Raw genomic sequence first — 72,089 nt, 5'->3', positions numbered from 1 at the left:
TGGGCATCTTCTCTTAGTGAGATTAGATCTAATATTCGACACGGGTATGTATTTATGGAGTCAAAAATACATGCCAAATTTCACTCCTTCAGTTCATCGTAATTTGAATTAAGGCGTTCACATATATGGACCGATAATATAAATTTTGTCAGATTTAACCCCAAAATTAGATAGAACAGAAATAGAAAGTATCGAATCGTGCTAGAAACTGGAATATATGCTTCCCATACAATATTGACGATTCCTTTAACAGAGCAGTTTCCATATCAGGCCATATCATATTGAAAAGTGGCTAGTATAAGGGAGGGGGAGGAGTGGTGCTGTGGAACTGAATGTTACTACAATTAATTCTGTAGTAATTATTATTATCACCATTTCAATAACGGAACTGCAGCCAAGTTAGTTAATAAGATGATTGTATCAGTGACTTGATTTTATTAATGCATATATTCATAAAGTAAATGTCTGCCTGTAATGCTGATATGCACGGCGTTAAATCGTCATCCAATATCTAATTTCTAAATTGTTGCAGATAAATGGTACATATTTCTATACGGAAAAATTCTGAAACTAACTTAATGAATTATATTTTCGTTGTTAATTGCTCGTATCTTCGCTGTTAGTCAAGATATCACTAAGATTCTTGAATATTCAGGATTCTTCATTTTCGATTATCGATTTTGTCAACAAGGTTCAGGCGTGGTATTTGTAAAATTGTCTTCTCTACTATGAAAGTAATTTCACAAGAATGTAATATAAATTAGTAAAATATAATTTTAGATCTCATTTAGAACATTACTCCATTTATAAGCATGTGCTCCTCTCTAACAGTTAAGAAATTAAGTTGAGTAAAATCAGACTAGACCTGTGTTAGCAATATCATTTCTAAAATAACCGCAAATTTCTTTCTTTATTCTCCCATTCTTCGTTGTTTTTTTTAAATCAGGCCAATAACAACAGCAAAGATTTTCTTTCTCCGTTTGCCGAATATTATCGTTACCAGCAGCTGATATTTATTTAAGTAGAGTTAAAATAAAAAACAACTTTCATTCTTTTCAATATGTGATTTTTTTTTTGTCAGTTGTTTTGAGAAAAGGGGAAAATAAAATTACCGGAACGTGGAAGTCAATAACTATGACGCAGTGTTTTCTTTGAGTAACCACTATCATCTGTTGATTTTGGAGAATGTGTTGACGACGAGGAGTTGGTGAGTTCAACAATTTTATCGCCGTTCTAAATGATGTTGAGGCAAGCCGCCTGTAAACATCGCCGTATTACCCACTACAAAAGTACTAGCAAAATATGAAAACGATTTTATGATTCACATGTGTTGTCCCTCGTATTCATTTCTGTTTTACAAGCCTTTTTTTTTAATAGCCTAAATATTCCCGAATAGCTGAAGCATTATTATTATGTTTTTTTATGCTATGTGTATATTTTTCTTTCCATATGAAATTAAAAAAGATATGGATATTTGAATACAGATTATAATGTAATCATTTAATCTTTACTTTTACTTTTTTTACTTTTTTCCCCCTTACCGAATTTTAATTTTCTTTCTTAATTTCGCAGCTTTTAAGTGTCTTTTCTTTTGGACGTTTTAACGAAAAAAGAAAAAAAGAAAAGGAAAGGAAATTACTTTAAAAAAAATTACTATTTGAAAAATACTGCTAGCTCTTTAAAATAATAATTTTAATACTTTTCATGATACTAGCCGTCTTTGGCGACCAGTTTGCTCCCAAAGATTATTGATTCTTTTAGATGTTAAATTATTAATATGGATGCATTTCTTTAATAAAAATACATTTCACTTTGTAATTTGATAAGGCTAAAACACATGAATTCGATTAAAACAGCTTAATACAAATAACAAAGTGTAATATCAAATAAAAGTGAAAGTGAAAATCCTATTACGGATTGAATGATTAGAAAAGTACGTGCTTGAATGTTTTGACAGAGATTTTGAATCTCATAAAAACATTGTTTCGGACAGTGTATCAAATTGAATTAAAAATATTATTAAAATTAAATGAAAAATTGACAGAAATGAAATTAATATAATTAAAAATTGAATTTTTTTAGTCTTCAGATAATACAAAAAGCATTCTTATAATTATTTTAAAAGATATGAGTATCAATTTCCGTAGGCAAGTCGTAACGATTACGGCTAGACTTAAAATCAATAAACGAACGCCAAAAATGAAACATTTTGGAGCAATCTCACGCCAGATATAATCATGACAATTTTTTATTGCAACTTTAAATATCTTTTGTTGGCATTTCTGGTATACACCCAGGATTGTAGACATTTAGAGAGTTTTTGGAGTAAAAGTGTAGTTAGTTTATTGTGCTCCTTGCTGCGTCAAGGATGCCAAGTCGCCAATAAAGATGACAGACAAAATAAACAAACGTTTTTGCAAAACAGTTACGGTTACCACTTTCTGCATTAAAATTATGATCTTTATTGATAAATATTGTTTTATCTGAGATTTTTTTATTTTTTTTTTTAACTTTTGGGATCACTGACGCTGCTTATCTTAATAATTTTGAAATAAAGAATCTTTTCAAAACGGCTGCGCCGGTCTGTTGAGTAGAGAGTGTAATTTAGAGCACGCGATGCCTTCGGCATCTAAAGAAGGCACCGGGCAAAATTTTTTAACTTAAAAAAACACACCATCCTACGGCTTTGCTAGCAGCGAGAGCTGGATCCTTGTAGCTTCTCTAGCTCATTGAACGTAGCGACATAATCAAAACAGAAGAAAGAAGTTATCAAACCATTCTCCTTACAAAATTTCAATTAAGCATCATTTTCCCAACTTCATCAACTCGTAAAAAATATATATATTCCACTCACCCTTCATCCATTCTGCAGGTTCAAAATATTTCCTGCCATTTCATTCATCACACATCTGTTCTTGAACAATTAACGATATAAAGATTTATGAAGGGAACCGTCAGATTAGAAAAAGAATTAATGAAATGTACAAGGAATTCCATTGCAGACGATTTTTTAAATTAATAATTCAGACGATTTCTAAAACACATATCGGCAGTTAAGTATTGCAAAAGAATAAATATTTTCTGTTCGTATTCACATTAAAAATAACATTAGAGTGTCTTTCTTATTAGCAATAAAAAAAAAAAACTTTTAATTATAATGCAAAATTAAAATCTTTAATTGATATTTCTTATTATTTTTAATTTAACATTTTTCACAAAATAGTTGTAGTTTATGTACAACTCAACCACTGTAAAAAGCAGTAAACCAAGCAGCATTACGGTTGCTATAAGATCGTTTCCTTGAGTTACCATATTGGCGACAAATTCGGGGGCACACTAAACTACACTTCAACCGTTTTTGGCTGATTGGCACGCTTTTGACATGCTTGGAGAGACACGATACCTTTGTGTTAATTTTTATCACGATTATTTATCTGTCAGCGGTGAAGTCTATTTTTGCACTTGATTGAACTTTTTGTTTAAAGCTTATTTCTTGATTTCTTTTACATTTTCTTTCCTCTGACTGAATGTCCTCTTTGGTGACATGGCGTATTATCTTCAGAACACTTCTAATAATATTTTGCAGCTCCATTAATTAGCTAAGCTAAGCTTTGGATTCAGTACAGCTGTAAAAATGTTTAATGAATGAAGTTGTCTGAAATTCATGTGATGTTTTGTTTATATTTGATTGCTGCCATTCGACAATTAGTAATAAGTTCGATTCTTGTGCCGCGTACGTTAGCGTTTTATAAATATAAATTTTTAAAATTTCTTTTCAGGTTAATTTTTTTAAAGCATCATATCTTTTTGATATAAATATTTTTCAAATCTTTTGGTCTTTTAATTTTTTGAGGTATTTGTTCTCAGTTGGATTTTTTAAATTTTATTCTCAATCTTTGATTCAAAAATAAAGAAATTAATTAATTAAAATGCTTTATTTCAAAAACAAGCTTTTAAAAAAACAATTCATTCTCATATAAATTTCCTATTTCCATTAAACTCTTTTTCCAATCCTGTATAAATTTTTAATAGTTATTCTTTCCAAATTAGATTTAACAATCATGGATATCAATATTTAAGTTAAGAAACTGGTCATCAAAGGTGGCTAACAAACAGAACAATAAAAGAAGAAACATATCAATATTTCTTTTAACATCAGAACTTTCTTAACTAAATACCTCATTTTGGACGAATATTATAAAATAACAGAAAAAAAAAGGGGGAAAGTCATAATACCATAATTAAAATGATGTTTTTTGCATCACGTCAATTTGATTGTACTTAATAATTACTATTTTATTATTTGAAATCATTTTATAAAAAAACTTTTAAAAAGAAACCTGTCAGACTCAAAAGCATTACAAGCCGATTGTTATTGTTTCATTCTTTATATTTAATTCGTTTTCATGGAAAGTTCTTTATATTTCATTCACCTGTATTCTGTTTTCGCATTCGGATACTTCCTGTTTAGAAATCTTTCATTTTTCTCATTAATGTATGTTTACTTTTACTGCTTTTATCAAAAATGAACATATGATACTCCTTAAGTGTTTATTTAATTTCAAAATATAGTTCAACATCACGAGCTGTACCTAAACAACCAATTCTTTTTCGTTTGCTTCTTTTCTCACATAATAATCGAACTCGTTAGCTATTGTTGATCAAACCACTTTCGTTCTTTCAACTGCGACCTTAACTTGCTCCTTGTAAAATCATCGGTCTCATTTTACCCTTTTTATTTTCGAAAAACCGATGGCAACAGGAAGTCGCTAATAAATTTTTATTTCTCTGCCCAGAGTTGTTATGTCTGTTCATTGTGAAAGCGATGAATTTTTATGAGTATTATGACGGTGTACTATTAGGAAATGTTTTCATAACAATATTATCGCCTCGAAGAACGGACTTTTATTTTGTGGAAGACGGTTTCATTTGATGCCTGGATAAATAAATAACAAGAATTTGGCGGCTTTCTTTCAGAGAAAATATGCGAAATAGCAAAGATTTTTTTTTTGTTTCGAATGTTAGAATTTAAGTGGAAGATGAACTTCATTTCTAAAGAGAAATCAATCTAAAACTTTTCGTCCTTTTTTATTCATTTTCTTGTATATGAAGTAGATAAAAATTTTATACAAAATGAAAAAAAAAAACGAAGGAAAAAAAAAACTGTGATCGTTAAAAAATTCAAACACGGGATTTTGATAATTTTCTCCACATTCCTGAGTTCGAAAAATCCATTTTTGGAAAATGTTCGTCTGTCTGTCTGTGACAAAGATAACGCAAAAACGCTTTGAGCTAGACGGATGAAATTTGGCATACGGTCTTTACCCCGAAATTGCAGATTACTGTTCTGTTCTGAGGAAGTCTGTCTGTCCGGATGTTTGAATATAATTTAACATGATAATTACAAAAAGAAGAGAGCTAAATAGATAAAATTCAGCACACACACATTTAAGATCTATATTGTCAGAGCCAAATGTCTATAATGTTGGAGCCAAATCCAAAGCGGGGTTGACTGTCTTGTCGGTCTGTACTTTGAGAAACATATAAACGCGATAACTCAAAAACGCCGTGACATAAATATAAGAAATTTGTATGAGATTTTATGATTATAAGTGTAGGACTGTGTCGACATTTATGTTAAAACTTGATGCATCATAAAAAATTATTTTATAGTTTTTTTTATTATTTTTTGAAACATTTGAAAGTAATTTCTGCATAAAATTTGACTTTTTTTTCAAAAACTCTGAAAACTAAGTTCCGGAATCTTAATTTCTCATTGCTCTTGTATTTTGATTTGTTCATTAAACAGTTTTCTAAACTAAACGTATACTAAATTTCAGATTGAGAAAACCATATTTCGAGAAGAAGGAGTTTAAAGTTTATATTTTTAATTTTCAATAAATCGAAAAAAAGGACATTTTTTTTTTTTCAAAACTTCCTAAATTAGTAAATCATTCCTACCTTTTCTTAATTGTAATTTATTTTTAAAATTTTTCAGTTTTGGTAATTTTTTTTCTTTTCTTTTTTTTAAACTCTGTAATGATAATCTAATCTATCAAGTTGGTATCAGCAGATATAGATATTTCTTCAGGTTTTTTTTTTGTTTGTTTGTTTGAACTTGAAAATGCATGTTAGCTAACATGGATATATTGTTATCAACTAATATTTATCATATGCATAATTTAAATGCAGTCCGTGCATTTGTTGTTAAAAATTATAACATCAGTAGAAAATCAAAACATTTAGTGATTCAAAATCATCTAAAATTAAAAAAAACGCCATACAAAATTCATACTGAAAATATTCCAAAATAATGTCCAATATATAGTAAAAGAAACGAAATAGGGAAAAGACAGTGATTTTTAAAAATGCTTTTTATTATTGTTTACAGCTTTATTTTCAGCTGTAAAATTCTTTAAAAATGTTTCATTTCTATTTACTGTAGGCATAAAATAAAAACAGCTTTGAGAAGATAAAAGAACGGGTTTTCAAATAAAACAGTAAAAAAAACACGATTTTTGAACAAAAATTTTTAACCTAAACGAATACTTTAAAATTTTCTAATAATTGTTTTATTATGAATATTTTTTGAATTGATATACATTTTAAAATAACATTAAAAATGAGCGAATGTCTAGTTAATTTTATGTTTGCTTTCAACATATTTGAAATTATGATTAAATAAATAAATTTAGCGGTACAAAAAATGCAGTATAATAAATTTTTAGATTTCCTTGGAAAACAATGGAACAATCCATTTAGCCATTGGAAAAGATGGCCCTGGATGATAGGAATTTTATAAAGAAATGCATTTAAGGTTTACGCAAAGCAAAATAATAAATGTAAATATTATTTCAATCAAAAAGTAATTTCAAGCAAAATCTTAAAATAAATAAATAAATGGAAAGCTGATTCTATCGAATAAATTACATAAAAGTATTAATGGAGTGAAAATCGTTTTCATTATTTAAATACAGATTTTTAATTAAAGAACTATTTTTAAAGTTTTCCTTCGTTGCTGCATATAAGAACGATAAAAAATAAATTTGACGATAGAAAATGCTTTACAAATAAAATAAGTGTGATTTAAATTTATGCATAAACCAAAAATAAATACATAAATAACAGTTACAATAAGTAGGTAGCATACAGAATTGTGAAGAAACTTTGGCTCTATTCTAAAATACCATGCAATTTTTGTTCCTGGTTGTTGCTTTTTTGCTTTATAGGAATTAATAAAATACAAATTGCTTTACTTATAAAGCGAAAAAAAATTATTTTTCCAGGATTTAAAATATACAAACTTTATTTCGCATCGAATTTTCTAACATATTATTTCCTAATGTATTTGATGCAAATTAAGTTTTACCTTAATATATGCTGTCATTACACTTTTTCAAAGGGGGAAAAAACAGTTTCATTAATAACATGAAAGAGCATTGTTTTGAAATTTTTAACAAGAATTAATTAATTGTTAAATTTATTTTATTAATATTTTAATATTTGTACCATATAGTCAAATATTTAGGCTCATTATTTAAAGTTAAAAGTTCCAACGATTAACCTGTTAACCGGGTAATTAACTTATATTTGATTCCTTTTGCTTTGAAATATTTCGTCATATCCAGTTAACAGGTTAAATGGAAATAAATTTTAAAAAGTATTCCAAAAAAGTGATAATTATTAATAAATTTTCAATAATCATGTGTTATTATTGTAATAAATTTTAAATATTAAAGTACAGAAAGTACAATATTAAAATTTATATTGCATATTGTTTATATTAACCCTTTAAAGGGCCATTTTTTTCTAGTCATATTATGTTAAAATATTTTTAGGCTTGAAATTAGAATAAGAAAAGGGATTCATTTAGCTTATTAGATAAATTTAATTTGATTTATTAATTAATTTGGTTAATTCATAATTAAGTAACAAATCAAGACACATCATTTTGTCTGAGATAAAGAACTGAATCATCTAAGTTTCTGACTTACTAAAAAAATATGTCAGAACTTATGACAACCTACATAATTTCATACAAAGATTGATAAATTTGGTGGGAAGCATACTTCCCACGGCCCTAGAAAGGGTTAAATTGAACAGCAAAGAAACTGGATATGACAACTCGATGCGAGTTTGACAAGCATTTGCTTATATTATGATCCTATTCTAGATTCAACCAATCAACGCATTATTTTTGTTCAAATTTTATCATTTTATATTAATATTATTCTAACAAACACCACTGCTAAATCAAAATTGTTAAACGTAATAGCAAAATGCACTGACCCAATCTTGTTCGCTCGGTGCTATAGTCAATCTCCATAGTTAAACGATTTTATTCTCTTCCCCCTTTAGCGGAACCCAACCCTTTCCTTTTCCCTTCAGCAGCTGTTAGCAGGTCATCCACCCCCTCCGAGTCACCCCTTTCCCTTTCAGCAGAAGCAACGGAGGGGGCAAGGGAATAAAAATAGAACGTCTTTTTGCACATGTGCTACCCGTTTCGGAGCTCCTGGTCGTCGGATGACTTGCAAGTCGTTGACCCATTTAAGACTACGTGACTATTATTAATCGCTGGTTAATAATTGCGCTACCGAATTCTTCACCCTCGAGCGTTGGTGTATTTATACAGACGCGCATCTGTCATACGGATATGGATATCGAAGAACTCTATTAATCCGCATTTCAGTTATCCAGGCTACAATTATCCAGATAATTGATGGATTTAGACATTTAACAGTGCACATTATGAGAGCCTTTCTTTTAATAACTTTTTTCTAACAAATTTTTAACTTAACATTTTATGAAGTATTTAATTTTAATTTCTTTTTATTTTAGTAATTTCGTTAAAAATATATTTATATATTTTATTACATATATATGGAATGATATCTCTTAATCTAATTTAAATCCTTATTAATTTCCTAATTTTTATCTTAAAAAAAAACCACATATTAATTCATTCTAAAATGTTCTCTTATTCCCTGATCCAATTCAAACTTTTTATTTAATTAATTCTACACGCATTCTAGAAAATTGATTATTTCAGCATTTTTTCAAACTTCTAGTGAAGAGATAAAAATCCCCAATTCTTATAACATGCTTTAAAAGATGCCTAGGTTTCCCTATCCTAAATCGACAAGAGTTAAGGAAATCCCTATCAAAATCTCGTTGAGAAATCACTGAAGGAAAAAAATTCTTTCTCTTTTGCTGTTGTGTCGCGATGTAGACTGATGCATCTATTAAGTTCGATTGTTTCTTGTACAAATTATGCCTCCCGGGATGAAATAAAACGAAGTAAAAATTTCAAAAGTCTCTTCTTCTCAGCCAAATTTCCTCTAAAAATAAAGTGTTTATTTCTTTTCCCTACATTTCTATATGTATGTCATTCTAATAACACTTAGGGAGAAAAATATCTCAAAACACTGAGAAATCATAAAGTGCGTTTTTTATATACATTTTTATTAAACTTATTTTATACATGAAAAGATGGAATTCTGCAGTTGGAATTTTCGCTAATTTCTGACGTATTGGAGTTTTGAAATTTTGCGCACTTGTGTGTTTTTGATGATAATACGCTATATTAAGATTTTAATTATCAGTTAAAGCATTAATTGAATTAAATTTGTCATTTTACTAGTAGCCTCATCTTATAATGAATGTAAGAAAAATTAATTTCTGAAATTCGTGTTATTTATAATGATGAATATTAAATTAAAGACTGAAAAGTGGAAAATAATTAAAATGAAAAAATTGCTTTTGTTTGGCTAATAAAAATATTTTTAATGACTTTTTTTTTTTTCAAAAAAATTATAATATCAGCCCTTATACAGGTTTTTTTCCGACTCATATACGCGAAAATTGAAAAATATTTGGGGAAAAAATAAAAATTAAGCTGTGTACCCACCAGGTTTCGAACCTGGGACCTTCCGCGTGTTAGGCGGATGTGATAACCACTACACCATGGGTACGACAGAGATGAACGCCTTCTTATTGTAAAACTTGGCTACTATTCAACTTTTGCCTTTGAACAATAAGTGAGATGTATCTTAAGTGAAATTTTATTAATCATTGGAGTAGATGTTTTACTTGAAAATTAAAAGACTACACGAGCAGTAGTATCTGAACCGAAAATTTATTGAATAAAAAAATGGATAAAATTGACAAAGATAATGAAAATTCAGAGAAAGTTTTAAAAATATTTTACAGCGTTATTTGCATAAAAGTAAAAGTAAAAAAAAACAAAAAAAAAAAAAAAAAAAATTAAAGGGCAAGAAATTATTTTGTTAAAAAACTTTTTTTAAAGGATACAATTCCAAATATAAATTATAATTTAGATATGGATTATACATTTCAGCAAATTAGATTTAATATTGGCGTATCATTAAAAAGACTTTTATTTTGATTTTGAAGAAATGTAAATTTTATTTCTGTGCTGTAATATTTTTAGAAGTTATCGTGGAAAAACGCCACTATTTCCTTAATTTTTTACTAATAAAAATTATAATTTAAAATTTAAAATTATCATTCCATACTGCATATTTTAACCTCTAAAATAATATAAGCTAGTTTGTTAACTCTAAGTCAAATATCTGAACTGTAGAGCATCAAAACAAACACCCACCTATTTCTTTTTATTAACTAGCTGGCATAAGGCACGTTGCTGTACCAGAAGAAATAATTTTGGAAATATCGTTTGAAATTTCCAATAGCTATCTTGTTTAGTTATAGATAGAAAGAATGATATTTATTTTCTTGTCGACAATGAATACATTCACTGATATATAAAGGAGAAGTATAAGTAATATTTATTCTTTTATTACTTTAGAAATAATAATTATACTATGACTATAACATTCCGGAAAATGCAAGCAATAAGTTGGTAACATTTTATCGCTATCGGATGTGCATAAAATACGAACAAACAAACATTCATTTTTATACATTACATAGAGAAGTATATGCAAAATGAACGCACAAAATTAAACATCCTGAAACTATGTCAAAAAAGAATCTAAATATTTCGGAGATCTCTAAAGATATATGTCTTTTGTACTTGAATATCCTTCCCCGTACACATCTAAAATGCAACCCAAACATTCAACAAAAAACGAATAAATTTTGTAACTATAAAATCTCAAAAAATTGAAGTGAAAAAGTCTTTTAACAATACAAAAAAATGTCCGAAAACAAAACACCTTAAAACGTTGAACCCGTTTAAAAACTCCGCGAAATCAATTTCGGAAAACATTTTTCCCCCGGGCGAAATATCCCATCGAAGAAGTATCAAAAATCCCGATTCGGAAAAAATGTTGACAATGAAAGAAGGCTCACTCAACTTTCAACCTGACATTACAATGACCGAAATGGCAACACGGGCATCTGATGCTAATGAAATGAGCTCTGTGACGAAAGAGAAATAAATAAATAAATAATAACAGCAAACGATTTCAATAAATAGCACCTTCACGAGCGCTTTCATTTGAATAGCTGCAGAGCAAAAGATGCAACAGGATCGTCAGTGGGAGTGAGCGAATTGCGAGAGATCGACCTTGCTCTTCAAGGTCAGTGACACTTAGGTCAGGCACCTGATCGAGCCGATAGGAGGCGCCGCTAATAACGGACGGATTTCTTATTCGCCCGCTGCCACTCAGAGAATTGTAATCGATGACAATTACTGCACAAGCGGAAAAAGAAATCGTTTGCTTTCTTTTTCCAACGCTCGCTTATAATCGAATTAAGAACTGGGCTTTTTTTGTGTCGAGGTGTTAATTATCGTTTGACCGTTTGTGTGGTTAATGAATTATCAGACGATTTCTGTGGGACGGGGTCTTGGGGAGTGTAATTCTATTGATTTAAGAAATTAGAACTGTGGGTTTTTCGCATTTTTTGTGGTATCTTTCATTTAATAAAAAGCTCTTAAACAATTAGATTTTTTTGAAACAAAAGTTCTTTTGCGAGTTCGTCGCAGGTGGATAATAAAAAAAAATAATTAAAAAAACTCATTTTAATGTTCTAATTACGTTATTAGAACATAAGATTGCATTAAAAAAGTGTGGACAAGTCCACAAACTATAAGAATTAAAAAGAAAAAAGAAAAAAAGGTGGATATTGGGATTATTTATAGAGAAAGGGTGAGAAAAAAAGAAAAATTTCTTTTTTATTTTTTTCCAGAGAGATTACAAATTCATATGAAACTTAACGATGAAATAAAAAAGATTGATGAAAACGAAACTGAAAAGTAAAAGGCGCCTTATATATTATTATTATTCTATCAAAATTTCTTCTAAATTCGTATCGCATAAGAAATCTCTATTAAACCAAAATAAAAAGCAATAATAAGAAGAAGAATTCCGTGAACAAAATATAAGTATTTTGTAGTTGAAAAAAACACCTGTTACAGAAAACCGAATGCCAGAAATTCAAATATTTCAAAATTTCTCATCACCTAACTAAAGACAAATGTTACTTACTCTTTTCTAAAATCAGGGAACTAACTGAGAGTTTTAGAAAAAAAAAATGCGTTGTTTATTTAAATTTAAAAGATGAAATTTTATGAATTTGGGCCAAATCAAGACAAAAATTCTTCTTTAAAAAATTCAAAAGCAATAAGATAAGTAAATTTAAAATAAATGAAATAAATGAGTAAAAATAAATATACAGAAAAATTTGTCTTATAATTTATAAATATTTGTATTCGTATTCATGCTTTCATATGGATAATATTCTTTTTATTATAATTTGTTCTAGGAAATGTTTTTAAAATCTTGAATTAAATCTAAATCTTTGAAATAAACTACTTTAACACTATTTTTTTTTAATCTCTTTTATTTTAAAACATATTTTTCCTATGTTTTTATTGGTCTCAAAGTAACAATTTAACCTGCTTAAAACAATCATAAGTCAATCGTTCGAACGAAGAAAATCTTTCTTGCACTTCAATTACCTCACACTTAGGGTCACTTCAGATTTGAAGATGAGAAACTGCTGGTATGGTGGTTGTTCTCGGCACTCAAGTGGGTTCAGAAATGGTGTGGGGTCGACAACCCTCCACCGATGACGGAACGTGCCTTCCGCCGGAGATATGGTGCCGTGGCTGGTGATGGCTCTTAGGATTCAACCTTTGTTCCTTTCAATGCTGTCGCGGCAATCCTGTCATTCAAATTTTTCTGTGTGCCTTAATGGCGACTCGGAGTTGGCAATGTGTGGATACATTTTAGCTTTTGTGAACAAAGTTTGAAGTATCGATATAACAAAGAATGATAACTAAAGAAGATTAGCTATCAGTGTTTTTCAAATCGAATATCAATTGCCTAGTTCGATTGATATTATAATTTTATATCAAAGCAGACTATAAAAGTATTTTGTATATTATTCTATATAAAGGTTGTTTTTACATTAAAAATATTATACACGAAAGGATTTAATCTGGAGCAGAAGATTAGCTATCAGAGTTTTTCAAATCGAATATCAATTGCCTAGTTCGATTGATATTATAATTTTATATAAAAGCAGAAAGTAAAGCATACTATAAAAGTATTTTGTATATTATTTTATATAAAGGTTGTTTTTACATTAAAAATATTATACACGAAAGGATTTAATCTGGAGCAGTATTGGAAATATCAATTAATTGTTCATACATTCGAATGAAATTCTTTGTTTTCAAAATGATTTTTTCGACTATTTTACTAACAAAAGTGGATAAAATAATGAAGAAAACACTCTGATTTAATTAGTTTATCAGTGTGCAAAGTGAATGATAATTAACATCGAGGACGAAAAGCAGCATTAAAATTGTGAATTTGTGTCGAATTCTGGGTCAGATCCGCCATAAGGAATCTTTCTTCCGTGTCTATCATTGTGTGATTTGACAGTCATACGATCATTAACCTTATTAGCAAAAGACATTGCAAGATATCGTTAAGATAATGTTCAACATTCTGATTCATGTTATTGCTCTTAAAATTTGCTCGAATGAAAGCAGAAAAATACATTTCATTTCAAGCATTTTTAATAATACCGTTATTAAATGTTTAAATATGTTTAGTCTTACAAATGAATTTACTTATTTAAACTTATAATTTTCAATATTTTTTATTTATTTATTTATTTTTTGCAGTTGTGTAAATTTTTATAAACAAATCTAAAATATGTAGGAAAAGTAATTCTACAAAGTTAATAAAAAAGTTATTATCATTTTTGATTAAAAATTAGTAGATTATTTAATAAAAGTCATTTCTTATAATCAAATAAAAATGTAATAATTATTATTTTTTAACTAATTAATTATTAAGTTATTCTAAATTAATTAAAAAGAACCAAAGTAAGTTACGCAGAAATCATCATCAGGCAATGCAGAATTCAAAAATTTAATTAAAAGAAATTAAAATAATCATATTTTATGAATAGTAAAAATTTAAAAATCAAAAATCCCCCATAAGGTTAATTTAATTATTATTTCAAAAAAAATTCAGCTAATCCTCATTTAAAAAAAAAATCAAAGAAAGTTATAATTAAGAAATTAAATATACTCAATGTTTAATTTTTTTTTAATTTCATGAACTATGTATTAATGTACTATGTATGTGAACTATGTATTATAAAAAATTAAAGAGAGTTATAATTAAGAAATTAAATATACTCAATGTTTAATTTTTTTTTTTAATTTCATGAATTATATATTTATAAATAATAACCAGCGGGTGTGGGGGTCTCGCAAAAACTGCCTCGTATATTCTCTAATGAACTTGGCCTTACATGATATTGGCGTACAACAGTCACAAAATATAAACTTTTGGCGTGAATTTAGAATTTTTACTGAATTTATCTTCTCATCCTTGGCGAGTTAATCGGCGATGAATCTCTTGAATGCGTTAATAGTATGCAAAAATCTAATTTGAGTTTTAGACGCGTTTTTCTCGACCGATTGAAAAAAAAAATTGACACAAAACTGCTCTTGCAGTCCTAAAATCCCATACAAATTTGAAATATTTAAGTCACTGTCGCATTTACGTATTTTTGAAAGTACAGACTAACAGACAATCAAACCGATGTTGAATTTAGCTCAAAATTTGATAAATGTCTAATGATATTAAATTTGCGCACCGCATTTTATCTACTAAATCTCTTCTTTTTGTAGTTATTGTAATAATTCATATTCGAACAGCCGGAGAGATGGATTTCCTTTGAACGGATTTTACTGAAAATTTTACAGAAATCTGCAAATCTGGTTTAAAGACCGTACACTAAATTTCATCTGTCTACCTCAAAAGGGTTTTTGAGTTATATTTGTCATAGACAGACAGCCGGACATTTTCTAAAAATGTGTTTTTTGAACTCAGGGGGGTACAAAACGTGGAGATTCGTCAAAATTTCGAATTTTTTGTTGATTACTTTATTTTCTCTACACTACGAATACGAGAAAGTAAAAAATGGGAAAATGAATAAATCTTTCAGGTCAAAGAGTCAAAGACAGGGAAAACAGTGTCTCATTGCCAGTCTAATCCCAAATGTCTAGCTAGTTACGTATTAATACATACCCTTTTCATACTAATTTTTAATTCATGAGTTTAAAAATCATCGATATATCTAATATCGATCGATTTTAGATATAATCTTTCTTCACCATTAGCTTCTCAATTTTGAGAAACCCTTTCTTATTGAACACGCGCCGCATAAAATATAACAACATGATAGCTCCAGGCTTAATGATCTTTAAATAAACTATTATATCGATTAGAAGTAGACTGATTTTAGATCACGTATGATAACGATTATTAACTCATACGAAAGATAGGCGATGCAATTATCGATTAGAACGATAGCATCACATATTATTCCAACTTAAAAGCGTTATCATGTTAATCGTGGATGCAATAGAAAAACGATTTTAAGACGTTTGGTGGCAGAGAAATTTTGTTGAACAGACATGCCGAGTTCGTTTTCTTTATCACTAGTAACTTTCAGCTAGAAAACTTTTATTTTTCTCATTTTTTTTTCTCAATAAAATATGATATATGCTATGTTAATGCTTTTATATGCTCTTTATGATATGTTAATACTGAACTAAATTAACATGCTACTTTTGATATATCAGAGAACAGCGTGTCCATAAATGTGGGTGTGCGTGGGAAATTAGATGAAGAAAAAATGATGTAGCCTTTCGAATGTTTTGATTTATAACTAAAGGACATACATGACATTTAGGATGAGAACAATTAAAATGAAAAAAGAAAAAGAATTATTAAGTTTAGCAATAAAAATCAAATCGTTAAAGATAACTTTCATCCAGTGTCAGATTTAAATAATTTTCGACCCCTAGGCAAAGCACAGAATGAGATTCATCGTTCAATAAAATGGTTCAATTAAGTTTCCTATTTCAGCCCATTTTCAACATTCAAATAATTTATTTTAGATAAATGCTTTTTTATTTTATTAACTCTATGGGTATGTATTTATTTTTATTTATCTGTTATGACTGTTGACTGGTATCCATATTTGTGTACAATAGTATTGAAAAATAGTATTGTAGCACCTCTTTTTCCCCTTGAACAGAGAGCGCCCCCTTGTGGCGTTTTAAAGAAGACAGGTAGTTGAACGGCAGACCTGCATCCTGAGGTCGACTTTTTCCCCATGCGCAACCCTTGCGCTAACGCCGAATGCTTTCGGCTGGAAACGGTGGAATCCCTCCACCATACTGCTTTCTTTAATCTAATTTTCTATGTGTATCTGTAGTAATAAGTGTTTGTGAATTTTATAGTGTAGCTGTGTTTGTGAAGATTAAAAATATTGTATTTAAAACCGGGTGGCCGCGGTGGCCTGGTGGTAAGGTATCGGCTTCGGAACCGGAAGGTTTCAGGTTCGAGACCCGATTCCACCGAAGAACCATCGTGTAAGGGGGTCTGTTGCACGTTAAATCCGTCCTGACCAATCGTCCTCCCGCTGGTGTGGTGTGGTGTGGTGAGAGGGTGCCAGCTCAGGTGTCGCCCTCGTCATTTGACCGTGGTTCAAAATTACGAGGTCCGTCCCAAAATAGCCCTAGTGTTGCTTCAAACGGGACGCTAATATAACTAAACTAATCTTAAAACCGGGCAGTTCTTTAGAAAACCACAGCACATCACTACAGTATTGAATTTATAAATATCTAATAACTAAGTGAACATGATGAGATATATAGGAACTTGGCCAATTATACTTAATAAAGTGTTAATAATACCCTAATATTTTATAATTCATAGAATTCGTTATTTTTAAGAATTTATTTTGCAAGTAGGAGAATAAAATTTTGAAACAAGCTGCTTGAGGCCCCTTCTTAGCCGAGCGACCCCAGTTGCTTGCTCGCAAATCTGCTATTCCTTTCGTCGATATCCGCTTTTCAATTCTCTTCCAAGAGAGGAAAGAAAGTGTTAGGCTTTTTGACGTCACAATTATTAGGCGTGTTGCCATTCGGTGGAACTAAAAACCTATCCCACATAAATTATTCACCGTAAAACAAAATCAAATTGAAAATTTTACTAAGTGTTAGGAAAATTAATTATATCGATGTAACTCTTTTTTTGAAAGAATTTCATTTGTTTGCATTTTTATAATGACAAAAAGCAAACGTGCTTGTTGACAAATAACAGAAAAAACAGCGTCATTCAGCGAAAAAGCAATAGGCCTTCTTTGGATATCGGAAATGATATTTAAGTTTAGTTTAGTTATATTAACATCCCATTGTAAAGCACTTCTAGGGCTATTTTAGAACAGATCTCGTCATTTTGAACCTTGGTCAGATGGCAAGGACGACACCTGAGCAGGCACCCCTTCTCCACATCACATCAGTGGGATGACGTATGGCCCAGATGGAATTAACGTGCAATAGAGCCGCTTACACGACGGTTTTTCGGTGGAATCGGGCCTCGAACCTGAATCCCTATGGCTTACGAGCCGAGACCTTACCATCACGTCACCGTGGCCCAATTGAAATTTAAGAAAATAATTAAAAGACGTGAATTTCATAAACCCCCAGAAATGGGACAATCAATTAAAATATGGTTAAAACAGTTTTGAGAAACTGGATATGATTTGTATCAAGAAAGTCGTGTGACCGAATTCCTCGATGAAATCTTTCCAAGGATTATTTTCTCGGTGAATTAGAAAAAGACCATTTTCATGGCCTCCTCATTCTCTCGACTTATTTTTCCTAGGGATGCTTGTAGAACCGAGTTTATGCCATAAACGTTCGAAATGTCACAGAATTAAGAAATCGAATCATCACAGGAATAACTACTGTGATTCAATAATTGCTTGACAATAACTGATGGAAAATCAAGTGCAGACTTGATATCCTTTCGACAAATGTTGCTCATGTTAAAGTGTATTGAACGATATTTTTTGAACTTCTACATAAAATTTAGCTTTTTGCTTTCTCGTGTATGACGTATACAAAGTATTGTAATGGTAAAGAAATTTTAAAAAAATCGAAAAAGGCATTCACACAAATTCTCGCGTTTTAAAACTCTCTGAATCCAAAAGACATATTAGTGGAATTATGTCTGTCTGTCACTCAGTCTGTCTGTAAATTCGATAACTCAAACACACTTTCAATTAGAAGGATGGAATTTGATATATATTATAACTTTCTATCAAATTTTGTTTGAAATCTGTTCAACAAAAGTAGGCCTGTCCCAATACTAGTTAACACAATAATTACGAACCATGAAGAGTTAGACTGATAGAATTAAGTATTCAGGTTTAGCATATATAATGTAGATGCGCTTCAAGTTTGGAAATCAATACCTCTAGGGGCTGACCGTTCGTAGGTCTGTATTTTCGCATAATGTAAACAAGATATTTCAAACACGATACATAAAATTAAGTGTACAACAACATATAAAATTTGATATGTGTTCTTGTGAGTACAACTGTAGTTCTATGCCAAATTTTGGTTTCAATTAATCTGAAACAAATGTATCCAAAATACATATACGATTTTACTTGTGTATCAGCCGTATGCCAGCGATTAATCGCCAAAGAACAAGCACTAGATTCATTGAAAATGCTAAATTCACGTCAAGGATCGATATTTCGTAACTATTTTTCATTAGTGCCATGCAGTTAATTCGTAAGTACTGGCATTCTTTACTATATTACGAAACCCCCCGGGGGGCACCCCAAAATGAGGATGAGAGGATTCCGGCATGGTGATTGGATCTCGCCACCCTGGAGGGTACACTAATAGATGGGGGATCTGACTCCTCCCATCGATGACGGGACGTAATTCCTTAGGGGAGTGTTGTACCGTGGCCGGTGGTGGCCCTTAGGACTCAACCACAGTTCCCGCCAATGTTGCTGTTGCGGCGGTCCGGTCATTCAGTTTTTATAGTTTAAATCCGTGTGCCTTCGTGGCGGGTCGGAGAGTTAGATGGCTGACGTACTATATTACGAAGCACAAAACTCTCATGTAAGAAATTAAAAGTCTGAGGATCCGAGGCATTCTTGAATTTACCTGAAGTTCCCAATCTTATATGGCAGTAGCAGAGGGGGATAACTCTATTATTAGAGAGCAAGCGTGAAAATTTTGAAATGACAATTTCCGATGGTTTTCTTAAATCTTATTCTGCATTATTTACAACAAATAGTTATCACGTGACTAAATCATGGACACTTCTTCATTTTGATGCAATAATTTAGTCCTTTGCTGCTGAGATTTTCTGAGTTTCTTTTGACCCGCTGACAACGCATCACTGATTCCGAAGGTTCTGCGTCATTAATGCGCAGCGCTTGTTTTACCTCTATTGGTAATCGTTATCACATATTTCCTTGGTCACAGTTAATTTCGTTCTATTCCAACGTCATGCTGCTATCGTTTCGCTCTCAAGGATAAAAACGATATTTACGTTTTGGACAGTTTTTATTTACTTACCTCCTGTTATGGTGTAAAAATACACCAACGTTGTATATTCGCCGAGGAAAAAAAAAAAAAAAGAACTCTTAGCGAGAGCAGTCTTTACAAAACTATTTTTGCTGCGTACTTATTAATAAAGGTATTAACCCCTTCCATTTCCTCGCAAAAGATTGTGCAATGAGCGTTTCGAGCTCAGATATTTATTTTTAGAATCCCGCACGTGAAAATTGTGTGTTTAGTAATGTAATAAATAAAACCGTTATTTCTATATTATTACCGGACGGACAGCATTGGCGACCAATAATTATGAAGCAGTCAACTCCGCGCGATCATTGGCGATTTTTTTAATAATAAACGATTAATCGCAGGCATTTTTTTTCTTAATACAGAAGTATTAAAACAATGTATATCCATTTGGGATGTCTGTTTTTGGATCAACTGAAACCCAAATTTCACACTGAATTATAAATGTAATCATAAGATTACTTATTAAATTTATGTGTCGTGACTTATGGCTTATTTTTGTTGTGACTTATGGCACTTTACAAGTTCGCTGACAGTTATCTGTTAGCCATTTCAGTCGAGTGAGCGTCTCTTGTTTTTTCAGTAGCGCCAACTAGGGCAAAGAGTACGATTTAGCTACTTGATGCTTCACATTCGCTTGCACAACCCCTTTTTACAAGGGGGGGCACATTCACACACCTCACAGATAGAACACAGAAGAACAACCATGCCCGAACCGAGACTCGAACTCGAGACGCCCAGATCAGGGGGAAGACGGCGTATCAAATTTCATATGTTTAAGTCATTGCATTTTTCAGTTAAATACTTTAATACTTATTTAAATACTATAATACTTACAGATAATCAACCTTTTGGCTGAAAGATTCAAAACTTAATAATGACGTCCTCTTTAAATGCTAAAACTGTGTCATGTTTTTTTTTTTATTATTATTGTAGGGTTCACATGTGCTTGGAAAGTACCACTCGACAGATAGTCAAGTTCTTGTCAAAATCCACTCAAAACTTAATTGGGATCTACACTTTAAATGGTGAAAATGTGTACCCACATTTTATCCATCTAGCTCAATCTGTTTCGTAGTTATCATGTTAACTTTCATTCAGATAGGGGAACAGATAGCCTTTTAAATAGGTTTCTTCAGAAAAATATCTATAAATTTGGTGTCAAGACCATATACCAAATTTCATCTATCTAGCTCAAAACACTTTTGAGATATTATGCTCAATACACAAATAGATAGAGCGACAGAACTAAAGAAAATGTGTTTCGTGGATTCAGAATCTGAAACGTAAAGATTCGTCAAAATCTAGAGTTTTAATTTGTAAATATTATAATAATTTTTCTTAATGTATTTTGTATACGGGAGAGTAAAGGCAATGAGTTATTTTTCCTCATGTATTTTAGCATATTGAACACAGAATTACAAAATTTTATTCTTTATTTTTTAATTAGTAAATTATCATAAGAAAGAGTTTTTTTTTATATAAATTTTAATTACAAATTAATCGAAGTTTTACTGTTTTAATCAACGACTTGGCAAGATAACCAAGCAAAAAAATTGCTTAAAATCTGCTATGAGGCGATTAAAATGTTAAATGAATGTACCAAATTTTACTCATCTGGCTTTTTTTTTTTAAATTATTCTTATCATCTACATTCATTCAGATAGACGAACATAGAATAGATTTTGTTCTAAATTTATAGAAATCTACAAATTTAGTGCAAAATATCGTATCCCAAATTTCATTTATCTAACTCAAAGTATTTTTGAGTTCATTCGGAAGACAAACATAATTCTATTGAATGTGCTTTTCGAATTCAGAGAGGTTTGGAAATTCGTCGCAATCTCTAAATAGAATTTGTCTACGATTATAATGTCAAAAATTAAAAAAAAAAAAAAAAAAAAAAAAGGAGATTAGAATTTATAGAGAATGTCGGATACCTTAAAAATATTCATATTTTAAAAACTTTCTTATTGTGAGACAATTTGCTTCTCTCGCGTTTAACATATTGTAAAATTCTTCCGACATTTCAATCAACTTGAAAGTCTTTTCGCTAAATAGCTGAGAGAATGTTATCATAGATCTCGCAACAATGTTGCCTCTGATTACCATATTGCGGCAAGAACAATGCACCCTCCATTAAGCGATGATAAGATACGGCGATCTCTTATCTCGGAACGTTTCATTTTAACGGAGTACATTCGATGTACCGTTTCTGAGATGCTTGCTTTACAAATTTTCCATTGTAATCAGCTAAAGAAGCATCTATTGGCGGAAATGTTTGTTATCCGATTAAGATCTGTAAAATCCAATGCATTTTCTAGTGATATTAAAATGCATCTACGAGGATATTTCTTAAAGAAATTTTTTGTACATTAAATTTTTTTAATGTACAGAAATCATTACATTGTTTTGTACACTAATAATTTTTTTTATATATATAAAGCCTGGAATTTTTCTAGGGAAATTAGGTGTTAACTTTGATTTTCTTTTTTTTTTTTTTTAAATCTTTGCATCTTTGAAAGAAAACTTTTTCACGGTGTTTTTATGCGTTTACTTTTATACTTTTTTTTTTACTTCTTCGTTTACAATATGTACAAAAAAAAAAAAAAAATTGTTTCTGTAACATTCGAACTCGAGATTTTGACAAACCACCATGTCTCATGCCACTTAGAATCCTATAAATACCTTCTTGTTATTACATATGTCTGTGAATCTGGCTAAAAATTAAATACTAAAGTAAGTTTTAAGCTAAATGGATGAAATTTGGTATGTGACCTTGATACCATATTTATACATATTTTTTTATATTGAACGAAATCCAGTCTCGGGAAATTGGTGTGTCAGTCTGTCCGAGTACAAGGGAACATGATAATTAAAAAACTCCAAACGTTAGATAGATAAAAGATAGATAGATTTTATCTAAAATGTAGATCCATATTAAATTTCCAATCAAATCCGTCAGTGGTTTGACTGTTTGCTAGTTTGTGCACTCGCACATGTAAAAACCCAATTACTCAAAATTGCAACTACTTAGTTGAATGAAATTTGAGAACATTTATTTAAGGGTTGACCATCTTTTAATTTTATTTTCACTTGTATATAAACACAGTAACTAATAAAAAAATAAAATTTGGTATGTGATTTCTTTAGTAAAATTGTAACTCTATACCAAATTTTCCAAAATCTTTCTGAGAAACATATTTCACTTTTCAAAGTGCACCTCCGCCGAATTTTAGAGTTCTCGATCTAACGGTCTGACCTGTAGAGTACCAAGGCACATGTGTTTAGACACAGACACACATTTATCTTTATTATTAGTAGATACAGAGATTTATGTTTTATAATAATATAGAAAGTTTTACGCATGTACTTAAATAATATAAATTTAAAATGCTCAAATTATAAAAATGTCGAGAACCCTCAATGGATTTTTAATAATCGCATTTTTATAGTACAGCACGAGTTTAAATCGAACCTCATTCATATAATAACATCATAATAAACGGCTGTTTCACTGCAAAGAGAGACAGATTTGAGAGAACGAACGTCGCGGCGATCAGACTGACTCATTTACAGAGTCGCGGAAATCAAATCGAGACATCAAACAAAAACTGTTTAGTATTTACATATTTGTTTACCCAGCTTGCTCCGAAGAGCAACATGAAAAAGCAAACACGTCTTAATAACAAAACTGCGATCTCCATCGCGAGTTTGAGAGAGACAATCTGTGAATGAAAGAAAGTAACGCTTGAGTAAACAGACAGAATTAATCTGTCAGTCAAGTGACGGAGGAAGGGGTGGTGGTGGTGTAGAAAAGGTTGAAGGGTGCAGAAAGACCTTCAAATATTCAAGGAAACAAAAGATGGGATCCGCTTCTGTCCTCCCCCCCCCCTTCCCTTCCCTCCTAGCCGCCCTCAACTTTTTCTTCTCGCGTTTTCGTGTTGTTTTATTTGCTAAGAAATCGTCTGACATTTTTCTGTTGAGCAATATCTGTGCTGAGAAATTCTTGTCCCGCATTCCATTTTTTTTTTTTTTTAATGTCGTCTGAAGTTGAGCAAAAAAGAATTTTGGACGATTTTTCAGGTGTTGGAAAATACTCGTCGTGGATAGAAATTTGAAAGAAATATTATCGAAGCTGAGAAGTTTAAATTAAAATGATTTATAAAGTGCTCAGTTTTGCTTGTAGGGTATTTAAGTGATGCAAAATTCCGTTTAAAATCTCATGAATTAAAGCTAATAAAAAAAGTTATAATTTTTAGAAAACTGAAAGGATCCTTTTTATTTCCTTTCAAAGGTAAAAAAAAATTGAAAGTCGTGAAAAATACGATCAATAATTGTATGTTCTAACCAATTTTGCTGTTTTCAATTTTCTCACAACAATTAGCAGTTTATGGTTAAAAATTCTCTAATAAACTTGTCATGCAAGAGAATACCTTGCATGGCGTTGGCGTACAATAGTTACAAAATTTTCATTTTTGGCGCGAATTTAGCATTTTTACTGAATTTATTGTATCAACTTTGGCGAATTCTTTTGCGATTAATCCCTGGCATGCATTTAAAAGTACCCTAAAATCGAATTTGTGACTTAGACCAGTTTTTCTCAACCGATTAAAAAAAATTTGACATAAAACTGCACTTGTTCTCAAAAAATCCCATACTAAATTAAATATATTTGAGTCACTGCGTTTTTGAATTAACGCGTTCACATATTTCTGAAAGCGCAGACCTACAGACAGTCAACTCGTAATTGTATTTGGTTCAAAATTTGTCAGGTATTTACAGTATAAATGTAAAATCGATGTACCAAATTTTATCTATCTAGCTCTCTTTGTTTTGTAATTATCGTATGATATTCGGACAGTTGGACACTTCGAACGGGCTTCCTCACAGCAGATTTTACAAAAAATTTGATAGAAATCTTCAAATTTGGTGTAAATACCGTATACCAAATTTCATCTATCTAGCTGAAAGCGTTTTTGAGTTATATTTGTCACAGACAGACGGACATTTTCCGAAACTCAAGGATGTCTAAAACGTGGAGGTTCTTCAAAATCTTGATTTCGAATTTTTTGAAAATTATTATAATTTTTCGATTATATATGAAAAAGTAAAAAAAGAAAAAGAAAAAAAAATTCAACAGTAGTTAGTTTTAATTTCACCAATTTAAACTTTATTTGTGCAGAATTTTTAAGTCTATATCTTTTTTGCTTGCTTCGGTCTTATTATTAATTATCAATTAAATGACTTAAGTTGATTTGTTTTATTTGGTGCATTAGCATAACTCATTAGAGTTTCTGACAACTACATATTAATAAGCGGCATTTGTTGCACACTTTTTTGCTTATATCACACATTGCTTAAATAAAATATTTAAATTTTTCGCTCAAGAAATATTGTTTGTAAAATGTCCATTCACTTAAATTTCATTGAAATAGAGCTTCAGCAAGATATTATTTGCTTCTTTTTGTCAATATTTAATTATTTAAACTGCCTCCTACAGAAATAATGTCTGAAAAGTGTCCAGTTATTTAAATTTGATGAAAAGACCATCTACAAAATAGTATCTACTTTTTTTGTAGCAGCATTTATTGACATTTGTAAATATTCCTAAATATACAAGGGGCGTTCAAATTAAAAAGTACGTAACGACACTTTTGGGTATAAATGAAGATTTTATTCAAAGTATACACCATAGGCCTGACCACAACGATCCCGTTGATTAACTACCGAAGGATTCCTTGTTCCCAGAATTCCTGTGGCCGTGACGAGACTCAGTCCTTCACAGCGTCTTTGAGTTCCCCGTCCGAGTTGAAGCGCTTCCCTTTCAGATGTTTTTTCAGAAAACCAAACACGTGAACATCGCAGGGCGACATGTCCGGGCTGCAGGCGAATGGTCGAACTGCTCCCATTTGAATTTGTCCAGTTCCGAGTAAGTGATCCTGGAGACGTGTGAATGCGTGTTATTATGGAGCAGAAGCACATCCTACATGAGTAACCCCGATCTTTTGTTCTTGATGGACCTGCGTAATCTTCTGAGTGTCTCACAGTAAACATCGGAGTTAATGGTTCTCGTGTGCTCGTGGAATTCAACAAGTAGCGTCATTTGGACAGCGCTTTTTATAAGAGCCTCTGTTCTCTCCTGCACATGCGGACGCCCACGCATGCTCCGATCTACGCCGGGTACTCCAATTGCACCCCTAGATGTCTCGCAACGTTCTCCCACAGTGGTATAGGCAAATATGTTAACTGTTACTCTGTAACGACGTTTCGTACCTTTTCATTTAAACACTCCTTGTATAAAAGGAATAATGGAATTCGTTTTTTTTATTACACACAGTTTATGTATTAAAATGATTGCAATCTAATTATGATCCTTAATTATAATATTTTTTTAACAAAAATATGTTTTTTTCATTTTCCTTTTATCGCTATCCAGCTCAAATTATTATTTATACGAAAAAATTTTTTTAAAGAATTACAAATATTTTATTTTAAAATTATTAATTTTCTTCAGATTAATTAGTTAAAATTATCTGTACATTAAACATTTCTTTCTAATTCATAGTGTCTTCAAGGAATAATACACGTGAAGTGAAACATGCTGACACTTAAAATGGCTCCACCTGTTAGTTGCAAATGCCTTTACCATACATATACATGGAGAGAGAATGTACTATAACAAGTCACATTACAATAACCCTTTTGAGGCTACATATGGCATTACAACAACTATTATAACATATGTACATATTACCGCGAAAGATCGAAATTAGATAATGTCGATATTCTCCAGTGAATGTCGATACACCGAATAGGACTATGAAAGACCGAATGTTTGATTATATTCCTGTACATTCGGACAATTTCTACAGTATGTCGACAAACACTAATAAATTCTAGCGAGAAATGAAATGAGAAGCCGGGAAGACACAGCTGAGAAGCATTTGTTGAAGCGGTTAAAATAAATAAGATTGTATAACGTTAATCACACAATGTTTGTGAAAGTTTTATTATCTGTGATGTTTTCTTTTCTCATTTAGAATGTTTCGTTCATTTCTAAACATGTTATCCTTCTTCCTTATTGGACCTTGGGCAAGGCTGAAAGAGCTGCAAATGCTCATATTTTTATTTTCACACCTGATAATTGTGCGTTTTACAGAATTGTTAAGAAAACAGGCCCTTGCGTATTAACTAATTGCTATTGGTGAATAATTGTTACGAAATATCGATATTGGCGCAAATGCATTTTTAATGAATCTAGCTTGTGGTTTTTTGGCGACTAATGGCTGACATGCGGTTAATACACAAGCATCAGAAAATCGAATTTGTATTATGTATAATTTTTCTCAGGCCAGTTGATACCAAAATTGAACATAGAGCTACAATTTTAGTTATATTTCAAAATTCACTTGTTATTTAAACAAGTGAATTATTATTATTATTATTATATTGTTATTTAATAAGTTATTGCATTTTTGAGTTATCGCGTTTGCGTGCATGAAAAAGCACAAACCCACAGATAGTCAATCCCTTAAAGAATTTATTTCTAAATCTGATACGGATTTACATTATAGATATGAAATCTGCATACCAAATTTTATTTACCTAACTCGTCATCTTTTGTAATTATCGTGTTCACTTTTACATGAAAAACTTAACCTACGGGGGGGGGGCACCTCGAAATGAGGATGAGATGCTTCCGGCATGGTGGTTGGATCTCGCCACCCTGGAGGGTACACTAATAGGTGGGGGATTTGACTCCTCCCATCGATGACGGGACGTACTTCCTTCTGGGAGGGTTGTACCGTGGCCGGTGACGGCCCTTAGGACTCAACCACAATTCCCGCCAATGTTGCTGTTGCGGCGGTCCGGTCATTCAGTTTTATGGTTTAAATCCGTGTGCCTTCGTGGCGGGTCGGAGAGTTAGATGGTTGACTTACATGGACAACTTGACAGACTACCTCTGAATAGATTTTGTTCAAAATTCGGCAGAAATCTGAAAATTTGAAACAAATACTATACCCTAAATTTTATGTGTTTAGCTCAAAACGTTTTTGATTTATCGTGTCACAGACAGACAGACATAATTATGGAAAATATGTTTTACAGATTTAGAGAAGTACGAAACCAGGAACTTCATTAAAATTTCGAATTTACTGGGAATTACAATTTCCATCTTTAATTGATTTTTTTAATAAAAATTTCTATTCTTTGTATACTTTTTTATACAAGAAATTAAAAATTGTCGAATCCTTTAAAGCTCTTTTTTTTTTTAGACCCAATGAAATATCGAGGAGACAGTTGAATGTTCGACCTGGCGAAATACCATAAGGACATTGCCAGAAATACAAAAGTCAATATTTTTTCGCTAATAAGTCTTTGATTTCGAAACAAATCATTTGCGCTTCGACGGAAACGTACAACACAATGGATAATTTCACCACTTAACGTAACAAATATCGTTTGCATAATCACAACTGCAGAAAGAAAAAGATTTTTTTTGTTTAAAGCAACATATTATTATAATTATTCAATGTGTCACATCGGACTTGTAATGATACTCCTACACCACGATTTCTGTTATTTCTAAATAGTTTCATCTTACAAGCATTTCGTCACCAAAAAAAAAAAAGGATTTTCGTATCTCTTGCAAAACATTTTTAACATCGACACCGATGTTGTTGTGTCTTTAACACCAATAAAGAGTCCGGCGACTACCGCTGAATCTTTTGCAAACAATGCCGACCAATCCATCACGAACTGCTTTAAATGTTTTGAAACGGAATTGGAATTTCGTAAAACTAAGGGGGGGAGAACGGGGGGAGGGCAAGGTTTCCTCAACTGGCGAAGCAAGGACGTACACCCTAAAGGGGGAGGGGATAGGGGGATGACGGAGATTCCTTCCTTCAACAATAAAGATTTCTGCCGTGAAAAGTTCAGCGAACGCCGGCGGGTCTTTGGCTTCTGCCGAAGTTGTGTTTGGATTTGCTGCAGTTCGTTTTGAGAGAATGTTTGGCAATTTGCATCTAAGATTTCTGACGGATTTCGAGAAAAGCTGTCGAAACAGTAATGATTCTTTGAAAGTGACAAGGATGGACAGAAACAGCAGATCATGTATATACGTATGTGAGATGGAATTATAACTTAGGTGAACATTATTCATGACTTTACACTATGATATATACAGCTTCGATTGTCTGTAAACCAAACAACTGATATCTCTGTTAACCGAGTCAGTATCAGAAAACTCAATTGTATTTTGAATCACTGATTTTTCTCGAATACAAAGATGAAATATTATAATCATCAAAATATTTGAACTCGAGATTTTTAATTATTCTTCGGTTTCGACTTTCCAGAGTCTGTAAAAAGACAAGAATATGGAGATTTCTAGCCTTTTACCGACAGTTCTTTGAATTTTTGTTGGCCATTGTCCTCTTATGTAAATATTTGGATAGTTAATGAGCATAAGAGGCAGTCACAATAATCCCTGTTTAAACGGCTTAGTTCTGTGGCTACGGGGTGAGGCTGTAATTGAAAAAAAAAAAAAAAAAAAATCCAAAACAAGGCATTTATAGAATTTTGTCCGTCTGTGAACGCGCTAATTCAAAAACGCTTGGAGCTAAACAAATGAAATTTGGTATATGGTCTCTACTCCAAAGTTGTAGATTTCTATCAAATTTTGAACAAAATCTATAAAGATAACGTTTGTCTGCCCTCCAGTTGCGATAATTACTAAACGAAGAGAACTAGATAGATAAAATTTGGCACATACATTTAAATTTATAATGCAGACATCTATCACCTTTTGAGCCAAATTTAAAATTGGGTTGACTATCTGACGGACTGTACTTTGAGAAGAAAGTAAATGTATAATTCAAAAGCGTAATGAATTAAACATTTGAAATTTCGTAAGCGATTTTGTGACTGTATTCATAGCTCTATGTCAAATTTCGATTTTTAACATTTGAAAAAAAAAAAAAAAAAACATACATTCGATTTTTGAAATCCATTCAAAAGAATTTTATATGTCCGGCTATCTATATATAAAAATAAGAAATCTTCAATACGAACAGAGCCAGAGGAATAAAATTTGTTATACAGAGTTGACATTTAAAGCGTAGATACGTATTAAATGTAAAACTAAATCCACCATGGGGTTGACCGTCAGACCGATCTATATTTTCAAAGCATATAAAATGATAATTCAAAAACGGAAAGACTTAAATATGAAATTCGGCAATTGATTTTGTGACTGTATTCATAGCTCTGCGTCAAATTTCGGTTTTTAGCGGTTGGAAAAAAGACTTCCAAAATATGCATTCGATATTCTAGCTCTTGTGTATTAGCCACAATCGAAGATTTATCGCCAAAGATTGCATTCTATAGGTTCTTTTGTGAATATTTTTAGCCAACGGTATGTAATTACTATTACGCAAGTACATTTATTAGATAATATGCGAGAAAGTTTCGGAGAGATCACTCAGACTTGTAAATAAAGTCATCCAATTTACAGAGATGGATGAGAAGATTGGAATTAGAGTCGATTTCATGGTATGAAGGTTTATGGAAGGCTGTTCTCTTTTGTAGCTAATAAAGTTTATTAATTATTTTTTTAATAACCGCACAATTCTTTTTTTAAACCATTCAATAGTAAAATGAATAAATTCAACAGAATTTCATGAAAAAGAACGGCACTATAAATAAATATGTGGAAAAAGTTGAGCGCTAAATATCAATCGAAAAAATACAAAAGAAATAACGAAAATCAAAATCATTAGTGAGATTTCTTATTCATTTTTGATTTTGTTAAACTGTTAATACTTTGTAGTACTAATGAACTTACGTAATCTCAAATAAAGAATTTAAGAATATCAATTCTTTGTTTGCAATTATCAATTGTTTCATCTTGTGGGGAAGAAAACAAGTTCAGATTTAAAATTTACATCGATCCATTAGGTTTTTTGATTATCCGAGGTGATAAACGGTATACGATGGAATAACTGAATTAGCATTTAATGTACATGTTTTAATTCAGGATTTCTAGCGTAGAGTTGTAGCCCAGATTTCTTTCGCAAAACAGAAAGAACTATTAAAAAGCCATTAATACTAGTTAAAGTCATTTTCTTCTAAAAAAACAGGCCCTCTTAAATTAGAAACGAATTAAAGATGTCTATTAGTTCATGGAAAACGGCCGAAAAGTCAAGGGAATGTTATGGAATGTTGCATGGGGCAAGATATGCAACATTAAGGACGAATTGTAATGGCGTCGAACAACTTTAGATGGAAAAGGACAGAACTTTTACCATAATTATGAAAAATATTGAAAATAGTAATTTCTGGAAAAATTAATGTATCGAATTTAAAATTTTCTTTTTCTTTTTTCTAATATCAAGTTATGCAACACGAAAAAACATAAATTCTTGCGAAGGGTAATAACCTTAATAATAACCCGTTGTATAACCCTAACACGAATGAAAACGGAAGTAATGCAAATATTTTAGGTCGTGTTTGAGCTATTCAACTAGCACTGTTCCGAAAGTAATAAGGTACAACCCTATTATGCTTATAAGATTAAAAATATAGCCCGTATAAAGTAAACTGACTGATTCTGAAATCAATATATAACGAATTATAGAAAAATAAAATTTAAACCAAAGAATAGTATATAAAATATAAAAGGAAAGTAAAGCGAAAAAGAAAACAAAACTTACGCAGAAATGAATTAAAAAAAATAACTAGGTATACCGTTGGTTATTAGATTTGCTCAGCTTTTTCAGGAATGTTGGCCTTAAAATGCAAGATATGATGATATGATATCACCGGCCATCATTAAGTGTTGAATATCAAGATAATATCGTAGCTGAGATCATTTCGCAAATGTCCTACATATAATTCGTTCTTTAATCGCATTGTTTAAATGTGATCGAAAACAGCTGTCACGAAATACCTTGAATAATGATGAGTGTTATTGTGGCTGCCTTTCAAAAATGTATTAAAATATAAAGCAAAGAGAATATGATAAAATTTATTCGTAATCTAGGGAAAAAAAGAAATTGTTCCTGTGTTTTATTTAGGCTTAATAACTGGTGAAGTAAATATCAAGTTTATATATTTTGGCTGTGGCAAAAACGAAAAAAAAAAAAAAAAAAATTGTAAAATGCACGAGACATAATTTGGTTCAAAATTTATTTCGAACCATCTTTTAAATATACAGCTTTCACCAAAGTTGTTTAATTATCTGCTAAAATAATATTTTTAAAAATCGTTTGGCTTTACATTTTGTAACTTCAAATAAAATACTTTTATTTAAATGAAAAATTTTTACATATAATTTTAAACGCGTGAGTCAGTTTTCAGTCATTTATCGTGCTCGTTATCGTTTGATTTATTTAATTCTATTTTCATTTTTTCTTTAAATATACTGTCTTATAATATTTTTATCTCATTATATTTCCTTGGAATTGGCATCAGCCATTATGTTTAAAACACCTGAGTTTCGAAACATAAAGAAAATAATTTTATTAGTTTTGAAAATTTATTTCTTTATAAAAATTTTCAAATAAGTATTGTCAAAGAATTCGAACTCGTGATTTTAACAGTTCTCCACATTTCAGAATTTCCTCAATCCAAAAAATACATTTTGGAAATTATGTCTGTCTGTTATTACATCTGTGTACACGATAACACAAAGCCACTTTGAGCTAGACGGATGAAATTTAGTATGTGAACTTCACACTAAATTTGTAAACTTCAATCAAATTTTTCACAAAATCCAGTCTTAAAAAGTATGTTTGTCTGTCCGGGTAAAAATGAACAGGATAATTACAAAACGTAAAGAACTAGATGGATTAAAATTTAGTGCACAATTTTAGCAACTAAAACATAGATCTCTATTAACCTTCGAACTAAGTCTGTCAAAAGATTAACCGTCTGGCATCCTGTGTTTTTGCATGGAAGTAAACGCGAAAAAAAAATATGTAACGAATCAATTAAATGAAATCTCGTATGTCATTTTGTTTCTAAAATTGTAGTGTTTGTCACAAATTTTGTATTCAATTCGTTGAAAGTTTAGCGCTTAACAAATTTCTTTCCGGAATTGTAAGATTTCGAAAACCTGTTTTACCGGACAAAAAAGTTGAAGTCTAAACAGCCACCAGTGAGGATTGAACTCACGACCCCTGGTTTACAAGACCAGTGCTCTAACCACTGAGCTATGGTGGCTCGGTATTCCTCACGCTCAGTGTTGGGCTGATAAGAAATCCTATCTTAGTATTGTAACGAATGTCTGGACAAGACGTAAAGAATTAAAAGGATAAAATTTAGTGGACAGTTTTAGCATCTGAAGCATAGATCTGTGTCAATATTTGAATCATGTCTGCCAAAAGTTTGACCGTCTGACTGTCGCCCTGTACGCACATGCAAGCAAATGCGATGATTAAAAAATGCAAGAAATCGAATAAATGAAACCTCGTATATGATCGTGTTACTAAATTATAGTTTTGTGTCAAATTTCGGTTTCAATTCATTGAAAAGGAGACATCTAAAATGCAAATTGAACTTTATTATACTACGAAGCAAAACACGCTTCACAGAAAACTTTTAACTGGTGAGTCATTTGTTGGTCTGTACATTCACATGCTTGTAAATGCGATAATGTGAAAAAGCAGAGGTTTGGATTTAAATATGTGATTTCGTAACTGAAATCAATGTCAAATTTTGCTTTAATCTATCGAAAAAAAAAATACATATTAGATCTTTTCCCTTATACTACGAAGCACAAAACGCTCATGTATAGTAGTACTCTGAAAATAAAGATCTGAGCTCTTGTATCATTTATGATCTTGCCCAAGTTATTTATTTTTATGTGAAAGGAGAGGAAATAATACATTTTTTTAAAGAGCACGCGAGAAAATTTCGAGATCATTCCTGCTAATATTAATGGCAATAATGGTTTTTCCTCGTCTTCTTTCATGAGTTTTATCAGTCTCGTATTCGAAGCAATTTCATTATTTCTCTTGATAAGAACATAGAGGGAATTAATGATAACAATGTTGTCAAAATTTTGATTATAGCACATTTAACACCTGAACAGATGAATTAAAGTGATACGATAAACTTGTATTGTAACTCTATTTCAAATATACTTTTTATAAATATTTTGTATAAATTTTCTTTAAACGCAATATAAGTATACGAAATGAACGCCTTTATTTAAATATGGAATATGTTTGGAAGTGAACTACTGTTCGTTTCAGTACCCCGAGACTATATCATTAAGGGGTGAGATGCGGAAAGTTGAGTGCATCTATTTATGCCAAATTTAGGTTTCAATCGTTGGGGGAGAGATCAAAATACATATTGAAATTTTCTGATATTTCCATATTAACCGCATGCCAGCGTTCATCGCCATATAAATAGCTGAAGATCCCACATTCAATTCATTGGAAAAGCCAAATCCATGCTAAGGACCAATCTTTCACAACTATTTTTATAACAACTAATGGTCTTTAATGCACATGTAGCGACTTTTTTATGGAAAATTAAGAACATAAAAGTCATGCGTAAAAATAAAAATCTGAGCATTCATTACGTTTATGGCCTTGCACACGATCCACAGTTTCATGCCGGAGGAGGGGGTAACACCTTTATTAGGGTGAAAACGAGAAAGTTCCGAGGAGAACTACCCCCACATTTTTCCCCACGTAAATTAAAAAATTTTCAAAGTAATTACTTAAAATAGTCATTAGTATTGTTATCACTCGGCGATTAATCGTATCGATGATGCAATTTGATATTTGCCAGCTCCAGAGAATCGAAAGATACCTAAAACCACAATATGAACTGTGTCCTTATCAATACAAAACCAAGCTATTTTTGAATCTATCGATAAAAAGGAGATTCTGTATTACATTCTCATGGGAGAAAAGCGAAATTTTGACCGAGGGGCAAACATAGATTTGTCATTTTATCAAAAGAACGTTTCTTCCATAAAGCAAATATTTGAACTAAATATCAAAAACTTTTTGAGACAAACTGTTACTCTCTCTATGAAAGACAAGTTGTTACTTTCTCATTTTTAACAATATAACAATATTTCGAAATACTGACGGATGAATGGAGTAAAAATATTATGCTAGGTCATTGTTTTAAAATTTGTTGACGTTGTTTAAAATTTGGTGAATTCGCGAATCTATGATTTCGAAATAGAAGTACTAGCATAACGGACAAAATTAAAAGAAAACAATATGTCATCAATGAAGGCAAGGCTGAAAACATACAATTAATTAAACATACAAGTCCAGTTCTTCAATTACTGATCTAGAGTGTCATGGCCCTGTAAAGCAAAAAGGTATTAAAGCAGACATTGAACTTGATTTTGGAATTGTAAGTTTTTCAAACAAAACTGGAAATTTTTACTAAGCCAAGAATGATGTGATATATCTTTGGGCAGCAAAAGTGTCTGGCTATAAATAAATTTCTATTTATAGCCAGAAATTATCTATTCCTATTTTTCAAAAGAAAAATCAAAACAGCATCTATACAGTACTCAGCGAGGATTGAACTTAACGCCTTCTCAGTTATAAGACCAGTATTTCGACCACTGGGCTATTGCGATTAAAGAAAGCGGTAGAATTACAAGAAATTTCAATTTCGAGAGCCTGTTTCTTCAAGCAAAATCGAAAATAATAAAAAGACACTTGTGGAAAAAGAATGCACGACACCTTCTTTACAAGAGCTATGATCTAACCCTTGAGCTATGCCGGTACGAGTGTGGGAACAGAAAATGTCCGGCTCAAAAAAAACGTCTTCTGTAATTGTAAAATATCGAAAAAACGTTTTTCAAACAAAATCTACACAGCTACAAAACAAAACTGATAATATCTAAGGATTGAAATGTTTACCGTTTAACTTTAAAAAAAAAAAAAAAAAAATCTTCTAAGCACTGAATGGTGGAATTTATGCAGGAAATTCAAATGTTGTACTGTAAGCAAATTTCTTTTTTCATTTCTAACATTTCGTAACACTTTTCCTTTCAAAGAAACTGAAAACCTCTAACAAACCACTAGAAAGGATTAAATCCACAACCCATGATTCATCAGACCAGCTGTCTGTAAATAACATACGACGAAAGTAACAGAATATTTGAATACTCCGAATGACAATAAATTTCGTTCGGAATAGTGAAAATATGAATTCCTCCAACTTTTTGAAGAAAATTAAAACACCTTAATTCAGAAATTATAAACAGAAAAATAAACAGTGAGTTTTGAATTCATGACCCCTGGTGTAAGAGATCAAATCTTTAATCACTGAGGTATCATGCATCAAATTTCGAAGGCTAAAATACTTAATTGTAAAAAAAAAAAAAAAAAAAAAAAAAAAAAAACCCGGTTTTTGTTTTTATTGTATTTGCAATATTTCGAAACTCGATTCTATTAAGAAAAATTCAAAATGCGTAATATGTCACCAGATAATATTGAGTTTACGAGACCAGTGCTCTAATCTCTGAGCTATGGCGGCACGACAACGACAAGAAAACGTGTCCGAATGACAAAAAATTTCAATTCGGCATAGTAAAACAAGAAACCCATGCTTTGAAACGAGATTGAAGCATTTCGCTCAGCCGCCAGTGAGGTTTGAACTCACGACCCCTGGTTTACGAGGCTAGTGCTCGAACCACTGAGCTATGGCGGAACGACAATGTTAAGAAACAGTGTCCGAAATACAAAAAACTTCATTTCGGTATAGTAAGATACGAAACTCATGCTTTGAAACAAGACAGAAGCATGTCGCTCAGCCGCCAGTGAGGTTTGAACTCACGACCCCTGATTTACGAGACCAGTGCTCTAACCACTGAGCTATGGTGGAACGACAATGGCAAGAAACAGTGTCCGAAAGACAAAAAACTTCATTTCGGCATAGTAAAACAAGAAACCCATGCTTTGAAACAAAATTGAAGCACTTCGCTCAGCCGCCAGTGAGGTTTGAACTCACGACCCCTTGTTTACGAGACCAGTGCTCTAGCCTCTGAGCTATGGCGGCACGACAATGACAAGAAACAGCGTCCGAAAGACAAAAAATTTCATTTCGGCATATTAAGATACGAAACCCATGCTTTGAAACAAGATTGAAGCATTTCGCTCAGCCGCCAGTGAGGTTTGACCTCACGACTCCTGGCTTACGAGACCAGTGCTCTAACCACTGAGCTACGGCGGCACGACAATGACAAGAAACAGTGTCCGAAAGACAAAAACTTCATTTCGGCATAGTAAAACACGGCATGGTTTGAAACAAGATTGAAGCATTTCGCTCAGCCGCCAGTGAAGTTTGACCTCAAGATCCCTGGTTTACGAGATTAGTGCTCTAACCTCTGAGCTATTTCGGCCCGACTATGAGAAGAAACAGTGTCCGAATGACAAAAAATTTCATTCCGGCATAGTAAAACAAGAAACCCATGCTTTGAAACAAGATTGAAACATTTCGCTCAGCCGCCAATGAGGTTTGACCTCACGACTCCTGGTTTACGAGACCAGTGCTCTAACCACTGAGCTATGGCGGCACGACAATGACAAGAAACAGTGTCCGAAAGACAAAAACTTCATTTCGGCATAGTAAAACACGGCATGGTTTGAAACAAGATTGAAGCATTTCGCTCAGCCGCCAGTGAAGTTTGACCTCAAGATCCCTGGTTTACGAGATTAGTGCTCTAACCTCTGAGCTATGGCGACCCGACTATGAGAAGAAACAGTGTCCGAATGACAAAAAATTTCATTCCGGCCTAGCAAAACAAGAAACCCATGCTTTGAAACAAGATTGAAGCATTTTGCTCAGCCGCCAGTGAGGTTTGAACTCCCAACCCCTGGTTTACGAGACCAGTGCTCTAGCCCCTGAGCTATGGCGGCACGACAATGACATAGAAACAGCGTGCGAAATACAAAAAACTACATTTCGGCATAGTAAAACACGACATACTTTGAAACAAGATTGAAGCATTTCGCTCAGCCACCAGTGAGGTTTGAACTCACGGCACTGCTTTACGAGACCAGTGCTCTAGCCTCTGCGTTATGGCGGCACGACAATGACAAGAAACAGCGTCCGAAAGACGAAAAAATTCATTTCGGCATATTAAGTTACAAAACCCATGCTTCGAAACACGATTGAAGCATTTCGCTCAGCCGCCAGTGAGGTTTGAACTCACGACCCCTGGTTTACGAGACCAGTACTCTAACTTCTGAGCTACGACGGCACGTGAGGGAGAATGCGCATATTTGTTTCTTTAATTGTGAAATTTTGAACCACATAATTTTTAAGAAAATTAAAATCCTTTACCCAAGTGCTCGTGACAATTGATCGCTTGAACACTGGCTTACGGGATTACAAATCTCAGTTACACAGCAATGAAGGTACCTTTTGTGGATTCCGATGTGCTGCCCATTGAACAAAATTCTGTTTTGAATTCTGAAATTTCGAATGCCTGCGCTTTCGAACACATAATGGATCACAAGTGACAACTGAGCTCACTTTTTTTGGCTTATGAGACCTGTAGATTAATATTTAGCTGTAACGACACGCCTTTCTGAAGCAAAGGTTTTTTGTTAGCAATAAATCTCTTTTCATGAAGATGAAATTACGATGTCTTGGTACAATTATATAATTCATGTACAATAAGAGATTGACTAAATTGTTTCCCTTCAGGTAAAATAATGCACTCCTTGGGTCTCTTCACAATCTTTTCCTTCTTCTGACTTATTCAGAGGATATATTTAGAGATGATATTACTTATCATTCTATAAAACCAGTTACTTCCATTTTTGACTATATATCGCAATCATGGAGCTTAGAAAAAAAAATGTGCAAGTTTCTCAATTCTTCATGTGATTTTATGTCGTTGATTATCTAGAATCTGGATTTAAGAGATACCTTTTTCTATAATGTACCTACTTTTTTCAATTTCCAGTATACAAAATTCTCAACTTAATCATTATACTGCCGAAAAAATTTATAACGTCTAAATTTTTATACAATTCCTCAGAGATCATAATGTGTGTGTTTCTGACACAACATAAATTTACGTCAAAAAATAAATAATGATCTTTCTTCTATAACTAAAACTGGTTGTTTATTTATTTCTGCATTTCCACCTGCTCTCTCTTTTCAGAAAAATTATTATATTCTTTATTTATTTATGAATAAACGAGGATAACAACAATTAGAAGTAAATATTGAAACAATCGGTGAAAAACAGCTTAACCATAAAAACCGAACTGACGTCATTAAATACATTTTTTAAATTTTAATATATCTGTTTACTTACTCGCATACTAAGTATGCAAAGGAAAAATATGTTATTGTCAAAAAATTCTAAATCGATGTTTTGACGAATCTCCGCATTTTAATTCTCCTTGAGTCTTAAAAACATATTTTTCAAATTATATCTGTCTGTGAACTCGAAAACTCTTTGAGATCAGAGAGTATATGGGAGAAAAGTGTGCGATATCACTACCACACATTTCTACTTATATTTTTTGACCTGTCAATAAACTATTTTTATATTATCAAAATTCTGTTATCAATTAATTATTTATTAAATTAAATTTTGAATCAGTGCCAGGAATCTTATAGATAATGAAGAAAATTTAATCAATAAATTAAAAATTTAATTGATCTCAAAATCGAAAATCAAAAATTAAATAAAATTTTTAAAAAATGTTTTTAGCGACTCGATAAAAGCGTTTTCAAAAACTATTTTTAATCAAATTAATCACAAACTCTTATTTAATTTGATATGTTTTACATTTGATCAGATGGCATTCAGCAATTGATTTTTTTTCTCTCGCTTTCGATTGTGTTAAAGTTTTGAAATTTCTTGGACCTATGTACGAGACGGAACTGAACTAAAACTTTTACTGAAGGCAATTTATTTTTTTTAGATATTGTCAGAATTTAATTAATAATTATTTGAATTATTATAATTATGATTATAATTCAATTGAATTATAATTATCATTATTTAATTCTTTGAATTATAAAAATGATTATAATTCAATTGAATTATAATTATAAGTAGTTAGTTATTTGAGTTGTAATGAATTATAATTATAATTATTTAATTTTTTGAATTATAATTATGATTATAATTCAATTGAATTATAATTATAATTAGTTAATTATTTGAATTATAATTATAGTTACTTAATTATTTGAATTACATTGAATTATAATTATAGTTACTTAATTATTTGAATTACATTGAATTATAATTATAATTACCTAATTATTTGAATTAAAATAATTTAGAATTTAATTAATGTATTATTTATTAATTCAATTACATATTGCTTCCATATCTGGAGCGCCACCGATTAATAAGAATTTGGGTGAAAAAATTTGTGTAGATTCTATGATATTCTTTACAGTAAATGAACCATTAAAATAAAGACAAATAGTGGAAAATAATTTAAATAAAATTTTCCACTTTTTAGTACAATAATAAAAGTATTTATTTATTTTCGTAAAATTAATTAACACAACACGAGAAAAGTACGCTAAAACACGAAAAAATAATTGAGCCGTGGAAAGCCACGCTTTTTTAAAAGAAATTTACCAAATTTATTATTTTGAATTATTTATCCACATCAGTTTAACTTAACCTTCTGTAACTACGAATTTCCTCTAATGTTTTTTTGCAATTCTGTGTCATTATTCTTTTTTAAATTCCTGCAACAATTTTTTTCCACGTCTGGGAAAGATTGTATTATAATTTTGCATAACTCGAATTTTTCTTCTTATTTTTTTTTTTTTTTTTTTTTTTCCCCTTCCCTCCGTGTATCAGCAACCATCGAATCCCACAGCTTCAGTTCAAGCATGGCGTCCTTGGAACAAGGCCACGATGACTCAAAAGAAATGCCTTATCCGTTAATCGAATAAAAAAAAGAAAAAAGAAAAAGAAATGCCGAATCTCTTTCATTGTTTTGTTCGAGTAATCTGCTTGCAAACGTTCTTCTAAGCCGGATTTTTATTTTAGCCACACTTTTGTTCCAAGCTAAAAGTCGTTCGATAGGCCGATTGTAAAGAATAATACTTGTGTACAGTTACGGATAAATTAAGTCAGTAAACGGTTTTAGATATCTTTAGTTATCAAAGCGCATTTTTTTACCAGCTGGAGTGTCTTCACAAAACTTTCTCGCACACTCTCTAATAAATCTGTCATACAGAGAAAGCCTATCATGGATGATGACATTGGTACATAATAGTTACGAAATATTTTTGGCGTGAACGTGGCATTTTGACTTTGACATGATTTAAGCATTTTTTACTGAATTTATAATGTCATCCTTGGCGAGATTTTTGGTAATTAAACCCTGGCATGTGTTCGATTTTTGAGACAGGTGTTATTATTTGAGCTAGGGATTAATCACCCAAAACACTTGCAAAGGATCACATGATAGATTCATTAAAAATGCTAAATTCACTCCAAAAATTAATATTTCTTAACTACTGTACTCCGGTGCTATGTAAGAAGTTCTCTGGCATTAGAGAGAAAACACACCTGGTTTTTAGACTGATTAAAACCAAAATTTAACAAGAAACTGCAATTTTAGTAACCAGACGATCATCCTTTCAGTAGATATAGTTCACAATTTCATTTGGATTTACAATTTAGATCATAAAACTGTGAACCAAATTTTATCTATCTAGCTTTTTACGTTTCAGTTATCGTGTTCACTTGTAATCGGGCAGACAGAAAAATTTCCAGAATATATTGTTACGAATCTGTGATGCGGCTTCCCAGCATAGTGGGTTCCATAGGAGATCCCAGAGATTGGCGACAAACTTGGCGACCATTTGGTGACTTGGTCAAATTAAAGATTATACCCGATTAAAGATTATACCCGAAACCTCGAGAATTTTCCCGATCCGTCCAGTAGGAACTGAGATACGCCTCGAACGTTCCTGATTGGTTGAGAGGCTTCTAGCCCTGCCTCCTGAGACCTATAAAAGGAGCAGCCTGCAGATGCCGAGTAGTTGGGAACCAGTAGTGGTGAATTGAGTAGTCGGAAGCGACAGAGAAGAGTAATCGTGGACCAGTGGAGTCGTCGTAGTCGGAATCGACGGTAAAGAACTGGCCTTCCAGAGATAAGCGGAGCAGCGACGGAGTGAAGCTATTGCTGAACTAAGCTGTGTGCTACTGTCTGTAGTAGAGTCTGTTGTATGCTGCTGTGTATGCTGTTGTATGCTGCACGTCTCGGCGGAAGATAATCGTCTTCTGTGCTGTATGTAGTTGTCGTCTTTGTGCTGTCCTGTGTCTCTTCGTGTAAATAAACGTCGTTGTTTTATTTTCTACTGCCGCCTGGTGATTGAACGTTCTTCAGACCATATAACCCCCACTATCCAAACGAACCCCGGAAATTTCGTAACAATATACTTCCTTGAATAATATTTACAAACATGATTTCAAGATTGCAACCCAAATTTCATATATTTAGCTCAAAATATGAGTTATCGCATTAGAGACAGAAAAAGCGACTGTCAGACGTTATAGGTTTTTCGGACTAAGAGATTCTTAAAACGTGCAGAATTGTCAAAACCTCAAGTTCTAATTTTTTGGTGATTACAATACTTTTTCTTTGCTATATTTCGAATACAATAAATTAAAAAAAAAAAATTTTTATTGAAATGCACATACTCATTAAGAAGTTTTGTTTCATTTAAGCCAAAAAAATCTTGAAAATTTAAATTTTTTTAAAAAAAATATTGATATGAAAATTTCATATATTTTCAGTATATTACATAAATCACTTTAACATTAAATAAATAACAATCTCAAACAAAATATTCACTACTCATCCATTCTTAAACCTTTAAAACAGCTATAAATAACGACAACATTACAATGGGCTTGTTGCCAACAGTTGCTGTCGTCCACCATCTCCCCACCCCCTTCCTTTTGCAGCTGCAGGCAGGAAAGACTGTTTATTTTCAAAAGGATTGAATCGTCTGTCCGGTGCGGAACGCCATCTGATGGAAATATGTCACGCTTTGACGTCACCGCGCCAAGGAGGTCGCCGTGTCACGCTCCTCGCCTTCATCAAATAATTGTTTCCTCCATTCACGCTCCGCCAAACAATTTCACCTAACGCCAAGAGGACTGAGCAAATCAAACCGATCTCTCTCTCGTTGCCATTTCCATAAATGAAATGTCAAATAATTTTTTTTCACTTTGAGAACTGATTTGATTACCAAAGACTTTCATATTTTAATTTTTAATTACAAATTTCTAATAGAAGCACTTCACATTACATAACAGTCATGTGATAAACGTAAGTGAACATGCCTAACATCTGATCATTGCCATCTTAAACTATGTTGAGAAGCTATGCTTTCTTTTGTCTTTCAATGTCCATATTGGATTCCAAAATGAAGTTAGCGTGGCGTTTTTAACGTGTGACCATGATAGAGATAGTCCATTCAATTTTCAGAAGAGACTGATTAGAACAATTCAAAATAAATCGTATAAAAAATTGAAAGATTTCTTTTTTAAGATTGTGATTTTCTAATCTCATCAAGGCTTTATGATATGATCTCAAACGGGTCTATAAAAGTTTTCACAATTGCTTCTTTCACCAACCACAACAACAACAGATTTAAAATATTTAGCGTCTATTGAACAGTCAATTGATATTTCCTCAATTTATAATGACTCAATGATTCAATTAATTATATACTTAACAACATTTTGTTTGAGATACATCAATTTTTCGGTGTGACAAAATTTCATCCTTAAGAAACAGTTTTTTTTTTTTTTTTTTTTTTTTTTTTTTTTTATCAACAGTAATTTTTCAACAATTGTTTTCTTGACTTTTGACTTTAAAAGAATTAATTGATTAATGATAAAATAATTTACCAAACATCATTTGACATTTTCAAATTATAACACACTTTATTGCTACTTTCCAATCAGATAATTTACACTAAATTTATAGAGAATGCATCCTAAAAAGATCCTCCTAAAGTCTCTGTTACCACATCTATGCATGGAAAAAAAAATTTGCTATGACGTCATATATTTAATTTATACAGGAAAGAAATTGAATAATTTTATGAAAAATTTTACCTCTAAATATGCTTGCTTAGAAATTTATGCGAGATGTTTTGAAACAGGGCGACAATTATTTTTTGGTACAGAAAGAGAAGATATTATAACCGTGAAGGGGGAAAAAAGTTAAGAGTTTTTGATGAATTTTTACATTTTAAACCTCCGCGAATCCAAAATAAAATACAGTTTTCGAATTATACCTGTCAGTCTGCGAACACGATAATTCAAAAACTTTAAGCTAATTAAATGAAATTTGGTATGTCATCTTAACATCAAATTTGAAGATTTATGTCAAATTTTGAGCAAAAAAAAACCATTAAAAAGTCTATCGGTCAGTTTGCCTATCCAAATGCAAATGAACGGCTAACTACAAAACGTAAAATATTGAATGGCTAAAATTCGGTATACAAAATTTTGCAAAAAAAGTAAAGTCTAAAGTACAGCTTTCTTTCAAACTTTAAGCCAAATGCACAAAGAGAATGATTGTCTGTCTGTACTGTCGTATACTTTTAAACTCGATAACTCAAAACCGCAATAGTTTAAATAAATAAAATTCGCATGCGTTTTTTAATGCTGTAACTGTAGTTTTGTGTTAAAATTTAGTTTCATTTCGTCGAAAAAAAGACGTCTTAACTGTATATTAGGTTTTCTTTACTTTTCTATAAAGCAAAACACGCTCATATGCAGGATTCTAAATATAAAAATCTGAGCATTGGTGGCGTTTACGGCCTTAGCCAAGGTCCACAATTTTTTGCAGGAGATTTATTAGAGAATGTGAGCGAAAGAAAATTAAAACTCTCCCACTGGTTTAGATTTGCAATTATTGAAGCGATTCACAAAAAAAATTGGTGGAATTTGAGATGGAAAATCACTGATTGAAGTATAATATTAAAATTTAAAAATGAATTAATTCTAATTTTAATATGTTAGCACCTATAAGTAAAGCATAAGTAAATAAATAAAACAGAGGAAAAGAAGAAGAAGAAGAAGAAAGGTATTTGCGTTATAAATTTTAGTACTACATGGCAAAATAATGAGATCAAAATCAAGTAAATATATTCAAAATTTTTATTTATATTCCTCTTTTGGTCTATAAAAATAATTTTTTCATTTAAAAGAAAGTTTGAATTATAAAAAAAAATCTTTCACCATGTTATCGTTTGGTGAAAGAAAACCACTTCTACTTCGCTTTGAAAAGTCCTCATTCAGTCGTTAAATTGCTGAACAAATCGGTACTAACGAACTAGGATATTTCAACATCAGAGATACTATTAATAGCATTTTCCGCGTCACTGGATTATGAAATGGTGATTGACTATCAAACGATGTTTTTTCCGGTTTCCTTTTAACAGATTTTTTTTTTCCCTTCATTCGCATCAAACTGATTCAAACTTTAATTTTATCCTATTTTCTTCACAAGGTGAAATGAATTGATCTAATGAGTCATTTGTAAAAGCGATTGAATGAAATCTGGATCTAGAAAAAAAAAAAAAACTGCGGATATTAGGAGCTTTTATAGAGCTAATTTCTTAGAATTGTAATAAAAGTTTTTTTATGTGTTTACTAGAATCAAATCCTTGAGACGTCATAGTTTTTGACAAAAATATCTGAATACGTCGTCTAATTGCTTGTTTTCATACGCTATTTTGGGACTTCGCATTCTTTTTTCTCCTGTAAATAAATGTCATTCTGCATTAAAAACCATGTTTAAAAAATTTATGAAATAAATTTTAGTATTCTAAATGATTTATGTCAGTATTTTCTATATCTAGAAATATCGGAATTTTTATTTTCTTAAAAACAAATTGTACTAATAAAACATAATTGAATCACTAAAAATTCGGTCACGATATTCTCATGAATCTCTAAGTTTTCTCGTGTACCCCCCCCCCCCCAATAATATTTTTTTACTTAGTTTTATGTGAATATAAACATAACTAAAAAACAATTGGAGCTAGACCGATGGAATTTGGTACGTGGCCTTTACACAGCAGTTTTCTATCAAAATTTGAACTAAATTTATCAACAAGATGTTAGTCTGTCTGTCTGCTTTGTATATGTGTATACCATGACTCAGAAGTGCAGAAAGCTAGAATGATGAAATTTTGTGTTTGGTTCTGTTACCAAAATGAAGATCAGTATCAGTTCTTGGATCGGATCAGTAAACGAGTTGATTGTCCATTTGTGTTATATAAATGCGATGCGTTAGAAACACAAACTAGATGGATAAGTTTTAAAGTATGATTTCACATCAACAGCATTATTTCAAACTTTACATCCATTCGGTGACAGAAATAGATTGAAAAATGCTGAACTCTGTTTTTTTCATACACTACGATGCTAAACATAAAGCCTTCCATGTTGCAGAAGCAGTTAAGATGCTTAAAGGGGAAAAAGTTTCCACTGGTTTCACAGCGTTGTTTGAAAATTCAGAAGTCGCCAACTTAGAATCAATTTGATGCCAAAATTTGCGATCAATCAGTCAATTACTCGTATCTATATATTTGATATAATTAAGAAAACCACTTTCCTGACTTCCAACTGTGATTCGAGTTCGACATTTTTTTGCTTCATATAAAAGCTTTTGATCCCTCAAAACATCGCCAATTGTCACCTGCCTCTACCACCATCCATTTTTGATAGAAGCTGCAAGTTATAACTTCATTATAATTCTCAATGGCAAAAAGCTTTGACAATCAGCTCCTCAACCACAGCAATTATGCCGATTAAAAATTTTTTTTATTCCATATGACAGCTCTTAATATCTTAGTTACGTCATTAAGAATTGACTGACCTCTACCGCCCTCTACATTCGAGAGATGTCGCAAGATAAAATTTTGCTGATCCCCCAACCTAAACAGCTGTATCGATTTCACCAATTTGCATCTATTTCATTATTTTGCGAATTTATCAGCATGTTCTCTACTATTGCTCAAGATTAATTTAAAACATGACTAGACTAATACAAATATTATGATTGTCGAACAGCTGGTCAGCGAAGGCGGTAGCAACTTTTAATTTTGTCAATACATACTCACTTGAATTTAGACATGGGAGAGGGGGGAGTAGGGAAAATGGGGTTTCGAAAATTTATTCTTTTTTGCACTGAAAGGGGTCGGAAGTGGAAAAATTTAATAAGATCTGTGACAAGAGCGCAATATTTTTATTTCAGCGATGACGAAAGAATGAATTATTCCTTTGTCCAACATGGTCACCAAACGTAAAAATCTCCCGATCTCGTAAATCTGACGCAACACAACATTGCCAGTTTAAGATTATGAAATTTTACAATCAATTTCCCCCCATTTAAATGCATCACGTTGCCTTAAACTCTTTGCATAGTCTTCATTAAAATCGTTAGTCCATCACAAACGATTCCATCCATAGCTGCAATGGTTGCGACAATTCATTTACTGCTCTTTACTTTTGATTTCACAACACCTTTTTAATTCTCCGTACACGCGTGATGCGTTTCGAGTGACGCTCACGCGACGTAACAGCGCGCGCGATAGCGGATTGATGTCAAAACCATAAACAAAGCACTTCAACCCTTTCGTGTGTGGCGACACCGAAAATTTTCGCTCCAATCGCTTGCTTTACAGTTTGACATTAAAGAGAGCAAAAGAATCGTTTGGCGCTTAGGAAAATTAGAATAAAAAGGAATTCAGTAGATGAGTTGAATAGATAAAGAAGCGAATTTTACAAAAGTTTTAGTTCGTTTGTATTAGTTTAAAATCTAGATGGGTTTTTTTTTTTTTATGTTATGCTTTAGTTGTTTGATAAGATAAGAATTTTCTTTAAGGAATCTTTAATATTTTTATACTCGAATTGGCATCGGTAGAAACAGAAATTTCGGAAATTTTAACTGGTTTTTATGAAAAAAAAATGCATTAATCTTTTTGCAAATTGCATTTTTCTAAAGTAAAGGATGCCCCAAAATGTACGCAAGATTTGAATTTCCCACCATTCGTACCGTAAAGTACGAAAGTCCCCAACCTAAACAACTGGATCGATTTCACCAATTTGCATCGATTTCATTATTTTGCGAATTTATCAGAAAGTTCTCTACTATTGTTCAAGAGTAATTTAAAACATGACTAGACTGATACAAATATTATGATTGGCGGAACAGCTGGTCAGCGAAGGCGGTAGCAACTTTTAATTTTATCAATACATGCTCACTTGAATTTGGACATGGGAGGGGGGGGGGGAGTAACAACCCTATTAAAAACTATTTGACAACTGATAGTTTAAATTTAGTAAAAATGGAGCATTATACGATAGAACAAGGTGTTTTTATTGTTGAATAATATTTCAAAATTAATGAAAATCTGTTCGAAAATTTGAGATCTCCCCTAGATCGTGTGATTTAACACCATTGGATTTCTCTTTATGGAGTTATTTGAAGTCAAAGTTATATGCCAACAAGCACGCGTGCATTGAAGGAAAAAATTCAACTCTGCTTTAACGAAATTCACCGAAATTTATGCAAAATGGTTTTGGAAAATTTCGTCAAAAGATTGCATATGTGCCAGCAAAGCAGTGGAAGCCATTTGCCCTATGTGTTAGTCCATACATAACCCGATCCTGTGTACTTTACGACTCAGCAAAAATATAACAATTTAAGGGGGAAAAAACTGTGTTCTTTATTTAATTTAAATCTTGCATTAACATGTTATTCTGTCATGTAATGCTTGCTCCATTTTTACTAACACTAAACTATCAACTGTCAAATGGCTTTTTTTTAAATAGGGTTTCCAACACTTTACTTCACGAATAGTGGCAAATTCAAATCTTGCATTAATTTTGGGACATTCTTTATTTCCAATTAGAAGGGAAAGCAATTTCATAAGTAAATTAAAAAGAGGCTTTTATTTATCAAAAGTTTCATCTCAGTGAACCCTTTAAAGGGCCATTTTTTTCTAGTCATATTATGTTAAAATATTTTGAGGCTTGAAATTAGAATAAGAAAAGGGATTCATTTAGCTTATTAGATAAATTTAATTTGATTAATTTATTAATTTGGTTAGTTAATAATTAAGTAGCAAATCAAGACACGTCATTTTGTGTGAGACAAAGAACTGAAGCATCTAAGTTTCTGTCTTTCTAAAAAAAATGTATCAGAACTTATGCCAACCTACATAATTTCATACGAATATTGATAAATTTGGTAGGAAGCATACTTCCCACGGCCCTAGAAAAGGTTAAGTCAAAAATTTTCTTTCTCAGAATTTTTCTTTCTTTTCTAATTCTATCAGTAAAATCTTCCCATGGTGCGTGGAAAATGGCATCTGTAAACAAAACGTCCGCAAATTGATTGAGAAATACGCTTGTTTGTAATAGTTGCCTCTGCAACCAGTCCTTTGTTTTCAAATAAGGTATCAGATTCAGCAGAATCGCTGTGTTTCGTCACATCTTTTTCGGCCGAAAACAGTTTCTTCCGCGCGCGATTGAAATGCAGTGAGTGACCTTGACACAGTAATGACGCTATTTGCAGAATTCGTTGCTGCCATCGTGCGGTCACAGTGATCGCGAAACTTTTCGCCACATGTGAAAAGCGAAAGTTTTTTTTTTTTTTATATAACATTATTATTTTTATTTATTCATTTATTTTGCTTACAAAATCCAAATGCTTCAAAAACAATTTTGTTCCAATCAGATAAGTTCGAATGAGTGACTAATTCTTCTTTTTTCTTTTTTTTCGTCGCTGTGGTATCTTTTTTCCTTCATAAAACTTCATATTTTTGAAATGAATTGAAACATTTAAACATTTAGTGACGCTAGACAGTGCGGCCATTGTTAGGTCCCTTTTATAGTCAACTGATCAATTTATTTTCACATTTTTAACATAATATTTATTTACTTGAGGTAGGAATGTAAGTGCGTTCGGGATGAAATTTTGGAAAAAAAATTCGAAATTTGTAATATTTTTGCATATTTGCATTAAAAAGACTGAAAAAACATCTGTAAATCCAAAATATACGTTAAGTGCCAAAAGATTTTTAAAAATTGAAAAAAAAAGGACCTTTTTTTTTTTGGGTTTAATCGAGGTATAAAACAAAAACCTCCTATTCCAGATGTTTCTCAAATGATTTGCTTAAAATTTGTAGATAGCTTATGAAATATATTATATAGTTCTTGAAATTAAAAAATAAGCAACAATTTTATTCATTCTTTAAATATTGGGGTTCGATTGATAAATAGCACGGAATTTTCAATTTTTTTCACATTGTGAAACTCTAAAAAAATTATGAAATATTTCTAAGCGAATAGATTACTTATTTTCTATTCAGAAACTGTAGAACATATTGAGAAATTAATATAGGCAAATTTAAACAGAAAGTATGCGTTAAATTTTAATTTATGAAGTTTTCGCAAGAAAATTCTATCCATTTGTGATAATAGCATCCAAAGATATAAAATAGCATAAGAACGTATGTAAACACGAATATAAAAAATCAGCGTAACTTTCCAAAAAAATAGGCTTACAAACAAAATTCTAAGGGTTTTATAAAGAAACCTGTTCAAACATTAAGAATATTAAATTTTAAAAAATTCATAATTTCACAAAAAAATCGACTTTTCAACGCAATTACTCACAAGAATTTATTTTTATTTTAGACAAAACTTGTGTTATTATTTGTTATGTCTCATAATTGCACAATTTAACGTTTGCACAAAATATAAGCTTGCTGATATTATAGAAATAGAGAGTTTATAATAAACAGTGATTGCAAAGTGAGCTTCACGAAATATTTCCGAACTTGACTGATTATACTTAGTAAAGGGCGAATATAATTCCAATATTTTACAATTTTTAGTATTTATATTTTTTAGAAAATTATATTTTTACCAAGTAGCATCTATCCAACAGCATTATCATTACATCCATCCCACCGTCTGCATTCCTACATTTCCAGCTGTTTCAGGCAGCTGTCTATTCTGCAATTCTCCACTGGAGCTACATTTGGTCGTAGACTTTATTCAAATTCAAACAGATATTTTCAAAAATGGTATTTTCGAACTTGGCTGGTCAAAAATACTCTAAGATTTATTTAAATGTTAAATTCGGTTGTTTTTAATTTGATTTATTTATTGACGATTATAATAATTTATTTTTGTTTGTTCCCCATGTAAAAATTAAATAAAATAAAACGACTGATAAAATGGAAAATATGAGTAAAGTAATACCATCATAAGCAAATAACTGTTGTCTTTCATCAACTTATTTCACCGGTGCAGTCATAATCGGGCGGTGTTTCGATGACCTTCATCTTTAAGAACAAAAGTAGAAGTACGTACCTCTTGTGTCCTTGGAAGCATGATGATCCACGTTCTGTTTTTGTCATTTTTATTCGTTTCGACTTTTCTGTCATTGGATGTGAGAAGAATTTGCAGTTTTCTGATTAAAGCAAACGATAATTAAAGACAAAACAAAAAAATTACTATTGCCGGGTTTTCTCTTCCTGAATTCAAACATGCAGACGATTTTTATCTCGGAATCTGCATCGAAATCACGTAGCTTACGTATGAAAACTACTGTTCTAGATTCCTGATGGCAAATATATAGTAGAAAGAAAAAAAGAAAAATTTATGGTTGTTTATAATAACGATTCATACTTTAAATGTTTGATGAAAAAACAATGTTGTATTTTAAAGCTAAATCAATTTGATTTAACCAGTCAAGTCAAGGTGGCGCCATTTGGTATTACAGAAATAATCTCTTTTATTATTCAACTAAATTTATGATATAATTCGACATTTATATAATTCCAGATGGCAACATAAATTGGATACAAATAGTCTCGAATGAATGAATTATTTTAATTAATTGATGAAATTAACTAATTAATTAATCAGGATGAATTGATTAATTTTAAACGTGTAAATTTTTTTTAACTTTCAAGCATAATGTCGTTGTTTAGGTATAAAAAAAAGTCACTAAGTTAAAAAAAAAAATTAAGATATGTACTTCATAGTCATCTTCAATAATTGAATGCTCTACAGTCTAGTAAACATTGCTAAGTCCTTCAAATTTGAATCCTTCAAATTAAGTCCGCCACTAAATCGTATAGCTATATATATCATACTTTTCTGTAACTTAAGCTGTCATTGAATATATCATAAATTGATGTTCATACTAATCATTGTGTCCCCCCCCTTTTTATTTATTTCAATTATTTCCAATGCCTCTATGAAATAATTATTCTAAAGCAAGCATTATTAAAACCAACACTCAGTAGGGTTTCATAGCGCAATCATGAGATCATGAAAATTTTCTTGATTTTTGTTTTTATCCTTTTCTCGTGTTTGAACAAGTACCAAAAGAAATTATTATAATCTTTTTTTTTTTTTAATTCAGATTTGGAGGAATCTTCGCTTTCAAGTCCTGTCTAGGAAATATGTGATTTGTAGAAAAGAGGATAACTCAAAAACTAAACGAGCTAGAGGTGTGAAATTTATAAGAATATAAAGATTTCGATAAAATTTTAAACGAAATCCGTTCTGTGTGCAGTTTGTTTACCTATGTTTATGTGAACATATTAATTTAAAAACACATATAGCTTAATAAATGAAAATTACTTAATAATGCATCATTACAACTTTGATTAATGTATATTTGAGTAAGACGTTATGAAAATGCTATACAAACGAAATTTGGTACTCTGTTTTGTCCACAAAATTATAGATCTGTATTGCATTTTGAATCCAAATGCTTTTGAATCTTTAAAAAGAAGGGTAATTGCGAGTGGGAGTGGGGCATAGTATTATTTTTTGGCTTTTTTCTAAGATTTTCTTTACAAATTTACGTAATGTACTAACGTTTTGTCCTTACGACTGGCGCTAGGGGAATCTATATCCTTTTCTCTTCCCTCGGTCACTACATCTGTATTATATGTTTATCAAAATTTGCTACATAAAACATTTATATTTTGAATTAAAATTAACACAGAAAATATTTGACGTAAGAAGTAAGAGATGAAAAAGAAATGGATTCCACAAGCTTGCAATGCCTAAGGGCCCCTAGAGAGCTTAAACTGGCCCTGGTTGAAGCTTTGGAATAGCAAGGTACCTCAAAACTGAGGTCGGCACGTGCTTCTTCCGGAACTGATGCACCACCCTCGAAGCTCCCGATCTCCCGCTGGTCCGCAACTCTCCAAAAAGGAACAAAAAACAACTGCGTCAGAGAAATTTCCCTCCTGAACTTGGCAAAGTGTGCCCTCCAAAGAAGAGTCTCAGGAAAAGCGGCACATATCCTTCTGAACGAGGACAGGGTTATCATCCCATTCCACTACCTGACCCCATTACCCACACTACTCTCTCGCCACCGCTTCACAATGCGTTCACATCAAACCACTCGGTTGAAATTCAGTTTCTGCCTTTCTCTCCGAATAGCTATCAACTAATATGGTCCGTACTATCTTTATTATCTACCAAACTAGCTGACTTTGGCGACCAGCGGGTTCATGGATGCTAAACCATTCAATTATATTTTTTGCGTAACTTGATCTTCTTGATCTCAGTAAAATGTTTTTAAAACTTAGCGTTTTACATTACATATTATATATTTATCTAATACTAGCCACCTTTGGCGACCACCCGCTTCGCCAATCTTAATGCTCTTTGTAATTTTAATAATTCAATATTTTATGTAATTCCTACTTTAATAGCTTCTTTATCAAAATATTTTAAAACTTCAAATTTTGATAGTCATATAACTCACCCATAATATAAAGGCCTTCAGTCATAACGTGATATGTATCTCTCTAATTTTCTGTTAGCTCCTGTAAAATTTATGCTTTAAATTGAAGTGGAAAGGATGAATCTGCAATTATTATTATAATATTTTTTTCAACAAAATTTTCTCAGATTCATCATGAGCAGATCGATTAATTAACAATGTTTAATTTTAAATACATCAAACACTAAGAAAATAAACAGAATCGTTTAAAATAATCGGTCGAAAACAGGTAAAAAAAATACTTAAAAAACGATGTACTTAAAACTATAAGCATATACAAAAAAATATATAACTAACATAAATACAATTTAATTACAAAAGCATACAACTAACCTAAAAATAATTTAAATTAAGTCCGCATCCGTTGAAAATAATTGTCAACAATCAAAACACAATGCGTATGTGTGAATTTTCAACTCCAGTTATGGTAACGCAAATGCGTGAATTTTTCTACGCCTGTTGGGGTAACGCTATGCAGATTAGACATTTTTAATTTCCTTTATTCTGTTTTATTTTAATTCAAAAGTACTTCAGAATGAATGTAAAAGATCGATTCATTAACAATGTTTAATTTTAAATGCATCAAACATTAAGAAAATAAACAAAATCGTTTGAAATAATCGATCGAAAAATGTTAAGCCTAACCTCATTAGAGTGGGGGGGGGGGAAACTGAAGCCTTACTCATTTGGCGGCGGAAAATGAAAAAAATTTTTTGGCGGGAAAGTTAATTTTTAATTAATAATTAAAATTCTAATTCAAAATTCGAAAAAAGAAACCCCAGGTGCACATTCCCAACCTCCAAGGTATACATGTACCAAATTTGGTAGCTGTAGGTCAAACGGTCTGGCCTGTAGAGCGCCAACACACGCACACACATTGGGCTTTATTATAAGTATAGATAGAAAATATTAGTTGCATTAGATAAATATGTAACTAAAATTACAATGGAACCTTGCTTAATAAACAGCGTAATTCGTTACCAAATCTTATCATAATGCGTAAAACTTGCTAAGCTAAACAATATTTCCCATAGGCATTCATGAAAAATATAACAACGTGTTCCATTTCAAAATAAACAAACAAAAAAAAATACTAAAAAAAATTTATAATAATGTAATTTATTATTTATAATGCAAATTTTTTGCAACAAAATTGACTAAAGGTCTTTGCGTTTGCAATTGTTCTTAAATTTTGCGAAAATTAGACTTTGTATCGTCGCTTTAAATTTGATGAAAATTAGGCGCAGCATTATTGGTATCATTAAATGAATTGGTAGCGCTCTTAGATACTGCCTTAACAGAGCATGCTTCTCAATACAAGTTGATATAATTTCTCATCCTTTCAGCATCTCTCTCATTTCATCGGAAGGTTACTTTGGTCCTGCTTTGTTGCATCTATTATTTCTTCCTCTCTGGACCAAATCCGCAACTTTTTGCTGTGATACAGAATGCAGCTCCATAGGCTCTTCTGCAGTTTTGGCTTATGTTTACCCATCAGCTCATCGATGATATCCACCTGTATCAGAAATATCCACCTTTAATATATATATATATATACACTGTAATCAGAAACAAAATCTCTCTAAATTAACGCTCCACATGCACTTGCACAAACCCTTCGAAGTCGCTTTCGACAACCATATCCAGCCAAAACTTCTTCCAGGCAAATGATTAGAAATTATACTTTTCAAACAAGCCTATACTTTTCAACACACACTGATACAAGCAAATCCAGCATGTGACGTCACGATGGCGTCGGTCATTGATTCTGCGAAACATCCGTCGTTAGGCGAGTCACTTTTTTATATTTTGTTTTGTCCGTTATTCGATTAAAATATAGGTTCGACTATATTTTAGAACCCATGCACTGTTCTGTTCATTTTCTTAATTTTTTTGGTCCATACGTTTACATCCAATTGTATTATATGAGGGAGTAAGAATGCTTAAAAATGGAAGCACTTTCAAAATTTTTCATTATTATTTGATTCTGAAGTTAAACCTTAATGGTAAGTACAACAAAATTAAAAAAATTTTATTAGAAATTTTCATTACATTGAAACGCAATCAACATGGAAAAAAAAGCCAGGAAGAAATGATAGTAACAATAATATAAACGATTTGAATTTCACTTCGACATTGAAATCTATTGTTATAAAATACGTTTAATATATTATTGAAAAATAAAAACTGAAAAAAAAAATTGTATGGCAAAAAAAGTGAACCATTGAAAAAATCATTTTTTTTTTTTTAATTTTAAGGTGTAAAAATCATTTTTGTTAATATATTCGCATATTATTATGAAAAAACGGACATCGCCTTTAATTTTTAATTAATTAAAAAAATTAAAAATCATTCTGGACTGTATATTCTCACCCTCCAAAGAATATGTGTGTCAAGTTTGGGAGCTCTAGGCCAAGCGATCTGACCTGTAAAGCATCAACACATACACATTCATTTTTATTATTAGTAGAGATTTAAACTAAGTAGATGAATTAGATAAGAAACAGCCATATTTTTCTACAAGATGATATGTTAATAGCAATAATATAAACGTTCTGAATTTCGCATCAACAATGAAATCTATTGTTGCAAAATATGTTTAATATATTTTCAAAAAATTAAACTTGAAAGAAAAAATTGTATTAAAAAAAAGTGAATAATTGAAAAGATAATTTTTTTTTTAATGTTAAGAAGTAAAAATCATTTTCGTGTTGTAATATATTCGGATTATATTCGGAATAGTAATATAATCGATTTCGGATTATCGGATTATTCGGATGTGTTGTAATATGTTATGAAAAAAAACATCTCTTTTAATTTTTAATTAATCAAAAAAAATTTTAATCGCTCCAGGCTGTACATTCTTATCTTCCGAAGAATATATGTGTCAAGTTTGGGAGTTCTAGGTCAAACCATCTGACCTGTAAAGCATCAACACATACACATTCATTTTTATTATTAATAGAGATATAAACGAAGTAAGCAGATGTTTCAGATAAGAAACAAAGTCACATTTTCCTCCAAATTCTAAAGCAATTTGGGTTGCAATTTAAAAAATCCGGTCAATCAACGATAAAATCACGTGAAATCGCCAAATCTAATGCTTAAATTACATTGAAATGTTTTTTTGAATAAATTTAACACAACAGTAATAAACGCAATCTTTCAAGATTTTGCTATCGATTTATTTCTCCAGTGTCTTCTTGACTTGGTACGCAGTCAAACTATTTTTCCTTTGTCTTACGTTATCTCTTAACTATTTATAACCTGCTGGTGTCAGTGACCGTCTTACTATTCCTGATACTAGCCATAGATAATACGTGACAAAAATTTCTTTTATTTCTTTAAACCTATTTCAAGAAAGAATATATGTATAGCGTGCTTTTGTTAAGTAAAATAAAACGTTACTGTGCATTATGCGGGTTTTCTTGGCTAGCGAAAGAAGGGCAATTTCTTTTAAAGCCCTAAGATATGCTAAAAGGTGTCTTGTGCTTTGTATAATTTGTAATATTAGAGATCTTTTCAGTTTAATATGAGAAACGTTAAACTGGTGTTGGGAGGCAGGGCAGTCAAGTTGGGTCAGTAAATCAAAAATCGTGTCTGTTTTGCTTTATCCAAATTGTCTGTTTCCTTTACAAATGTTATTAACCCCTTAACTGTTTCATTTTCTTTACTATCTAATAAGATGACACCTTCTGTTTTGGGAATATTTTCTTATTTTGATTCAAATAGAAATCCATTGCATACTTGACTTATCTATGTATTTGAAGTAATTTTAATATTGAATTATAATCATCATGAATGGCTTATTTTTTTGCTTGCAACTATCAAAATTCGATAAATCGATGCACGTATGGCACTCGGGCAAAACAGTTAAGTGGTTAATGAAAGTAACAAACTATATACAGAGAGCCTGAAAAAAGTAGGACAGGCATTTATTTCCTTAAATATTGTACCTAGACGTATAGTTCCAGATACAATGTTTCATTAAATGAAGTGGGCAATTTGTAAGATGAATATTTTACTGGGAATTGTTGCGAAACGTTTTGAAATTAACACTTTTACACTATGGGGGTTGTAAAAAAATCTAATTCTTTTTATAATCAACCTCCACAGAAGCCAAAACATTTCAAACAAACACGACGTGCCCATCTTATTAAATAAAACTTTATAATTAGTTGTCTAGGTTTAATATATAAGAAAATAAACGCTTCTTCTACTTTTTTTCAGAAGCCTTACATTAATGATTTTATCCAAAGGAACTATCAACAGTCGCTTAAATAGTGCCATTATTTTCTATATGTGGAATTAAAGAGGAAAAAAGAATTTTTTTAAACTTATTTTCAAAAAAATAAAATTAAACTTATCTTTTTAAAATTTTTTCCCCAATAGGAGGCATTTAATTTTAAATTAAAAAAAAAGAAAGAAAGAAAGAAAGTTATAATTTGATGTCCGTAATTCCCACAAATTTCCATATGCAATGCTTTTTTAATTGTTTTTCATATGTTATATTTATTCTGTACATGGATATTTCTGAAATAGACTAGAAATATTCATGTATAGAACCGTTATTAAAAACGTAAATGTGCGTTTTATCTATTTTGTAAACTGTGCGTTATTATAACCCCATTCTTTTTTTATTCATCTTAAAAACTACATGGATTTATTAAAACAGAATCCTTCTTCATTAACTTTCAACAATGTGTGGATGTTGTCTATAATATTTAAATTCGATGACGGCGTAACGAAAATAACATTTTTATTTAACCGAAACATTAAGAAGAAAAGATACAGTTGCAGTATAATAAAATGCAGTAGAATAATATCTCGTGCACGTATAATAAATCAGCTTGCAGGATCACGCAGCTTAAACTGTGACATAATTTTGATGAAAGCAGGTCCACCACAAATGCAATAAAATCAAGTAATTAAGTATTTCATAAAACTATAAAAATGGTTTAAATTTCAGGGCAACAATGCAACCTATTGTTGGAAATTAGGCAAATAAGTAAATAAGTAATAAAAATAGAAAAAAACCTGCTGAAATTCAGGAAAAACTTGCACGATTATTAAACTACTACCAATAAAAAGACCCTTTTTTTTTTAAGGTATCCGAACACATTCGGAGCACTTTTTTAAAAAAAACATGGTGTAGACATATTTTAACCATATTTCTGGGTTTAAGACTATTAAAGATTAGCAATAGAATGTCAATATTTGAAATAAAAATTAATAATTTTTGAAAATTGGAATTTAATAGCATAAATTTAAGCAAATTCTTAAAAAACAAATTGGCTACACGAAAAACCTATTACTCTCATCCGAACAAATTTTATACCAAAATAAACTACATAGTTTTCTTTAGGGAATGAACTACAAGCGTATGGTTATGATAATAAATAAAAATTTTAGAACCAATCGAAGACTTATCATGAAATTTTTAGTAAATTTATGCCGTTATTATTGAAACAATAGGCTGTAAATTAAAAAATATTTACTCAATCTAAATTATTTTAGTTCATTCCTTAGAAAATAGTATAAAGACAATGTCCATCAAATTTCATAGTAATATGATAATTATATTTTGAGTTATTTGATTTGAAGTGAGCAAAAAAATAAGGAAAAATCAATTTTGAGAAAAATGTTTTAAAGTATACAATAACATGTTTTAATAATAAATCATGTGTGTACGTACTTAAAATTCATCACATATATAGGTTATACCTTCTTTCTCTTCAGCGTTTAATAACTTTCCTTTTTTAATCATTTTTTTTTCTGGCAACTTTTGCATTTAGCAGTGAATAATGCTGCCTAGATTCATTTATTTTGTCTTGGTCGAGCTCAGCAAATGCTCTAACTGCATTTGCACTGGATACACTCCAATAACTTTAAATATAGTCAGTAATCCTATAAATCCTTCGTAAAATGTATTAAAGATATAAATGCCCCTAATCTGAGGGTTCGGAGCTCGACAAAGACATCTTTAGGTACAAATTTCCACTAAATACCTTTGAAATTCTCATTGGCATTTTGCATTTTTTCGTGCTAAACATTTTCGGTTTTTAAAACTAAATTTATACAAACTTTTAACAGGTTTTCGACCCTTTAAATCGATGCTTCCGGTTATTTAAATGTCCACTTCCTGTTTACCGATCATTACAAAAATATTAATATCTTGACTTTTAATTAATGTAGATACAAAAGTAAACCTGTTCTGGATAGTTCAAAGATTGGTCTATCCAATAAAAAAAAATTTTTAATGCCATTTTTAGCGAAAATTAACCTTTTTAGCATATTCGGATGCCTTAATTTTTTTAATGAATATTTTTGGAAGTTGTTGCTGAAAAATCCTATATTTACTTTAATTTTTAATGAATAAAAATTTAAAAAAAAATCCTTGTAAAGTACACATTTTCATCATCCAAAATCCATACATATATATATATATATATATATATATATATATATATATATATATATATATATAATATATATATATATATATATATATATATATATATATATATATATATATATATATATATATATATATATATATAAGCACACACATATTCTTCTTTATAATAAGTTGTTACAGAAATAATTAACAAAAACTATAAACTATCTTAAAATACTTCATATAAATTTACCGAGTTAGCTTATTTAACTTGAATTTCCTAACTAATCTTTATTCCTGGAACTAATATTAAGTCGATTCTTCATTTCTATTGTCTTTGTATTTATTTATTTACTGAATACCTGAGCGCAGCTTGTTATAATTAAGACAAATATTGTCCATTGAGTTTAAATTGAAGCCCTTCGAGAGGACATATTCCGCTGAAATGATCCAGTAAATTCTAGCTTTTTACCAGTTGTTAATCTCCAAAATATTGTTAAAAAAATCATAATTAAAAAAATGGAGTTTTAATATATAAAACAAGACACATATCAAATTTTTCAGCACAGGTATCTGTTTATTAAGTCATAATTGTAGTACATGTACGCACATGAAATACAAATGGCTCAAAAGCATTTTCTTATTGATTTGTGATCTTCTACGCTCTTTCCTGGATTTCTGGATAGTTTGCTAATCCGCGGTTGCCATGCCAACCGGTTCACTGTTAATCAGGTATTAAATGTATGAACATCATAAAAAAAAACCAAAAGCAAAATAAATGTTAATAAAAAATGATGCCGATATTCTGGTTATGCTTCTTCAGTATTGACGTGGTTTTGAATTTGAAAAAAAAATTAACTAATAAACTTATAAAAGAACAGCAAAGAGGCTTTTTTTAGCAATGAACATGAACAAGACCAATTTAAAGAGTTCTAACAATAAAAGAATGAAGGTTATACAAACAAAAAGTAAAATAAATAATAATAAAAAAATATCGATATTCTTACAGTGCTCCTTCAATATTGATGTGTTTCTGATTTTAAAAAAGTGCCAATAAAACTAAAAAAATGAGAAAGAGCCATTTTTTAGCAATGAACATTACCAATTTAAAGAATTCTACCAACAAAAGAATGAATGTTATAAATGTTATAAAAAACAAAATAAATTTTAATAAAAAAAATAATGTCGATATTCTCACAGTGGCGCTTCAGTATTGACATGGTTCTGATTTCATAAAAAATTAAATTTATAAAAGAATGGTGAAGACCTACTTTTTTTAGCGATAAACATGCCCATTTTAAAGAATTATTAATTTGCATAAAACTTTGTACTTCCTAGCTATCAGTTCTTAATTTTTTACTGTAGATTTTTCTAAGTCTGTTATAAATTTTTAACGATTAATTACTAAATTTTACTAAATTAAAGCGTACAACAATGTTTTTTAAAAATAACTTTAATAAATAAGTAATTTTACTAAACAAGTATTCTTTCTGTACAGTATTTTATATGATGCATATATAAAAAAAAAACTTCCAAATAAATTGTATAATTCACACTCATAAATTAAAAACATTTTTAAAAATGGTATTTAAAAAAAATGTATTTCATTTAGTTTTTATAAATTATACTGCTTAACAATAAAGTCCTCGGGTGAAATAAAAGTTTAAAAATATTTATTTAAAATTTCTAAAAAACTGCTAGAACAGAAGGGAAACGAAATTTTTAAATTTTAATTCTGATTCCCAGAAAATAATATTATAGATATCATTTTGAACATTAATTATGTCGATAGGAAACTCAATAGCCGAAGAGATGGTGGGGGGGGGGGATAAATTACCGACGAATCTCAACTAAAAACCTTCGAGTTAGCTAAATTTTATTATATTTTGAAGCTAAAAGCAATGAAAAAATTAAAATTTTCAAAGCACTGTACTCATTGAATAGAAATATAAAGGACTTTTAAACCTTAATTATTTCTAAACCAATTCAGTCAAAATCCGATAACTCATTACTTAACGCCAATCCAAGCATCTGACAATATAACGAGATGCCAAAGTAACAAATCATGTTATTCGCTCTACAACCAATAATGATTGACACCAAGATAAACTAGTTGAACCACGCTTATTAAGCGTTTGCCACAGGTATAAATTGCTTTATGACCTTAGATCCTTTTAGATAATATAGTCAGCTTCTAATAATTCATCAATTTCTGCCAATTCAACCGAATGACGTTATTATAGAGTCCTAGAGTAACGAATTGTTACTGCATGTGCCAAAAACCGATAATGAGTGACACCAACATGAACCACGTAATCCTAACTTATTTAAACAACTGCCAGACGTATAAACTTTTTAAAACTTTAATTCCTTCTTCCATTCTTTTACTGACAACTCTCGATAAATCATCGCTCTCCTCTATTACAATCATTTGACGTTATTACGAAGTTACAGAACAACGAATCTTGATAACATATGTTCAAAAAGCGGTAATGAGTGGCACCACGTAAGTTACACTTATTTAACACTTATCTGGAGTATAGATTGTTTTTTAACCTTAGTTCCTTTCAGGTATTTTTGTCCATCTCTGATAATTTATTATTCCTGGCGGATTAAACCATCTGACATTATTATGGAGTTCCAGAGTAACAAATCTTAACTGTATATGCTCAAAAACCGATAATGAGTGACGCCAAGGTGAACTACGTAAACCCCACTTATTTAAGAACTTCGCAGATATGTAAATTTTTTTCAAATTAATTCTTCTAAGCGAATATGGATAACTCCTGGATAAATCATCGTGCCCCACCAATCCAGGCATCTGACGTTATAACGGGGTTCCAGAGCAACAACTGTATATGCTCAAAAAATTATAATGAGTGACGACAAGATGAAGTCAGTAAACCACACTTATTTAAGCACTTCGCAGACCTATAAAGTTTTTTCAGATTAATTCTTCTAAGCTAATAAAGACCCGCGATAACTCATCGCACCCCACCAATCTGACGTTACGACGGAGTCTTAAGTAACAAATCTTAATTGTATATGCAGAAAAACCGATAATGAGCAATGCCAAAATGAACTACTTAACCACACTTGTTAAAGCACTTCGCAGACGCATGGAGCTTTTATCAGCTTAATTCTTCTAAATTAATACAGACAATCTCCCGATAACTCATCACTTCCTGCCAATCCAGCCAGCTGACGTTACTACGAAGTTACAGAGTAACAAATCTTAACTTTAATGCTCAAAAACCGATAATGAGTGACGCCAAGATGGACTTCATAAACCACACTTGTTTAAGCACGTAGCAGTCGTATTAAATTTTTTTTCATCTTAATTCTTCTAAGCTAATACAGACAACCCCACTATAACTCATCACTCCCCGTCAATGTGACGTTATAACAGAGTTCCAGAGTAACAAATCTTAACTGTATATGCTGAAAAAACCGATAATGAGTGATGCCAAGATGAACTACTTCAGCAACACTTATTTATTTGTGTAATCCTTTCTGGGGAACAAAATCGATTTAGCTTTGTTTTCCCATAATGCCGTAAAAAAGGTTAAAACATATTCTCACGCCATTTCCTAATCGATTCGCTTTCATCTAGCTGATAATTCCTCTTTTGCATACACACGAACAAAAAAAAAAATAAAGAAAAAAGAGAGAAGTCCGCAAATTACTTGTCATTCTATCCAGGGTCATTTATAAATCGTTCTCTAGCGGTTTTCGTTCTCTTGACATTTTTCTCCAAAGAGATTTATATGAACTGTTCGAGTGTCCTAAAATGTTCTTTTCCAAGTGGAGCGAGATAGCTTATCGTTGCTTCTTCTGCTTTTTTTTTCTTGGAGGTTAAGGAACGTAGACATCAGAATGAACTATTTAGATAAAAATTAAATTTTATTTTTATGATGGCAAGGAAAATTGAAGTGATAGTGATAATAAACTCATTGGATCAGTTGAATAAAGAGTTGGATTGTTTTTTCGTGCACAAAGTATATCAAATAGAAAGTATTACAATGCAAATTATATTTTTAATTAAAAACAAACCAAAATTTTAATTATATTTTTAATTAAAAACAAACCAAAATTTTAATTATATTATTAATTAAAAACAAATCAAAATTGTAATTATATTTTAAATTAAAAACAAATAAAAATTTTAATTTTATTCTTAATTAAAAACAAATCAAAATTTTAATTATATTTTTAATTAAAGATGAATTAAAATTGCAATGTTTTCTCGCATCAATTTCGAAGAATTTCACTACAAGAAAATAATTTTCACACAACTTTAAATTTACGTCAATAAGTTTTTCAGAGATAATAAATTTATCTTTAAATAATTTTTTTTTCTAATTTTGTTAATTAAAAAATATACTTTATTACTTTTAAGCTCTTAAATTTAAAATACACTTAAAATTTATAATAATTTATTAAACATAAATTTTTTAAAAAATAGCTTAAAAACCCTTTAAATACAGCATAACCATATTAAATAATTATTGTTTGCGTATGGCATTTGATAATCATACACTGATATATTTATTAGAGAGGAAACGGCAAAATTTCGAAGAATCTGATTCGCAATCAATTCCGAATAATATGAAATTAATTTATAAATTTATTAACTTGACGCATGTTTAATTTGATTAGTTATATGGCACTCAAATTTTAACTCAACAATTTATATTTTTATTTAATTAATTTAATTAAAAATAACTATTAAAAACTAACTTTTTAATTAATTCTTATTCCTTTATTAATAAATATATAAAATCGTGCAATCATGTAAACGTGAAACTGCTGTCTTTTAGAATCTAATGAAAACATTTTAGCATTCGGCAAAGTAGATCACGATGAATGAATTTGCCGCTCAGTCGGATTTCATTTGATGAAAATCATTATTCATCGAAGCGCAACGAAGCGTACATTCAGTATTATTATGTTGACATTATTTCTCTTCATTCACGTTTTCGGATCTGTTAATTTCCACTTTTCGCTCCTGCAGTTGCTTTCTCTAAAGCTATAGAGGAAATTGCCTATTTCGAGAACTATTAATTCTGTTTCAATGTTAATTCAAAATTTTTCAACCAATTTCTCGAATTTATTTCTTAGCTAATACTAAAATATCGTCTATACTTCGAATTTATTTTGTGATTCGAATTTATTTTGATTAATTTATTTTACAACTCAAATTTATTTTGATTAATTTATTTTACAACTCAAATTTATTTTGATTAATTTATTTTACAACGCAAATTTATTTTGATTAATTTATTTAGTAATTCGAATTTATTTTGTAATTTGAATTTATTTTGTAATTTGAATTCATTTTGATTAATTTATTTTGTAATTTGAATTTATTTTGATTAATTTATTTTGTAATTTGAATTTATTTTGATTAATTTATTTTGTAATTTGAATTTATTTTGATTAATTTATTTTGTAATTTGAATTTATTTTGTAATTTGAATTTATTTTGTAATTTGAATTTATTTTGATTAATTTATTTTGTAATTTGAATTTATTTTGATTAATTTATTTTGTAATTTGAATTTATTTTGATTAATTTATTTTGTAATTTGAATTTATTTTGATTAATTTATTTTGTAATTTGAATTTATTTTGACTATTTTTATTTAAATTATTTTCAGAATTATTTTTATTAGATAAGCACTTTCATGCTTTCCTTCATTTCTTCAAACATAAATATTTTTTAAAGGCATTCAGGATTTTGCCCGTGTGCAATCTATTCAATAAAAAAAATTTCCACTTATTAAAAACTTTTAAATCGTGATTTGAGGATTACATTGTCTATTTATAAATTTTATAGCAAAACCGTTATATTTAACATACTGTATATATTTTATAAAAAATATTTAGTGTAATTACAATTTTTAACATGATTAATTATAAATTTCTTTATTAAAATAACTCTTTATTTATTAATTATATATAATTCATTAGACTCTATCTTACATTGAAAATAAATATTTCCTTCCATTTTTAATTCATAAATTACTACTTTCTCTTTCTGCTCAATTTTTTAGATCCTATTTTTCGTAATGCGAGATTTCGTATAAAACTTATTTCTATTATCCTTCATTTTGAATTAACCAAATTCAATCCTGTAATTGTGAATCCATTAAACTACAGAATTGGTATTTTAATAAAATCCAAAACCTTTCTTTCTTTTTTTTATCAGTAAAATAACGATTACGATAATAAAAAAAATGAACCAAACGATTCCAGTTAATTTGTCTTTACTTATTCAGAATCCAGGCAATCAAATCTTAAATCTCCGAATTCTAATTTAAAAGGAAAGAAAGAGAGTAGAAAGAAATAGAAAAAGACACAAAAAAAAAGAAAGAAAAGAGAAAAAAAAATGAAAGAAAGAAAGATGGACACGGCCCAAAACGGAGTCATTACACCACGGACGAAAATTAAATCCTTATACTGTACAAGAAACGCATACTTCTCCGAAATTCCGTCGCATAAACAAAAACCCACTTTCAAGAGCACCGCCTTTTTTAAAGGACGGAAATTAAATAAATCGATTGAAGATCCGTTTTGACCGCTTGTGACTTACTGAAATAATAAACAAGTCGAGTTCTAAGAAGGTGAAATGACCAGGGGGGTTTTGGAAAGTGAAAAAAAGAAGACGATAAAAAAAATGATAATAAAAAAGATGGTAGAAAAGGGAAGGTATCTCAACAATAAAACTAGTACAGGCCGGGGTCACGAATTCTGGTAACAGCAGATCACTGAAGGGGTTATAAGAAGGAGGGTCAATGTCCCAAGGATGGCAAGGTCATTGTGCCAAATGGAGAGACAGCTATAGGTCACTTTCTACTGGCGTGCAGAAAGGAGTCCACAGGAGGGGGATCTGGTTGGTTAAGGGCCATTGACCACCGAGTTGGTTGGAGGGGTTGGGTACCAATCAAAAGTCGTGTCATCTTTTAAAAAGTGGGACTGAGTTTGGGTGCTCATGTAAATGGTGGTATGTTCCCTTTTAATTTGAATGGCCTGATCACAAGGAACATTCACTCCAAAGGAGCGTAGATTTATCTAAAGAATGTTAGAAATGCAAACAATCGCGAAAAATAATTCATTGTCGTTTATGATATAAAAACTTGATGAACTATAAATTGGCGATTTTTGTGTGTCGTCTTCATTTACAGTGTTGTATGTACTATTGTATGTGTACTATTAACATCATGCATTGTTATCAACAGTTAAGGATTAAAATATAAACCGTCAGTTTTCAACTTAATATTTTATAATTCATAGAATTTATATACTTACTTGACAATTTGTCAACTAGAGCAATAATATATTTTTTTTAAATATACTTTTCTCCTTCCCTTATTCTCAGTCCAGCAGTGGCCTAAGTTAAGCCTAGTCAACCAAGTCAGAAAGCTGACAATTAAGCAGGAATTATGAAAATTTCTGATCAAATGGTACGATCTTAACATTTTGCCACTATATTTTGTCGGAGAAATTTGATTTTCATTCAGTTTTACAAGCAGTCGTACTTTAACAACTAAATTGCTCTTTGGAAGAAGAGATATTTTCTGCTTGAGAAATATCTGAGAAGAGATATAGCTTGCACACTGCACACAATCAGACAAAATTAATATGAAATATACCAAAGTGAACAAGCTAACAAATGAATATAGTTGATCATATATTGATTGGAATTTTCTTTGCAATAATCAATTAAAATGGTAGATACAAGCCAACAAGTGAAAATAGTTGATCATATATTGATTGGAATTTTCTTTGCAATAATCAATTAAAATGGTGGATACAAGCCAACAAGTGAATATAGTTGATCATATATTGATTGGAATTTTCTTTGCAATAATCAATTAAAATGGTGGATACAAGCCAACAAGTGAATATAGTTGATCATATATTGATTGGAATTTTCTTTGCAATAATCAATTAAAATGGTAGATACAAGCCAACAAGTGAATATAGTTGATCATATATTGATTGGAATTTTCTTTGCAATAATCAATTAAAATGGTGGATACAAGCCAACAAGTGAATATAGTTGATCATATATTGATTGGAATTTTCTTTGCAATAATCAATTAAAATGGTAGATACAAGCCAACAAGTGAATATAGTTGATCATATATTGATTGGAATTTTCTTTGCAATAATCAATTAAAATGGTGGATACAAGCCAACAAGTGAATATAGTTTATCATAAATAGGAATGTTCTTTGCAATAATCATTAAAAATAGTAGATTTCTTTTGAGTGAGTTTTCATGTACATTTTATATTAGTAATAAATTGAAAATTTCATATTCATTTTGTTGCATGATGATTGATAGTTCTTCTTTGATTGACGTCAACGATTTAATATGATTTTGAAAATGGACTTCATAATTCATATTTTTATATTTCCGTGCAAACAAAAATATGTATATTCTCCGGAATTTATAATTAAATAAATTTATTATTGTATAATTCGAGAATTAATTATTTTTATTTTTGGATGTAATGAAACAAGTTTTATGTATTAAGCATCAATTTTTTTTCACCTTTTCGATTACGAAATGCAGTAGAACTCTAATTATTCGAATTGCAATTATCCGGATCAGTAATTATCTAGATCACTTCGAAGAAAGAAAAAAAGAAATGCATTAAAAAAAAATTCTCAGTAAAAACGAGTCAAGACAGAAAGAGAATTTTCATCTTATGAGTTCGCTTTAGAGCTAAAAAATGTTTTCTTCGGTATTTCCCGTCCTTAGTGCGTTTTCGGAGGGTTTTTTTTTAAATTTATTTACTTTTATTTACTCTCTTCCTTGCTTTAATTTCTTTTCGCTGGTGCTTAATTCGGAAAAATTGTATGATACTAACAGTGAGTATATTTTTCAGTTAAGGACGAGCTCTTTTTCCGAGCCGCGGAAAGCTCATAATTTTAATCGCAAATATGTCCGTCAATTTTACAGATAACGTCATTAAACTTTTTCTGTGTTTTTATTATGGTATCGCTCACATCTTTCCAACTGGACTTTTTAGCCAATCTTTTTTAATTTTTTTTGTAACCTCCTTATTACGTCACAAGGGGCGCTGAAATCTGTATCAGTAAATTCAGTATAATTATTTTATTATAGGTACACGTCATTTCCCTGGCTATACGATACGCTATCTTGAATTTAATGGAGTAAAAACAACTTTACTGTCCATCCAGTATAAAGTCACAGTTTTAAGACTCCTAGGTAATTTGTAAATATACTTTTTTTTTTTTTTACTTTTTCGTGTTTGTAGTATAGAGAAAGTACAGTAATTGTCTAAAAATTCGAACTCAAGATTTTGACGAATCTTCGAGTTAGAGAAGTCTAAAACTCGAAGTTCGAAAAATATATCGTTAGAAAATGTCTGTTTGTCTGTCAGTGAAAAGGATAACTCAAAAACACTTGGAGCTGGACGATTGAAATTTGGTATACGATCTTTACACTAGGTCCTATTTCTATTAAATTTTGTGTAAAATCTGTGCAGAGATCCATCTGTCCGTCTGTTCGAATATAAGTTGACACGATAGTTACAAAACGAAGGGAGCTAGATAGATAAAATTTGGTACACAGATTTAACATCTATATTTAGACACCTGTCAAATTTTGAGCCAAATATAATAAGGGTTTGACTGTTTGTCGATCTATTCTTTCAGATTCATTTAAAAACGATAATTCAAAAGACTAAAATGACTTAAATATATCATATTTGGAATGCGATTTTGTGACTGTAAGTGCAGTTTTGTGTCAAATTTTTGTTTTAATCAGTTGAGAAAAACTTATCTAAAACATAAATTCGATTTTTGTATACTTTTAACGCATGCCGAGGATTAATCGCCAAGTAACTCGCCAAGAAGCAGACAATAGATTCAGTAAAAATGCTAAATACACGCCAAAAGGTAATATTTCGTAACTATTGCACGCCAGTGCCATGTAATGCATTCTCTGGCATGTTTATTAGAGAGTATGCAAGAATGTTTTGGAAAAATAATTCCAGTCGAATAAATAAGAGAAAAATTCGGTATTAAAATAGTTTGCCAATAAGTGATTGCGAGGTCACCAACACCACTAGCTAATTGACTGATAATTTCTACCAAATATGCTTAATGAAGAAGACAAGAAGCAAAACATTAGCTTCAACTGATGACATTTCATTTAAAACTTTCACTTTTCCGCACCTCTAAACAAGACATTGTTCCAGTTTTCCCTTTGGAACGAATTTGCCATTTAATGAAGGCTGTTAAATGTGTAGCCAGCTGTTCTTTGCTCGAGTTCATCAGGCGCGCTACGTTCTCTTTTATGGTTGGTGTGATACATCATCCCACTCTCGAGAGGCCATCATCAGAAGCCGGTACCATCAGGAATAAGGTCACATAGATGGTCATCTAACTGGACAGAACAAAACCTTCCAACTTCGCCGTTGACCTGCGGTTTGGCATGACATCTAATTAGAGCTTGACCTTCAGTCAAACAATATCGACTCGCATCAGCGAATCTAACAGAAGTGGCGCACGATGCGGGTATTGTGGTGTTGTTGTTTTTTTCGAATCGATACGCTGATGACGGAGTGCTTAGATGACCTCTAATCCGCTCGCTCGACACGGAGCCTTCACTTCTGTCCAAATGTCCTTTTTCAGGGGAAGAAAGCGAACAGCACATGGCATGGATTTGGTACACGATGCGTGGCACAGATAGCTCGGGAGATAAAAGAGTAGTTCTGCGAGATCTTGATTTCCGTACCTCCGACTTCTGGCACGTCCTTTTTCCATTTCACCCTTCCATTTCTTGTCTCTTTTTCTGAAGATAAAGAGACTTGATGTAGACATCGAATTAAGTGGCTTCTTCTTTGGTGAGTCAACAGGTGATCTTCTTTAACGGTCCACACAATCCAGTGTGGTCTAATACCGTTAAAGTTTAAAAGATAATAAAGTTTCTTTCATTTTATCAGGATCTGGTGATTTAGTTACAGAAATCTGCTGTAACGGCAGATGTATAATAGAAAGAAAGGTAATGCTTAAATATATACCTAATCTTGCGAATGCTTTTAAAAGAATTTGAGTGTCTTTAAGATCTTTTACAAAGAAGAACGGCCATTGAATTGTATTTCTGAAGATGAGAAGGGGATGACGTTTCATTGTGGAACTAATCTTTGAAGTAGTTTCTTTAGCATTTTAATATTCGGAGATATACTGCAGCAGTTGAGATATAATAGAGAAGAAATTCTAGGGATGAATACTGAAATTTTTTGCAATATATGAAGTTCTGGTAACTTAATTGTTGAAATAGACTGCAATGGAGTTATAAAATAGAAAGAATGGTAAGGTTAAAATATATCTCTAAATCTTAAGAGTTTACGGATTTTTACAGAACGAATGCAAGCTTGATGAAAAGAGATTTCTCATAAAAAACGCATAATCAATGAAACATACCTCTACAAAGTGATAGATTGACCAGATCAAGGTATATGCTTACCTAAAGGCAGATTATAAAGAATGTTTAAAAATTAATGGAAGATTTTTTTATGGGGTTATTTGAAGTCAAAGATCTATACTGACAAGTCCACAAGCACACGTCAGAAAATGGTCATGGAAAATTTCGACAGAGTGCGTATGTGACAGCAAAATCGTGGAGGCCATTATTTTCCCTATGTATTATTCCATACATAACCCTATCCTGTATATTTCGTGATTCAATAAAAATATAACAATTTAAAGAAAAAAAAACTGTGTTCTTTATTTAATTCATTCATTATAATTAATTGCGTTAACACATTGTTCTATCGTGTAACGTTCCATTTTTACTAACCCTAAATTAACAGCTGTCAAATAGTTTTTTTTAATGGGGTTGCCAAAACTTTACTGCACGAATGGTGGCAAATTCAAATCTTGCATTAATT

At 30.9% G+C, this 72,089-nt stretch overlaps 9 non-coding genes across 9 annotated transcripts; all 9 read right to left on the bottom strand.

Moving 5' to 3' along the window:
• Positions 1 to 9,898: 9,898 nt before the first annotated feature.
• On the bottom strand, positions 9,899 to 9,971 carry Trnav-aac (transfer RNA valine (anticodon AAC)). The gene has a single exon. It is a non-coding gene; the product is annotated as a tRNA-Val (tRNA).
• Positions 9,972 to 33,069: 23,098 nt separating this feature from the next.
• Positions 33,070 to 33,142, bottom strand: Trnat-ugu (transfer RNA threonine (anticodon UGU)). The gene has a single exon. It is a non-coding gene; the product is annotated as a tRNA-Thr (tRNA).
• Positions 33,143 to 36,543: 3,401 nt separating this feature from the next.
• On the bottom strand, positions 36,544 to 36,616 carry Trnat-cgu (transfer RNA threonine (anticodon CGU)). The gene has a single exon. It is a non-coding gene; the product is annotated as a tRNA-Thr (tRNA).
• A 101-nt stretch (positions 36,617 to 36,717) lies between these two features.
• On the bottom strand, positions 36,718 to 36,790 carry Trnat-cgu (transfer RNA threonine (anticodon CGU)). The gene has a single exon. It is a non-coding gene; the product is annotated as a tRNA-Thr (tRNA).
• A 101-nt stretch (positions 36,791 to 36,891) lies between these two features.
• On the bottom strand, positions 36,892 to 36,964 carry Trnat-cgu (transfer RNA threonine (anticodon CGU)). The gene has a single exon. It is a non-coding gene; the product is annotated as a tRNA-Thr (tRNA).
• Positions 36,965 to 37,065: 101 nt separating this feature from the next.
• On the bottom strand, positions 37,066 to 37,138 carry Trnat-cgu (transfer RNA threonine (anticodon CGU)). Its single transcript has one exon. It is a non-coding gene; the product is annotated as a tRNA-Thr (tRNA).
• Positions 37,139 to 37,408: 270 nt separating this feature from the next.
• On the bottom strand, positions 37,409 to 37,481 carry Trnat-cgu (transfer RNA threonine (anticodon CGU)). The gene has a single exon. It is a non-coding gene; the product is annotated as a tRNA-Thr (tRNA).
• A 270-nt stretch (positions 37,482 to 37,751) lies between these two features.
• Positions 37,752 to 37,824, bottom strand: Trnat-cgu (transfer RNA threonine (anticodon CGU)). Its single transcript has one exon. It is a non-coding gene; the product is annotated as a tRNA-Thr (tRNA).
• Positions 37,825 to 38,095: 271 nt separating this feature from the next.
• On the bottom strand, positions 38,096 to 38,168 carry Trnat-cgu (transfer RNA threonine (anticodon CGU)). Its single transcript has one exon. It is a non-coding gene; the product is annotated as a tRNA-Thr (tRNA).
• Between the last annotated feature and the right edge of the window lie 33,921 nt (positions 38,169 to 72,089).

This window comes from Argiope bruennichi, chromosome 5, assembly GCF_947563725.1.
Source record: "Argiope bruennichi chromosome 5, qqArgBrue1.1, whole genome shotgun sequence".
Lineage (NCBI taxonomy): Eukaryota > Metazoa > Arthropoda > Arachnida > Araneae > Araneidae > Argiope > Argiope bruennichi.
This window is presented reverse-complemented; position numbering and strand designations above follow the sequence as displayed.